Source organism: Salmo salar, chromosome 03, assembly GCF_965601325.2.
Source record: "Salmo salar chromosome 03, fSalSal1, whole genome shotgun sequence".
Taxonomy (NCBI): domain Eukaryota; kingdom Metazoa; phylum Chordata; class Actinopteri; order Salmoniformes; family Salmonidae; genus Salmo; species Salmo salar.
Window position 1 is genome coordinate 76733705 of NC_138293.1, and position 72089 is coordinate 76805793.

A 72089-nucleotide genomic window follows, 5' to 3' on the forward strand; every position below is an offset into this window, starting at 1 on the left:
TGACATTCTGGTCCCATTGGTCAACTCTGCCTGTCATTCTGACTGGATGGTCCCATCGGTTAAGTCTGCCTGTCATTCTGACTGTACTGTCTGTGTCTGAAATGGCACCCTATTCCCTACATAGTGGACAACTTTTGCCCTGGTGAAAAGTTGTGCACTATGGTTCCATTTTGAACACAGCATGCATCTTTGTCCCAAGTTCTGTCTTTGTTCGCATAGGGCTCTGGTCAATAGTAGTTCACTACATAGGGCTCTGGTCAATAGTAGTTCACTACATAGGGCTCTGGTCAATAGTAGTTCACTACATAGGGCTCTGGTCAATAGTAGTTCCCGGGCCGGCGGCACTACATAGGGCTCTGGTCAATAGTAGTTCACTACATAGGCCGGCGGCCTCTGGCCGCTCAATAGTAGTTCACTACATAGGGCTCTGGTCAATAGTAGTTCACTACATAGGGCTCTGGTCAATAGTAGTTCACTACATAGGGCTCTGGTCAATAGTAGTTCACTACATAGGGCTCTGGTCAATAGTAGTTCACTCCATAGGGCTCTGGTCAATAGTAGTTCACTACATAGGGCTCTGGTCAATAGTAGTTCACTACATAGGGCTCTGGTCAATAGTAGTTCACTACATAGGGCTCTGGTCAATAGTAGTTCACTCCATAGGGCTCTGGTCAATAGTAGTTCACTACATACGGCTCTGGTCAATAGTAGTTCACTACATAGGGCTCTGGTCAATAGTAGTTCACTACATAGGGCTCTGGTCAATAGTAGTTCACTCCATAGGGAGGCCCTGGTCAGTACTGCCCTACATATGAAATAGGGTGCCATTTCGGACAAACCCTGTTATTGTTCCTTGCTCAAGGTCCTGTGAGGCAGCCTGAAGTGTCCCAGTTTAACGTTGGTACATGAACCCTCAGGAACAGCCACACAGAAGCAGCTGGCTACCCGCGTCTCTGAGATGGAAGCTAATAGAATAAAAGGCTTTCTCCTAGATATAGAATTACTGTCCCCTTCCTCTGATGTGCATTCAATTCACCCAACAAAAATAGCTTTTTGAATGTACACACTTACAAAATTCCTACGAATATGGTACATATGCTTGAGCATATCACACACCCACATGTACACACTCTCCTGCACATGTACGCACGCACACAAACTCTCTCGCACACACACGCTCTCTCGCTCTCTCTCACACACACACACACACACACACACACACACACACACACACACACACACACACACACACACACACACACACACACACACACACACACACACACACACACACACACACACACACACACACACACAGGGAATTCATTGTCACATTAGGCTCTGGAATAATGCTGAAACTATCTGTTAGAAACAGCAAAATGAAAGACGTTTTGATAGAAAACAAATGTTATCTGACATGCTAAAACCCATCATATTAAAATTATATCATTTAGTTATATCTAGGATATAACCTTTCAAACAATACATTACTGACCAAAATCACATTATGGCTGCTGTCCTTGAACCACAATGCATTGGAACGCCCGTGATGAGGCACAGTATGACATGTTATTATGACATCTATCCCCCATCCCCCCGCCCACACTGAGCACTTCCTGTCTGGGAATGTCAAAGGTCAAACATTAACAACATGTAATGGATTATATTACATAAAATTGTGCCAGGACTTTTTTTTAAACGTTTTTATTTATATGCAAAATCTACCACCCATCATACTCTTTCTCTCTCTCCGTTTTTCTGTTCGAGAGATTTTCACTGAATGGCACAGCACTAGTTATGACTCAAGAGAACAACAGTGAGAGAGCAAGATAAAGAATGACGGGCAGAGAGATAGAGTGCATCATTCAGGTCACAAACTCCAAAACATTTTCTTTTTTTCTTTTGTTGTTTTGTTGCAGTACAAGAAGTCAGTTTTTAATATTTCTTACTTTTTTGTTGCTTTTCTTCATCTGGTTTCTCTATTTACACGGTAGGAGTAGAGTAAGTACTATAGTTTGTGTGGTTCATATGTACAGGGTTAGACTTGCGTAACGGCCGAAGTGGTTCCAACATTTAGAGTCCATTCTGTCACAACCACACATAGGTGACGTGTACACATCCATTGAAGAGGGCATCCATTCTTAAAGGGTGCACAATCTGTCCCTTAATAACCCTCCGGGTGATGCAACAGAAAGTCACCAAGATAACATATTCTTCTCCAAAGTTAGTAAAGCAGTCTTCTACTTTTCAAATGTCTGAAGAAAATAACAAAAAATAATAATAAAAAAAAAGTTATTGTCCGTTCCTCGAGTCCTAAAGATCTACCTCTTGACCCCTGACCCTTGACCCCTCAAACAGCATTCCTGTCCTGTGGTGTACTTCCTACTTCCTCAGTCTCTCCTCTAGTTCTGTACATAAGAGTCAGTTCATAGCAAGATAAAATAAAGGCAACTACTCTTAGGCAGCTCCAACTGCCTTGTCTGAATAATTGTTCTGGCTTCTTTTTACTCAGATGGAGGGTTGTGTCTGATGTTCAGAAACAAGCACTTCTGTGAGTGAGTGAGCGTGTGTGTGTGTGTGTGTGTGTGTGTGTGTCTGTGTGTGTGCGAATGCTCCAGTTTCTGTTCTGGCTGGGAAAATGTATTTTTGGCAACACTGAAGTAGCTTTCAGAGATTTTTTTCCTATGGTATAATAGGCTACTACAGTATATCCCCTGTCTCCACAGCTAACTACGCCGAGCAAATGATGAGCGAACAAAAAGAGAGATGGAACATGAAAAAGGGAAAGAGGAAAGGGAACTAGAAAATGAGAACCATTTCTCTAGAGGAATGTTTGTAGAAATTCAGTGAAATTAAATAAAATTGACTTTGAACAAAGTTAAGTTGAGAAATATCTGTAGCTCTGTATGTGTAAGGTATAAGGGGTTTGTTGGATTGGTACATTCAGAGTGCTGGACTTGGCATCTGTCTGCTGCGTGCCAAGGGAAAGGGGGATGTTGAAGAGAGAGAAGGAGAGAGCGGGTGAATGTTCCAGAGAAGAACAACTCAGCCATCATTCATCTCCACCAGACAGCGGAGGTTCTCTAGGATAAGACTGTTGCCGTGGAGACAGCTAAAACTCTCCTTAAATGTAAATTTGTTCGCTCATCTTTCAATACAAATAAAGAGGGGGAAAAAGGCAACCAATCAAGCAGGAAGTGGAGAGGAGCGAGAGAAAGAGAGAGAGAGGCGGGTTCTGAGGAGGCAACCAGCCAGCCTTCATCCTCATCCTCATCATCTTGGTCCCCGTCCGCATCCTCACGGTTCCAGTCACAGGCTGGTGACCAGCTGCATCTGTCCGTCTCCCTCGCTGTGGGTGGGCTCCTGGACGGGGTGCCCCTCCCCCTCCCTACTGGGCCTCCTGGGGGGCGGGGCCTGGTAGAAGGTCTGCATGGGTGCTCCTCGAGACCCCAGGGCGGGCCTCCCAGAGCTGTAATAGAGCTCCTCAGGGGGCTGGGCCGAGCGGGGAACCACCTCCAGGGGCTCAGGGCTACTGTCCGGGTAGGGCGAGTCTCGCAGGTTGGTGATGCTGGTGTACAGGGAGTCCCTGGCGGGAGAGTCAGGCCCCTGTCCCCCAGACCCCTGGCCTCCGGCGCTGTGCCCACTGTGGCCGCTGTGGCCCAGGCTCTCTGTGAGGTCGGCCGTGTAGCTCTCTGACTCCTCGGGGTCAGACTGGTAAAGGACAGACTGGGCTCTCTGCAGCAGCAGCGGCTCCTCCAGAGCTTTGTAGAGCAGCTCGACGTCCTGCGGCGTCCTCTGGCGCCCGCCTTCTCTGGACAGGAAGTCCTCGTCGTCGTCCAGGCTGATGCTCGGCTCTGGCACAGCTACTCCCGTGCCTCGGCCTACTCCGCCGTGAGGAGGGCCCCTCGCCAGACTACCACAGACCCTATCCCCACCCCCAGCGACTCCCCCACGCAGGTTGTTGTGCACCAGCTCAGAGATGATCATCTTCTCGAAGGCAGCTGCGTCAGACAGGTTGCGCCGTATTCCGTCCCCGCCCAGGGTCTCAGACCCGCGGGGGTTGAGGAGGGGAGGGGGGGTGTCTGCACACCCCATGCCCCCGCCCAGGAAGTCACAGCTGCCCCCGCCACCGCCCACCGGCCCCACGCTGCGGAGGGAGTAGCTGTTGTTGAAGTTACCATTGAGGGGCAGGGTGTCCATACCACATGGTTCACGGGCCTTACACAGAGTGTTCTCTGCACAAACACACAGCACACACAACACATAGGGGTTATTCAATAGAATTATGACTTAAACATTATTATTTGGATAAAATATAATATTTGTGTAAACACTATAATACACACTGATAGTAATATAAAGGTTTTTAGACGTGGACATACTTGGGTCACGGAAGGTTCCTGTAGATCCATGGAGAAGCCACAAAGAAAGGAATGAAAAATACTGGTGAGTGAGTCACTTTTACTCCTCTCTCTCTTTCATCACACTCTCTCTGTCGCTCTATTTTGCTCTCCCTCTCTCACCCCCTCTCTCTACAATCAATAGCTTTTATTGCTATGACAAAGACTAACAAGAGAACACATCAGCCAATAATACCCACAACAAAAGTCAAACCACTCAAACAAATATACAAGCCAATATATTAGCCAGTAAGAGGCTTTGAAACCAACGGTCAGCCATATTGGCACTCCTCAGAAGAAGCAGTCCTTCATCGGAATTAATGGAATTAATTCAATGTTTCAAGGACACAATGACATGTATTGTTAAGTATTTTGATGTTGTAGTGGGGACAGTAATGTTAGAACCAAAAATGATATATCTTTTTAATTTTATGTTTAGCTCTATAATATAATAAATGTGGCAAAAAGAAATGTAGACATTAATAAATGCTTTTCCATAGCTGCCCCCAAAAAGATTTACAACAGTGAGGGTGTGCCAAGATGGAGGAGTGGTGGCTTCAAAACAGCGCCTCCTGTTAGTCATCTAGTGTAAATCATCTATAAATCATTGATAAAACACAGGCACACAAACACACACGGCCTCATAAACAAACACACAACTTGTAGTTTTGACATGATAATCCACCATCATTTACACCACACACACACACACACACACACACACACACACACACACACACACACACACACACACACACACACACACACACACACACACACACACACACACACACAGAAACCACTGGGGTATATTCTGCTGTCTGCGAGCCTGTGATTCAGTGCATCCATAATGCATGCACCACCATCTCATAAAGTAGCAGTAATGCTTATTCTACGACGCGCCTTCAACACACCAAAATATGTTGTGATTTTCCTCCCAAATTGCCATCACAGAGTGATCGCATCGAAATGAGAGGCATGGCGAGGCATGGCTTCCCTAAGCAAATCCGCGTTAGACTGCGGTTCGGTGTGGATTTAATTTTTAATGCATGGTATGATTTTAATCAAGGCTCGTCGGCGGTTGCTATGGCGGTGGTAGAAGGGCTAATTAGACATTCTAATGAAGTACACTTGCTACTTCCTCTTCTCTCAGGGTTCTAAAAATGTCCCTGCCGCTGCTGAGCCGGACCCCGTGGCCGTCAGGCTGCCTGACGCATTGTGCAGAGAGTGCTTAAAATATTAGACAGAGATGTTGTCTACAATTTCAGGCCTCTACGACGACACAACGGGCTGCTACTATAGTAACTCTCTACTGGCTGGCACACTCCCTCTCAGTCAGGCAAGGAGCACACAGATAGAGAAGAGATAGAGAGGAGGGAGTACAGAGCGGGTACTCTGGATAGCGCCTCTACTTAAGACCTACAGTACTATGAGAGTACTCTGAATAGCTCTACTACTTAAGACCTACAGTACTATGAGAGTACTCTGGATAGCTCTACTGTAAGAATAGGGAATACAAAGTAGGACTACTACCCAAGGGCTACTGCCAGAGGATCTATCTAGTATACTACAATTGAAGTCGGAAGTTTACATACACCTTAGCCAAATACATTTAAACTCAGTTTTTCACAATTCTTGACATTTAATCGTAGTAAAAATTCCCTGTATTAGGTCAGTTAGGATCACCACTTTATTTTAAGGATGTGAAATGTCAGAATAATAGTAGAGAGAATTATTTGTTTTCAGGTTCTATTTCTTTCATCACATTCCCAGTGGGTCAGAAGTTTACATACACTCAATTAGTATTTGGTAGCATTGCCTTACAATTGTTTAACTTGGGTCAAACGTTTCGGGTAGCCTTCCGCAAGCTTCCCGTAAGTTGGGTGAATTTTGGCCCATTCCTCCTGACAGAGCTGGTGTAACTGAGTCAGGTTTATAGGCCTCCTTGCTCGCACACGCTTTTTCAGTTCTGCCCACAAATTTTCTACAGGATTGAGGTCAGGGCTTTGTGATGGCCACTCCAATACCTTGACTTTTTTGTCCTTAAACCATTTTGCCACAACTTTGGAAGTATGCTTGAGGTCATTGTCGATTTGGAAGACCCATTTGCGACCAAGCTTTAACTTCCTGACTGATGTCTTGAGATGTTGCTTCAATATATCCACATAATTTTCCTACCTCATGATGCCATCTATTTTATGAAGTGCACCAGTCCATCCTGCAGCAAAGCACCCCTACAACATGATGCTGACATCCCCGTGCTTCACGATTGGGATGGTGTTCTTAGGCTTGCAAGCCTCCCCCTTTTTCCTCCAAACACAAGAATGGTCATTATGGCCAAACAGTTCTATTTTTGTTTCATCAGACCAGAGGACATTTCTCCAAAAAGTACAATCTTTGTCCCCATGTGCAGTTGTAAACCATAGTCTGGCTTTTTTGTGGCGGTTTTGGAGCAGTGGCTTCTTCCTTGCTGAGCGGCCTTTCAGGTTATGTCGATATAGGACTTGTTTTACTATGGATATAGATACTTTTGTACCTGTTTCCTCCAGCATCTTCACAAGGTCCTTTGTTGTCTCTGGGATTGATTTGCACTTTTCACATCAAAGTACGTTCATCTCTAGGAGACAGAACGCGTCTCCTTCCTGAGCGGTATGACGGCTGCGTGGTCCCATGGTGTTTATACTTGTGTACTATTGTTTGTACAGATGAACGTGGTACCTTCAGGCATTTGGACATTTCTCCCAAGGATGAACCAGACTTGTGGTCTACAATTTTTTTCTGAGGTCTTGGCTGATTTCTTTAGATTTTCCCATGATGTCAAGTAAAGAGGCACTGAGTTTGAAGGTAGGCCTTCAAATACATCCACAGGTACACCTCCAATTGACTCAGAATCTTCTAAAGCCATGACATAATTTTCTGGAATTTCCCAAGCTGTTTAAAGGCACAGTCAACTTAGTGTATGTAAACTTCTGACCCACTGGAATTGTGATACAGTGAATTATAAGTGAAATAATCTGTCTGTAAACAATTGTTGGAAAAATTACTTGTGTCATGCACATTTCCAAAACTATAGTTTGTTAACAAGAAATTTGTGGAGTGGTTGAAAAATGAGTTTTAATGACTCTAACCTAAGTGTATGTAAACTTTCGACTTCAACAGTATATACACCGAGTGTACAAAACATTAAGGACACATTCCTAATATTGAGTTCCAAACCGATGCGCCTGGCACCTACTACCATACCCCGTTCAAAGGCACTTAAATCATTTGTCTTGTCCATTCACACTCTGAATGACACACATTCACAATCCATGTCTCAATTGTCTCAAGGCTTAAAAATCCTTCTTTAACCTGTCTCTCCCCTTCATCTACACTGATTGAAGTGGATTTAACAGGTGACATCAATAAGGGATCATAGCTTTCACCTGGATTCACCTGGTCAGTCTATGTCATGGAAAGATGTTTTGTTTTGTACACTCAGTGTATTTATAGTATCTAAATCCTACAATCAAAATGCTCCATAAACCCGAATAAATCAGATACATGAATCTGAATGGAGTCCACTGTCCCAATCACTCTAGCCACCACTGTCTGCTGCTGTTCTCAGTTCTCAGTGAATTATCACAGCATTACAACTGTATGTGGCACATTTACTCTGGGGAGAGTCTGAGAAGGGAATCTGTCCCCAAGATTTCTCCTTCAGTCACAGATGAAGCTTTACTTCTAATCAATTTCTGCTTCTTCATATCAACAAGGCAGGATTAGAGACCTGGCCAGATGGCTAGGCAGTTGGCACGGCTCTCTCTCTCTCTACTGCTGAATCCGTCTGACAGATACATACACTCACCGCCAGTGAAACACACACACACACTTTTTCCATCCTCCACACACAATGAGGCATAAAAAGACTAACAGACAGAAAAGTATTTCGACGCAAAAAATAAGAAAATATATTTGCATAATATGCAGAAGCACACGCACTACAGACGCACACACACACACACACACACACACACACACACACACACACACACACACACACACACACACACACACACACACACACACACACTAAGGTTTACTTACCGGTGGAGTTGAAGACCCCAGGAGAAGGGGGAGTGAAGCTCTCAGCCAGTAGGGTGTTGTAGGGAGAGGTGCCGGTATGGGTCTGTAACACTGGGTTGGTCAGGAGGTGGTTTCCCATGGTGGCTAAGAGAAAGAGACATAACATCATAAAACATATAAACATCTACTTTACCATAAACATCAACTTTACCATAAACATCTACTTTACCATAAACATCAACTTTACCATAAACATCGACTTTACCATAAACATCTACTTTACCATAAACATCAACTTTACCATAAACATCTACTTTACCATAAACATCAACTTTACCATAAACATCGACTTTACCATAAACATCTACTTTACCATAAACATCAACTTTACCATAAACATCAACTTTACCATAAACATCGACTTTACCATAAACATCTACTTTACCATAAACATCAACTTTACCATAAACATCTACTTTACCATAAACATCAACTTTACCATAAACATATACTTTACCATAAACATCGATTTTACCATAAACAACAACTTTGCCATAAACATCAAATTTACCATAACCATCTATTTACCATAAACATCGACTTTACCATAAATATCGACTTTACCATAAACATCAACTTTACCATAAACATCGACTTTACCATAAACATCGACTTTACCATAAACATCGACTTTACCATAAACATCTACTTTACCATAAACATATACTTTACCATAAACATCTACTTTACCATAAACATCAACTTTACCATAAACATCGACTTTACCATAAATATCGACTTTACCATAAACATATACTTTACCATAAACATCAACTTTACCATAAACATCGACTTTACCATAAACATCGACTTTGCCATAAACATCAAATTTACCATAACCATCTATTTACCATAAACATCGACTTTACCATAAATATCGACTTTACCATAAACATCAACTTTACCATAAACATCGACTTTACCATAAACATATACTTTACCATAAATATTGACTTTACCATAAACATCAACTTTACCATAAACATCGACTTTACCATAAACATATACTTTACCATAAACATCGACTTTACCATAAACATTGACTTTACATAAACATCTACTTTACCATAAATATTGACTTTACCATAAACATCGACTTTACCATAAATATCGACTTTACCATAAACATCAACTTTACCATAAACATCGACTTTACCATAAACATATATTTTACCATAAATATTGACTTTACCATAAACATCAACTTTACCATAAACATATACTTTACCATAAACATCGACTTTACCATAAACATTGACTTTACATAAACATCTACTTTACCATAAATATTGACTTTACCATAAACATCTACTTTACCATAAATATCGACTTTACCATAAATATCTACTTTACCATAAACATATATTTACCATAAACATCTATTTACCATAAACATATACTTTACCATAAACATATATTTTACCATAAACATCTACTTTACCATAAACATCTTTTTAGGTTTGTTTTGGTATGATAATACAAAAATATAACAGACAATATAATTAGAGGCTCTGTATAAATGTGATAACAATGCCTCAAAATATAATACATAATGAATATTCTACATAATACATAATTAACATTATACATAGTAATACAGGCCATTGACAGGTTATTCAAAAATATGTTAAATTCATATTCAAATCGATAGGGATATGTATGTCACAGTAATGTTCTACAGGGTAATGTATTTTACAGTACACCCCTGAATGTTTTTACCTTGCTATTGTAACCTTTGAGTAAAATACATTTCCAGCGGAAAGGTTCTGTTTGCAGGCAGTGTTGCCATTTGGAATATTGTTCTGTATCTTACAACGTAGTCGAAGGGGGAATACTAATGCATATCATTACGTAGTCAGAGAGTGCAGTCATTGAAACACAGTTCATTTCACAGTGAAATGCGAATGCCACCTTTAGACAAATATAATTCAAAGAAATGGAACATTGAGAATGTTCTGTAATGCCCATGTATGGCTTCCGCCCCAGGCGGTCGAATAGAAATGCCATGAAATTAAAAATAGGACAGCATGACGGCGAAGTGCAACCATCAGGTCTCAACCAAACCATTCATCACAGAGACAATGAGAAAGACAGAAATTCACCGAGAGAATTTCACACTAAAACACTCACATTCTTTCATTTCTTTGTTAGTTCGTTCACCCATCAACTCCCTCATTCACTCACTCTCCAATTCTTTCTCTTGCTCTCTACCTCACACACACAGTCACTCTTTTATCCCCTCTCTCATTCTCTCTCTCTCTCTCTCTCTCTCTCTCTCTCTCTCTCTCACTCTCTCATCCCTGTCTCTCTCCACACCAAATTACTCAGGATTAGCTGTCCAGAAACACCTGAACAATATCCTGTCGACAATTTAAAAACAACAACTTTTAAGTGTTGGAGAGAGAAAGTAGGGCAGGCACTGGGAAGCTGGGGAGCTTCATTCAGAGAGGAGGAAGCCTCATCACGCCTTGTCTCCTGGACAGATCACTATTGTCTGAAGAGAAACAAGTTGATAAAGAAGTTAAGTGGGGAAATCAAAGAGATAAGAGATGCCAGCGATAACAACGAAGACAGCGGCTCTCGCCGAGATTCGTCCCATTTAATTATTCTCCATGATAGCGTCTCTCCTTCTCTTTATTTCCCGCTCTCTCGTTCTTTCTCTCCGTCTCTCGAATGGAGCAGCCATCTTGCGCTTTCTGCCAACAATGACAAACTTTTCTCAAACGCTCGGGAAAAGAAAGGACTTCGCACTTGGCAGCGCCTTTGTTTAGCGTTTCTCCCTCTAGCTCTATCCCTCCTCTATCCGTCCTTCACCTATCCCTCCTCCTCTCTTTATCCCAGCTTCCTCTATCCCTCAATTCCTCCTTCCTCTTTCCCTATAAACTGAGTATACAAAACATTAAGAACACCTGCTCCTTCCATGACAGACTGACCAGGTGTATCCAGCTGAAAGCTTATTGATGTCACTTGTTAAATCTACTTCAATCAGTGTAGATGAAGGAGAGGAGACAGGTTAAAGAAGGATTTTTAAGCCTTAAGACATGGATTGTGTATGGGGTACGGTAGCATATGCCAGGCGCACCGGTTTGTGTCATGAACTGCAACGCTGCTGGGTTTTTCACACTCAACAGTTTGCTGTGTTTATCAAGAATGGTCCACCACCCAAAGGACATCCAGCCAACTTGACACAACGGTGGGAAGCATTGGAGTCAACATGGGCCAGCATCCCTGTGGAACTTTTTCAACATCTTGTAGAGTCCATCCCCGTGGAACACTTTCAACACCTTGTAGAGTCCATCCCCGTGGAACACTTTCAACACCTTGTAGAGTCCATCCCTGTGGAACACTCTCAACACCTTGTAGAGTGGATATTAGGAAGGTGTTTCTAATGTTTGGTATACTCAGTGTATACTTATTCCTCCGTGATGTCAGTTCCAGGAAAGCGAATCTCCTTCCCCAACCCTCCTCTCTTCTTACTCTCTCCTCCTCTCCTCGCACCCCCTCCCTCACTTGTTCCTGTCACTCTCTTCAATAAGACTAATTACCCCGAGCCAGCTCGTACGCTAATCAGTTCATTAAAAACAAAATGGATGAAATTAACATAAAGAGTGACGGTTGATTTAGCGACTACCTCTTTGTCATCATCAACTCTTCCCTCCCTCCCAGATAATTCTGATCCCCATGACGATGGCTGCCACGGCGACGGTATGCCACCGGCTGCTCAGGCTATTGCTTGTGTCAATGCACACTGGCTCCTCTTCCTCGCTCTCTGTCTCTGACAGTAGACTCAGCGGTGCTCCTACTTCGTTGTGCCTGTCTGTCTGTCAGTTCTGATGAGCCTGCCATAGAGGTGTGCATGATTGGAGAGGGGGACAGCAGGGGGGTTAAGGGGGTGGGGAGTCTCACCACGGTTGAGTGAAGGAGTACTGTTGATGTCTCCCGCCATGAAGGAAGATTCCGTCTGCTTCCGAACCGTGTCGTTCCACATCCTGCGGATCCGGCTCTGGAACACCGGAGAAGAGAAGCACACAGTGAAGCAAAACAAGACAGGCAGACAGGAATTAACAAGACAGACAGACAGATAGATAGACAGACATAAATAATCAATATGATATGATATTGTATCTATGTGAGGCTGGAACATTGCCAAGCTTGCATGGATCTGTCTAAAACTACTAAGCAAATACATACATGCTACCAGAGATACATGAAGTAAATAAGCACACGCAGCAGGCATAAACAAGTTAATGCACGCAGATAAACAACATCAGATTGAGACGTGGTAGATCCAAATAGAGATGAAGGTTTCTGATTAGATTTGTGAAGCGTGTGATAGCCGGTATGTCAACTGTAGACTGAGAGTGTATTGTGTGTGTGTTTGGAGTGTTGTCAAAGAGAATTAGGTATGGGACAGGCCTACACTTTTTAGATTGGTGAGTGTACCCGTAATCTGTGGGTTTGTGTATGGCATGATGTGGCCTGTGTGTGCACCCATGTAGTCCCTTAGAGTCTGTGCGTGTATGCATGCGTGCACGTGTGTGTGTGTGGTGTGTATGTGTTTGTGGTGTGTGTACGGTTGTGTCTGTGCGTGTGTGTATGTCCGTTCACTGACCTGTCTGTGTGCGGCAGCGTGGCGAGCCTGGTTGCCAGTGTAGTAGCGGTTGTTGGCACGCAGGGCAGAGTTCTTCAGGGAGCCGTGGGAGCTGGTGGTGGAGGTACGACTGCAGCAGTACGAGTGACGCAGACACTTACTGTACTCCTTATGGACCTGCATGGAGAGAGAGGACAAACATAGCTTAGACACACGCATGTAAGCAGTAGACTCGCATACATACACACTAGTGGTGCGCGAGTCAGCTGTTTATTCACCTGCACCTGCCCATAATTGCTAATAACCCATCCTCAACCGCCCAACTATATGTGATAAAGTGAAAATCTGCACCGGACCCTAACCCGCTAATATAGAAAATGTGCTGTAGGCGACAGTCAGAGATGGCGGAATGATTTTTTGACAGGGGGTGCAAGACTTTTTGTTGTTGCTGGATTTAGATCTGTTTCTGCTTATCATTTTCAACATTTTGGTAGGCTATTAGTTAGTCAACTTGTCTATAATTAGATACATGCAGCTTCTCCTCTGTCATTATATGTTGCCTTAGAAGACTAAATAAACCATTGCTCACCAGAATAAGATCATAAATTGATAGAATGAAAACTTCAATCTAGTTAATATCGGTAGGCTAAAGTTCTCTGTCATCTCTGCTTCTTTCGTGGAAGAAAGATGTTTAGGGACCGGGAGAAAATGTAATAACAAAAAAAAATAAAGTACATTTCCAAATTACATCAGTTTGACCGGTTGTAAGCTGTGAAAACGACCCAACATATTTCTGTTAAGATTTCAGTTGGGCTTGGATGCATATTTTATGTGGTTGAAATACTATCAGCTTTTATGATGTTGATAAAGAGAGCACCTTTACAGACAGTATCTAACTGCACATTCGCATTCTCTCAAGATGCTGAAAGAAATCATATTTCTCCACTCATGTTCCAGAATCAAAATGTAGCCTACATTTGTTGTATCATTTTACTACAAGAAATGCTTAATTCTGCAGGAGTTGATATTAAGACTACAGTGAGGGAAAAAATTATTTTATCCCATGCTGATTTTGTATGTTTGCCCACTAAAAAAGAAATGATCAGTCTATAATTTTAATGGTAGGTTTATTTGAACAGTGAGAGACAGAATAACAACAACAAAAATCCAGAAAAACACATGTCAAAAATGTTATAAAATGATTTGCATTTTAATGAGGGAAATAAGTATTTGACCCCTCTGCAAAACATGACTTACTACTTGGTGGCAAAACCCTTGTTGGCAATCACAGAGGTCAGACGTTTCTTGTAGTTGGCTACCAGGTTTGCACACATCTCAGGAGGGATTTTGTCCCACTCCTCTTTGCAGATCTTCTCCAAGTCATTAAGGTTTCGAGGCTGACGTTTGGCAACTCGAACCTTCAGCTCCTTCCACAGATTTTCTATGGGATTAAGGTCTGGAGACTGGCTAGGCCACTCCAGGACCTTAATGTACTTCTTCTTGAGCCACTCCTTTGTTGCCTTGGCCGTGTGTTTTGGGTCATTGTCATGCTGGAATACCCATCCACGACCCATTTTCAATGCCCTGGCTGAGGGAAGGAGGTTCTCACCCAAGATTTGACGGTACATGGCCCCGTCCATCGTCCCTTTGATGCGGTGAAGTTGTCCTGTCCCCTTAGCAGAAAAACACCTCCAAAGCATAATGTTTCCACCTCCATGTTTGACGGTGGGGATGGTGTTCTTGGGGTCATAGGCAGCATTCCTCCTCCTCCAAACACAGCGAGTTGAGTTGATGCCAAAGAGCTCCATTTTGGTCTCATCTGACCACAACACTTTCACCCAGTTGTTCTCTGAATCATTCAGATGTTCATTGGCAAACTTCAGACGGGCATGTATATGTGCTTTCTTGAGCAGGGGGACCTTGTGGGCGCTGCAGGATTTCAGTCATTCATGGCGTAGTGGGTTACCAATTGTTTTCTTGGTGACTATGGTCCCAGCTGCCTTGAGATCATTGACAAGATCCTCCCGTGTAGTTCTGGGCTGATTCCTCACCGTTCTCATGATCATTGCAACTCCACGAGGTGAGATCTTGCATGGAGCCACAGGCCGAGGGAGATTGACAGTTCTTCTGTGTTTCTTCCATTTGCGAATAATCGCACCAACTGTTGTCACCTTCTCACCAAGCTGCTTGGCAATGGTCTTGTAGCCCATTCCAGCCTTGTGTAGGTATACAATCTTGTCCCTGACATCCTTGGAGAGCTCTTTGGTCTTGGCCATGGTGGAGAGTTTGGAATCTGATTGATTGATTGCTTCTGTGGACAGGTGTCTTTTATACAGGTAACAAACTGAGATTAGGAGCACTCCCTTTAAGAGTGTGCTCCTAATCTCAGCTCGTTACCTGTATAAAAGACACCTGGGAGCCAGAAATCTTTCTGATTGAGGGGGGGTCAAATACTTATTTCCCTCATTAAAATGCAAATCAATTTATAACATTTTTGACATGCGTTTTTCTGGATTTTTTTGTTGTTATTCTGTCTCTCACTGTTCAAATAAACCTACCATTAAAATTATAGACTGATAATTTCTTTGTCAGTGGGCAAACATACAAAATCAGCAGGGGATCAAATACTTTTCCCCTCACTGTATGTGAGAGGTTGTAGATCTACAGTCAGTGTCCAGATTTCATTTAACCCAGCTAGTTCCCTTGATGTGCCATAGGCCTATTTGAAGTCCTCGTCTTGTGACTGTCGAATTTGTATAGTGCCTCACAATCATCACACATAACATAGCCAGCACTGCTATAATCCTCTTTTACCACTTAAAATCTTTCACAAACATAACTTTTCTGGCCCTCCCTTCTTTTTATTTTCAACTCTCCATTTTGCAGCTTTTCTCTTGAATTAAACTCTGACATTGTTATTTTTGCCTCCGTGGGTCAAAGTTCACTTTTTCAACCCGTTCCCAAAATAATTTGCCGATTGGCATGTAGGCTATTGGTGCATGTACAGTTAGGCCCTAAGGCTAATGCCAGATAGCCTAAAACAGCTAAAGAAAAACCTCAATGTAGCCTTGAAATATAAATTACACAAGAATTATACATTTATGGATTTTTCATTCTGAACTTACGGACTCAGACCTTTTAGGGCAAGATTTTCATCACACAAAGACACACATGCTTTGAGCAAATTAACATTTCAAATAGACAGAGCTCTGAATAGTGCACCTAGTGATGTACCGTGCATAATTACCCTGTTTAATTAAAATTTGGTTAAATAATCACCTCCTTCTCACAGGAATTATTAAGGGAAAGTAACAACATAAATCAGGCTGCAGATTGTAATTATATTCCATCATGTCTATTTAAAATGTTATGCTTAGTTTACTCAATAGAAAAGGTCACTTTTAGATATGTGAGTGTTTGAGTTACCTTTTTCTGCAGGGCGCAGTGGAAGATGAAGATGAACATGCCCTGGAAGGCATTGAAGGTGGTGAAGAGGTAGGCCATGATGACTGTGTTCTCGTTGATGAAGAGGAGGCCGAAGGACCAGGTCAGACCTAGCAGGAAGAGCAGGGCGATGGCCCCAATAGCCCATGACCTGGGGAGGAGATGGCATGCTAACGTTAGCTTAGCATCACAATGAAACCACTCACACAGACCGAAGCCAACCCGCTATCCAGCATGGCTATTTTGCCTTAAGATGCATGTATCTCAACTGTACCGGCTTTGAACCTACTATCTGGAATGCTTTGAAAATGATTCATTATTATGACAATACAACGTGGTCTCAGAGCATTTCGTATTATACTGTACGAAAATCTGAGATACTAAATTTAGTATAATATGTTACGTCTCGTATGGTATGTATTCATTTGTGGATCTCCATCATTTTGAAACGTGTATGTTATGAATTCCAATAAGTTGTTGCTAAAGTTGTCCGTGATGAGATTCAAACACTCAACCTTTGGGTTGCTAGACGTTTATGTTATTTGTCCACCCATCAACCCCGACCAACCACCCTACTTTTGTTTTTGCCTTAAATAACCTTCTGTCTTATGTAACCATACCAAACATACCATATTATACTAATTTAAGTGTCCTGGATTTGCATCTACTATGTAACCAGTCTGGACAATAAGACAAACATTATTCTGCTTTTCCTTCATTTTTTCTGATTTCCAACCCAAGTCGCACTGATACAGCCAATGCCCTGATCACATGACCTGGGAGGCTTCACTGACCCCTAACCTCTGCTGAGAGGGACTCACTTGATGTTGTCGAGGCGACTGGAGTCAGGTTTAAGGGCGGAGGAGTTGCGGGTCATCTTGTGCACGGTGATCATGAGGAACACCAGGTTCAGCTATTGGAAAGGTCAAAGGTTACACACCTCTACAACACATTCAGTGGAATCATAGAACACACTCTGGTCTTAAATTGTTGTAATATTTGTAAAGTTAGCATTCCTCCAGGAACTAAGAGGATTAAGTAAATAAGTAATAAGTAGCCTGAATGAACAAGAATGTAATACAGTGGGTCATAATAGCATCATAATGAATGACTGTACCATAATAACAAAAGAAACAGGGCCAATGAAGCTCCAGATGAAGTAGTTATCCACCCGCAACCAGCACCTAGACATGGGACATAGGAAAAGATTCAAATATCACAGTCACACTCGCACACATGCACCCATGCGCACACACACACACACACACACACCACACACACACACACACCACACACACACACACACACACACACACACACACACACACACACACACACACACACAAATCACACATCACACATCACACACCCACACTCGTCCCCTGTCTCGGAAGATATCTTACAGAAGCTAATCAGCAGGCTTCGGCTAACTCTGTTCAAAACCCTTGTCCATGGGGGGGAAGACAACGAAAGAGAACAATCCTCTTCACACTACACTCCATATTACATTCCCTGTTAGGGGAATAGTCTAGGCACTCTAAACTAGCATAATCCTGTCTCTCAATCTACAGGTGAAAAGGGACTGCTTCACACGTACGCTTTCTTGGTCCCATAGCTCCGGTAGTCTATGGCTGCCGAGATGCCCACCACCAGAGCTGGGAAGCAGTAGCCACACAGGTAGTAGTACTTCTTGCGGGAGTACTCGCTCTCAAACACCTCCACCAGCAACAGATAGAGCTGCACCCCCTCCAAACACATCCAGGAGAATGCAGCCAGGAAGAAGAAGTGAAGCAGCCCAGCAAAGATCGGACAGGCAATCTGAGAGACAGAGAGAGAAGGAGAAAGAGACAGGGGGAGACAGAGGGAGGTCAGGGAGTGAGAGAGAGAAAGAATGAGAAGGAGAGTAATATAAAATAAAAAGACAGATTTAAAAAACAGAGGGGTGAAAAGGAGTGAAAGAGAAAGGGAAAATAGCAAAGGAAGGTGAGTAAGATCCAGAAAAGGACAGCATAGGGTCATTCAAGCCCTATAATGAAGGACCTTTCCATTCTCATGGTCCATAATGAACAGCACTTCCCCTTTAGTCTGTCTGATGGCGTTCCAAGTGTGAGACAGACGTCTCTCTGTCCTGTATTAAGTGTTCCATGTACGAGGCACTTGTCCCCTAGCCTGGCCCCAGATCAGTTATTTCACATGCCACATGACAATGTCTTTATACAAGAGAGCACAAACAGATCTGGAACCAGGCTACATGTCCCTCTCTCCCTCTCCCCTCCCCTACTCACGTGGTACTGGGTCTTGTCGATGCCGATAAGGAAGAGGAGCTCTGCGATGAAGAGGTTGATGCAGAGGTTCTTGTGGATGGTGTTGCGGTCAGTCTGCAGGCCCCGCAGGAAGCAAAAGGTAGAGATGCAGATAGCCAGGCACACCAGGCTGATCACTATGCCCACCCAGGTGATCACAAACAGGATCAACTCGTGCATCCTCCCAGGGTACTGTGGAGAGAGGGATGGTGGGGATGGAGAGGGAGGTTTAGGGGTGGGGGAGAGAGATGGGGGAGAAGAGGAAGAGGAGAGGTGAGGGGAGACAGATATAGGGAGGAAAGGGATGGGAGGTAGGAATGATGGGAGACAAGGAGAAAGACAAGGAGGGACAGGGTGAGAGTGAGAGAGAGAGTATATATTTGTAAATGTATTCACATTCAGCTAAAATGTAGAGACAAGGAGACGAGACATCCTGAAAAAATACATGACATTCACATTCAAGTGAATGTCAGTCAGAGTTGCAGGACATGAATTTGTAAGTGTGAGTGCGTGGGAGGGAGAAATAAAAAGAGAGAGAGATTGAAGGAGAAAGAGAGAGTAGTTTGAGTAAGTGTGTGTGTTTACATGCATGTGTGTGTTTGTGTGTGCGTGCATGTGTGCATGTATGTGTGTGTGTGTGCCAAGGTTATTATAGTTTAGTGTTTTATATTCATTTTTATATCTATTAGTTTGAAGGATATTGTTTCAAATTCAGTTTAGTTTCAATTAGTTTCACATTCACTTTACTAGTTTTTATTTAGTTTAAAGGGGCAATCAGCAGTTGCTACATAGATGTTTTGCCTTGTAAATGAATGACATGCACCTATTGATTATTGAAGAATATAACTTATAAATGAGCTTAGTTCAACTGTCGTAGCACATCAGGACTTCAAAAACAAGCTTGTTTATTCTGTTTGGAAACAAAGTAAATGTAAACAAACAATGTATAGCATAAAAAACATGGTTAAAACTATCATTTGGATATCATGCATGGTCAGTCCTTGCATGCATAGCTATGTCTATGAATTTCTTGTTTTTACTTCCTGCTTTTACTTCCTGTTTTGAGAAATAGTAGAAATGGGTGGGGATATTGTAGGAATGGGTGGATTTTAGTCATAATTATGACTGCGGGTGTGTTATCTAGTGACGGCCATCAATATGTGCTGTGTCATTGAGATCCTGTTAAATTACTAGAGGGGCTATTTAATAAACTCTCAACGTTCCATCAGAAACTGATTTCAGCAAGTTTATGGATGTCGATTGACTGCATTGTTTGAATAGAATGTTGGCATATTTGCAGTTACTTTGATATCTTGTCACAGCACTGGTTGACCAACTCCCTGACCAAAATGGCTGATCTTTATCCCATCATAAGAAGGTTCATGTCCATTCTAGTATTCAAAATCCTAATTATATGTGCTGTGATTTGTTGATTCAGCTCTAATGAGATTCATAAACATATATTCCATTGTATTAGCCACAGCAGTTAACATAATTTGAATGAACATTCTACATTACCATGGAAATGATTGTGTCACAATACCAGGCAGACATTGAGAGTGTACCCATGAGTTTACCAGTCAAACTGCCAGGGTGAGTGGTTCCAAGCCCATTTTATTCATCGTTTGCTACAACACCTTGCTTGATTCAGCAAGGTGTAATAACATTTTATCATGTTGTCAAGAGTCCAAGAGTTATCGCAGAAACAGGGCACATTTGATCACTTTTGTCAAGTTGTTGACCATTTTTGGTCACAGCCTTCCAAAGTGTGTTGCATGGATAAATTCCCGGATAAAAACTTTCTGACTTGTGCCTATATGATAACTGCATGAACTTTACAAAAACCATGTGGTCAAAGATCAGGAAGTTTTAACTGCAGTCAACTTCAAGTTTCTGCATTTGCTCTTCATCAACTTCATCCTGTAGCCATTGCCTGCATTGTAGGAGGCTCTATTGTCAACCAATCATTATGGTGTTTTTGTTTGACCCACGGGAAGTGACCAAAGACATGACTGAAACAGGAACACACTTTGTCGTGATTCAGATACTGTATATGTAAATTCAGCAAAAAAAATAAACGTCCTCTCACTGTCAACTGCGTTTATTTTCAGCAAACTTAACATGTGTAAATATTTGTATGAACATAACAAGATTCAACAACTGAGACATAAACTGAACAAGTTCCACAGACATGTGACTAACAGAAATTGAATAATGTGTCCCTGAACAAAGGGGGGGGGGGGGTCAAAATCAAAAGTAACAGTCATCATCTGGTGTGGCCACCAGCTGCAATAAGTACTGCAGTGCATCTTCTCCTCATGGACTGCACCAGATTTGCCAGTTCTTGCTGTGAGATGTTACCCCACTCTTCCACCAAGGCACCTGCAAGTTCCCGGACATTTCTGGGGGGAATGTCCCTAGCCCTCACCCTCCGATCCAACATGTCCCAGACATCCAAACATGTCCCGCAGATGTGATGTTTGGATGTACCAATCCTTTGCAGGTGTTGTTACACGTGGTCTGCCACTGTGAGGATGACCAGCTGTCCGTCCTGTCCCCCTGTAGCGCTGTCTTAGGGGTCTCACAGTATGGACATTGCAATTTATTGCCCTGGCCACATCTGCAATCCTCATGCCTCCTTGCAGCATGCCTAAGGCATGTTCACGCAGTTGGGCATCTTTCTTTTGGTATTTTTCAGAGTCAGTAGAAAGGCCTCTTTAGTGTCCTACGTTTTCATAACTGGCTCTAATTGCCTACCGTCTGTAAGCTCTTAGTGTCTTAACGACCGTTCCACATGTGCATGTTCATTAGTTGTTTATGGTTCATTGAACAAGCATGGGAAACAGTGTTTAAACCCTTTACAATGAAGATATGTGAAGTTATTTGGATTTTTATGAATTATCTTTGAAAGACAGGGTCCTTGAAAAAGGGATGTTTCTTTTTTTGCTGAGTTTATATATAATGTGATATTTGAGGCTCTCTCACCAGTTGATAGTCCAATGTACACGCACATACAGTGGCTTGCGAAAGTATTCACCACCCTTGGCATTTTCCCTATTTTGTTGCCTTACAACCTGGGATTAAAATTGATTTTTGGGGGATTTGTGTCTTTTGATTTACAGAACATGCCTACCACTTTGAAGATGCAAAATATTTTTTATTGTGAAACTTGAGAGTGCATAACTATTCACCCCCCCAAAGTCAATACTTTGTAGAGACACCTTTTGCAGCAATTACAGCTGCAAGTGTCTTGGGGTATGTCTCTACAAGCTTGGCACATCTAGCCACTGGGATTTTTGCCCATTCTTCAAAGCAAAACTGGTCCAGCTCCTTCAAGCTGGATGGGTTCCACTGGTGTACAGCAATATTTAAGTCATAACACAGATTCTCAATTGGATTGAGGTCTGGGCTTTGACTAGGCCATTCCAAGACTTTGAAATGTTTCCCCTTAAACCACTCGAGTGTTGCTTTAGCAGTATGCTTAGAGTCATTGTCCTGCTGGAAGGTGAACCTCCGTCCCAGTCTCAAATCTCTGGATGACTGAAACAGGTTTCCCTCAAGAATTTCCCTATATTTAGCGCCAGCCATCATTCATTCAATTCTGACCAGTTTCCCAGTCCCTGCCGATGAAAAACATCGCCACAGCATGATGCTGCCACCACCATGCTTCACTGTGGGGATGGGATTCTCAGGGTGATGAGAGGTGTTGGGTTTGAGCCAGACATAGCGTTTTCCTGGATGGCCAAAAAGCTACATTTTAGTCTCATCTGACCAGAGTACCTTCTTCCATATGTTTGGGAAGTCTCCCACATGCCTTTTGGCTAACACAAAAAAGCAATGGCTTTTTTCTGGCCACTCTTCCGTAAAGCCCAGCTCTGTGGAGTGTAGGGCTTAAAGTGGTCCTATGGACAGATACTCCAATCTCCACTGTGGAGCTTTGCAGCTCCTTCGAGGTTATCTTTGGTCTCTTTGTTGCCTCTCTGATTAATGCCCTCCTTGCCTGGTCCGTGAGTTTTGGTGGGCGGTCCTCTGTTGGCCGGTTTGTTGTGGTGCCATATTCTTTCACATTTTTACTAACAGATTTAATGGTTCTCTGTGGGATGTTCAAAGTTTCTGATATTTTTTACAACCCAACCCTGATCTGTACTTCTCCACAACTTTGTCCCTGACCTGTTTGGAGAGCTCTTTGGTCTTCATGGTGCCGCTTGCTTGGTGGTGCCCCTTGCTTACTGGAGTTGCAGACACTGGCGCCTTTCAGAACAGGTGTATATATTCTTAGATCATGTGACACTTAGATTGCACACAGGTGGACTTTATTTAAGTAATTATGAGACTTCTGAAGGTAATTGGTTGCACCAGATCTTATTTAGGGGCTTCATAGCAAAGGGGGTGAATACATATACACGCACCACTTTTCGTTAACATTTTTTGGGAATTTTTTGAAACAAGTAATTTTTTTCATTTCACTTCACCAATTTGGACTATTTTATGTATGTCCATTAAATGAAATCCAAACAAAAATCCATTTAAATTACAGGTTGTAATGCAACAAAATACGAAAAACGCCAAGGGGGATGAATATTTTTGCAAGGCACTGTATATTAAGCCTTACCACTCAAACGCGCCCAATATATGTGGTGCTGCTCATGGCAACATCATCTCGCTGAGTCTACCTTTAAATTATAAAGTCAATCTCAACGTGACTCGCCAGATTCCGAAGCTTGAAAACCCTATAAAAATAGCTTGAAAACCCCATTCTATTTTCCCCCCTCCCGCCCAAGAAATTACTAAAACTGAACATAATTCTTGATGGTTTTTATTATTGTAGTTAGTTTTGGAGTCAAAGATAACAGTTTCAGTATAGCCGGATGTGGAGGTCCTGGGCTGGCGTGATAACACCTGGTCTGCGGTTGTGAGGCCCGTAGGACGTACTGCCAAATTCTCTAAAACAACATTGAGGCGGCTGATGATTTTTGGGTTTTCATTTACTATAATAATAACCTTGGTGTGTGTCTGTCTGTTGGTATGTCTGTGTGTGTGTGTGTGTGTGTGTGTGTGTGTGTGTGTGTGGTGTGTGTGTGTGTGTGTGTGTGTGTGTGTGTGTGTGTGTGTGTGTGTGTGTGTGTGTGTGTGTGTGTGTGTGTGTGTAATATCCACTGGACCTACATCAGGCTGGTGGTGGGCCATGAGCACAGCAAAGTTGGTGAGGTGGGAACAGGAGCAGGTGGTGTGTGTGCTGTTGGTGTCCAGCAGTCTACAGCCCTGAGACGACCACTGGCCTGTCATCGACCGCTCAGAGTAATTCCAGAACGAACAGTTGGGACTGTAGTGGTTCTCCAACTGGAGGGAGAGAGTGAGAGAGAGAGGGGGGGGGGGTAATTTCAAATGAAAATTAATTAACTTTATTGATACCCAAGGTAAATGGTTCTGTCGCAGGCTTTATAACAACACACAAACATAAATAACAAACATAAAGTGCTGCAATCCATTTAAACATGTTTATATACAGTACAAGCAGATGACAGGGAAATAAAATACAGCCTATTTAAACAGTTGGCAAATATGTGGGAGAGAGAGAGAAAGGGTGAGAGGTGAAATATATTGTAATGCATGTGTACAGTAACAGAACAGGGTGTACAGTGTGGGGGACGTAGTGTTTGATGCTCTGTATACAGTATGTGTATGGGCTTGTTTGTCTACTACAGTACAGTATGTGTATGGGCTTGTTTGTCTACTACAGTACAGTATGTGTATGGGCTTGTTAGTCTACTACAGTACAGTATGTGTATGGGCTTGTTTGTCTACTACAGTACAGTATGTGTATGGGCTTGTTTGTCTACTACAGTACAGTATGTGTATGGGCTTGTTTGTCTACTACAGTACAGTATGTGTATGGGCTTGTTTGTCTACTACAGTACAGTATGTGTATGGGCTTGTTTGTCTACTACAGTACAGTACGTGTATGGGCTTGTTAGTCTACTACAGTACAGTATGTGACGTAGTGTTTAACCTCCTGTATGTGTATATTATGTCAATGTACATTTATGTTTATTTATTTATTATTATTTTATTTATTTATTTTTACCTTAATTTAACTAGGCAAGTCAGTTAAGAACAAATTGTTATTTTCAATGACGGCCGAGAAACAGTGGGTTAACTGCCTTATTCAGGGGCAGAAAGACAGATTTTTAAATTGTCAGCTCGGGGATTCAATCTTGCAACCTTTCGGTTTATGCAAGTGTATGTGAGTGTCATTTTTATGTGAGTGTAGTGTGTATATTGGAGTGTATTGTGTGTATGTGAGTGAAGAGTGCATACTGGAGTGTATTGTGTATGGGAGTGTATTGTGTGTATGGGAGTGTATTGTGTATAGGTGTATATTGTGTGTATGGGAGTGTATTGTGTGCATGGGAGTGTATTGTGTATGGGAATGTATTGTGTATGGGTGTGTATTGTGTGTAGGGTTTGTATTGTGTATGGGTGTATATTGTGTGTATGGGAGTGTATTGTGTATGGGAATTAATTGTGTATGGGAATGATTTGTGTATGGGTGTGTATTGTGTGTATAGGTGTGTATTGTGTGTATGGGAGTGTATTGTGTGTATGGGAGTGTATTGTGTATGGGAATGAATTGTGTATGGGAATGTATTGTGTATGGGAATGTATTGTGTGTAGGGTTTGTATTGTGTGTAGGGTTTGTATTGTGTATGGGTGTATATTGTGTGTATGGGAGTGTATTGTGTATGGGAATTAATTGTGTATGGGAATGATTTGTGTATGGGTGTGTATTGTGTGTATAGGTGTGTATTGTGTGTATGGGAGTGTATTGTGTGTATGGGAGTGTATTGTGTGCATGGGAGTGTATTGTGTATGGGAATGTATTGTGTATGGGTGTGTATTGTGTGTAGGGTTTGTATTGTGTATGGGTGTATATTGTGTGTATGGGAGTGTATTGTGTATGGGAATTAATTGTGTATGGGAATGATTTGTGTATGGGTGTGTATTGTGTGTATAGGTGTGTATTGTGTGTATGGGAGTGTATTGTGTGTATGGGAGTGTATTGTGTATGGGAATGTATTGTGTATGGGAATGTATTGTGTATGGGAATGTATTGTGTGTAGGGTTTGTATTGTGTGTATGGGTGTGTATTGTGTGTATGGGAGTGTAGTGTGTGTGGGAGTGCATTGTGTGTATGGGAGTGTATTGTGTGTATGGGAGAGTGTGTGGACTGTATGTGTGTGAGTCACAGGAGGTTGGTGGCACCTTAATTGGGGAGGATGGGCTTGTGGTAATAGCTGGAGCGTAATGAGTGGAATGGTATCAAATACATCAAACACATGGTTTTCATGCGTTTGATGCCATTCCATTTGCTATGTTCCGGCCAATATTATGAGCCGTTCTGTAAGTATGTAAGCGTATAACATTACATGTAAGTGTATGTATACCTGTAAGTGTTTGAGTGTGAACACCACCGGCTCAGTGAGGAACACTCTGCTGGACTCTTTATTGATGGAGGCGGCGATGACGTGGGAGTTGACCGCCAAGCCCCGCTCCCCCGGTGCTGCCTCCAGCTCCATCTTCACCGTGGCGTTCTCCGTAGACAGGAAGGAGCCCAAGTTCTTATAAAGAACAAACACTACCTTGACTTGGCCTGGAGGGGGAGAGAGAGATGAGAGACGGGGCGAGACAGGGATAGACGGGGAGAGGCGGGTAGAGAGCGAAAGGGTCAGAGAGAGAGACGGGGAGAGGGAGATAGAAGAAGAAAGAGAGATAGAGAGGGGAAATGAGAGAGGGAAAGGAAAAAAGAGAAAATAGAAACAGAAATAGTGTGTGAAGGGAGCATAACAAGGAGAGAGAGTCAGACAGAGAGAGAGAAAATAAAGAGGTAAAGGAGAGGGAAGGGGGAAGGAGAGAGAGTCAGACAGAGAGAGAGAAAATAAAGAGGTAAAGGAGAGGGAAGGGGGAAGGAGAGAGAGTCAGACAGAGAGAGAGAAAATAAAGAGGTAAAGGAGAGGGAAGGGGGAAGGAGAGAGAGTCAGACAGAGAGAGAGAAAATAAAGAGGTAAAGGAGAGGGAAGGGGGAAGGAGAGAGAGTCAGACAGAGAGAGAGAAAAGAAAGAGGTAAAGGAGAGGGAAGGGGGGAAGGAGAGAGAGTCAGACAGAGAGAGAGAAAAGAAAGAGGTAAAGAAGAGGGAAGGGGGAAGGAGAGAGAGTCAGAGAGAGAGAGAGAGAGAGAGAAAATAAAGTAGTAAAGGAGAGGGAAGGGGGAAGGAGAGGGAGTCAGAGAGAGAGAGAAAATAAAGAGGTAAAGGAGAGGGAAGGGGGAAGGAGAGAGAGAGAAAAGAGAAAGAGGTAAAGGAGAGGAAAAGGAGGAATAGTAAAAAGAGAAGAAGACAGAAATAGCGAGAGAGAGGACAGGGGGAATAGTAAGGGGGAAAGGAGGAAAGGGAGAGAGGCAGAGTGACAGAGAGAGAGAGAAAGAGAGAGAGAGTTAGTGAAGGTTAGAATGATGGTAAGAACCGTTTCATTTTGACTGGTGGGAAAGAGGGGAGATTTAATGTGGAGGGCAATGGAACATTCATCCCTCAAGCATTCACAGATCTCCTATTATTCCATATGAATTTTTCATGTGCGTTTGTTTCAATCATTCTAATCTGGTTCCCACTGCAGAGCCGAGCGCTGACAGAAAACAGAGAAGGGGGAGAGGGAGGGATGGGTGGAGGACTGGAGGGAGGGAGAGGAGGAATGGAGGGAGGGAGAGGGGGAGGAAGAGGGGGGCTTGAAGCGGGAGAAGAGATGAGAGAGGGGTATAAGATGGTGGAGAGACGGAGCAAGGGAGAGAGAGAGCGAGAGCTGAGATTGCTCTGTCAGGCTGTGGGTGATAGTCATCTACACGCCTCTCTAGCTATTCTATTAGGAGTGCTGTTAGGAAACCATCAAGGACGAAATGGTCTCAGCGCTTTTATTAATCTGATTGGCCTGTTATTATGAAACAATAACTTGGTCAACTGCATGCAGATTACTTTAGACTCGCATGAAAATGCAAATGGAAACATTGAGTGAGAGATCCCCGAGCCCAAATCTCAGGTCATGAAGTGAACGGGAAATCCATAAGCCCATATCTCAGGTCATGAAGTGAACGGGAGATCCCTGAGCCCATATCTCAGGTCATGAAGTAACCGGGAGATCCCCGAGCCCATATCTCAGGTTCATGATGTAACCGGGAGATCCCCGAGCCCATATCTCAGGTCATGAAGTGAACGGGAAATCCCCAAGCCCATATCTCAGGTCATGAAGTGAACGGGAAATCCCCGAGCCCATATCTCAGGTCATGAAGTGAACGGGAGATCCATGAGCCCATATCTCAGGTCATGAAGTGAACGGGAGATCCCCGAGCCCATATCTCAGGTTATGAAGTGACCGGGAAATCCCCGAGCCCATATCTCAGGTCATGAAGTGAACGAGAGATCCCCGAGCCCATATCTCAGGTCATGAAGTGAACGAGAGATCCCTGAGCCCATATCTCAGGTTATGAAGTGACCGGGAAATCCCCGAGCCCATATCTCAGTTCATGAAGTGAACGAGAGATCCCCGAGCCCATATCTCAGGTCATGAAGTGACCGGGAGCGCTGTAGGGTTTGACTGTGATGTGATGACCGTGATAAGGTTACTGACCATTGCGGCTGTACTGTTTGATGGTAGAGGCGGAGAGCTGGATGGTGCTGTCGCTCACGTAGTTCTGAGGAAAGGACAGGTCCTGAAGGTCCATCTCTGTGTTCAACACGTTTACCTCCAGATCTAAGATACACACACAGGCACATGGGAACAAAGAGTTAGAGTTGTTCTGCTTTGCCAGGATATTGAGCATGCCCTGCTCTACACCAATCCACCTACTGGAATTACTTTTGCTACTAATTACAATTACTAATCACACACATGCATGCACCCCACTGCTTCCATTTCCCCCTATTTCTTACCGATATTGGGGGCCCGGTCGGTGAAGCGGTTGCCGTACATGTTGTTGGCCAATAGGAAGGCTCCTTTCTCCAGGACGTCCAATAACATGGTGGCAGTGTGGGCTTGCTCCGTAGTGTTCATGTCCTGCCATGACTCCAGAGCCTCTGTACGCAGCAGGTTGTCCACTGTCTGCACTACCGCCTGGCAACACAGAGGGGGCGCTAAGGTTCACACTGCTGTATTACACTGCATTACATTACACATGCTACATTTACATTACATTTACGTCATTTAGCAGACACACTTATCCAGAGCGACTTACAAATGCTACTGCTGTACATTACATTTTCTGCTGCTCTACTCTTATAAGTAGACGTTTGACCTGTTATCCAATTTATAACAGAGGCCTGTATGTTTGATTCACCATGTAATTCTCTTATACTATGCAGGCCTGTATGTTTGATTCATCATGTAATTCTCTTATACTTTGCAGGCCTGTATGTTTGATTCATCATGTAATTCTCTTATACTATGCAGGCCTGTATGTTTGATTCATCGTGTGATTCTCTTGTACTATACAGGCCTGTATTTTTTATTCATCTCTGTGATTCTCTTGTACTATACAGGCCTGTATGTTTGATTCATCGTGTGACTCTCTTGTACTATACAGGCCTGTATGTTTGATTCATCATGTGATTCTCTTGTACTATACAGGCCTGTATGACACACACAGGGTCAATAGATTATTCTTCATTGTACAGTGGAAGGGAGAGAATTACAGCTGCACTTCTATGCTCTTCACACAATCACCATACATTTCCCCTTACACTAAACCTATTAAAACCATTCTAATTATATATATTTACCATATACTGTATTACATCTCTGTTACTTCATAAGCTACAGTACAACCAATGCTAAACAAGGGTGCTCTAGTGACACACCACAACACAGCACACTTTGCATAGATCGTACACCACTGCAGATTTCTATGTATTTTGTTCCAATGCACAACAGACAGGTTAAGGAACACATTTGCTGCAGGATGACAGAAATCATTAATATGTAGAAATACATCATACATACTACGATATCACACACAGGATCATTTCATACTATCAAATGACCCCTTCCACATAGCCAGAGATATCATACTGTACTGAACTGTACACAGCCAAGGCTCATACAGCAACGTATATCACTATAGTAACATTACAGTGAAACCTAGCCGAGATATGTCACAGAAACATTACTACCGCTTCTATTACTCCGCCCCACATTTCAGAGAGATACTATGAACATGAGGGAAAACTACAAAGCAACTAGCAGCCTGAGGAAATATTACAGAAACATTTCACTGAGGCATCCACAGAGATATCAGCCATACAGCGCACACACACACGCACGCTCGCAGCATGCAGACACATGCACCTGTACACGCACACACGCAGCACGCTTACACACACACACGCATACGTACACACACACACACACACGCACACACACACCGCTGCACCGTGCTCCGCCTGCAACTAGAATGATTCTGAACACATTACATGATATATCTCAGCCTAAAGAAATCCTATACAGTACACACATACGTCTACTACAGGCTAGGGGTTATCTTTCCCACATTATTCTCAGTAGTCAGTACACTGGTAGGCTAGAAGATATTCTCCATTTAAAGTGTGGGGATTAAAGGGGAAAGTTACCTGGATGTAAGCCCGACAGGTCCGCTCTCTCTTCTGGAGCTGAGAGGAGGGAGGACAATAGAATTACAGTACACTTCTATAGGGTACTGTAATACCAAAACAATGGCAAACTGCAAGTCTAGAGGGATGTTATACACTATGGGTCTGTTAGCATGCATTTTTAAACACCCAGTTCAGTTTGTCTGTGAGTGTGTGTGTTTGTACAACTTTGTGTGTGTGTACATCTATCTGTGTGTGTGTGTGGTGTGTGGTGTGTGTTTGCACATGTGTGTCTTCTACCTTGTTGTAGTTGCGTGCGGCTGACTCCTTGTTGCCGGGCCGCAGGGCCTGAAGCTGGGCATCCAGTATGTCCAGCAGCTGTTCCATCAGACGCACTGACGAGCTGACATCACCAGCGTGGATCCGCCCCCGTGTGTGGTTCACCAACTCCCCAGCTATGTTGGCAGCATTCTCACCACTCTTTATCTACACACAGAGACACACATTTCCACCACTGGGTACTACACAGAGGAGTGTGTGTTGGGGGTTGCTGATGGTTGAGAGTGGTTGAGGGTGCGGAGTAGACTCACGGTTTTCATAAAAATACACTTTAAATATACTCAATAAAATAGTTGTAACTCAATTATCTTTAAATATACGTTAAATATACTCAAGGAAAATAGTTGTAATTCAATTATCTTTAAATATACTTTAAATATACTCAACAAAAATAGCTGTAACTCAATTATCTTTAAATATACTTTAAATATACTGAATGAAAATAGTTGTAATTCAATTATCTTTAAATATACTTTAAATATACTCAATAAAAATAGTTGTAATTCAATTATCTTTAAATATACTTTAAAGATACTCAATAAAAATAGTATTTCCATTATCTTGACCTTAATGGCCTTCCATAGGGTGAATGACTAACTATAGAAAGTGGAGAATGAAGAGTGGATGCATTTGAATATGGGTCTAGTTGAAATGAGTCATTCTAATGAGTGAAAACCTTAGTGTTATGGTGGTGATGGGTTTTAATCAGGAGAGCCTAGGAGACATGCTAATGGCAGTGTGCATATGGACACAGACACCTAGGGCCAGAGGCAGGGCCAGAGGCCCCCAACAGAGGGACTAGTAGAGGTGGAGGTCTTACCTTCTGGGCTACCTGGTTGACCCAGGGAGAGGTGCAGTTACTGAGGTCAGGGCCCCGAGGGTTCCACATGACCGGAGCCGCCAAGCACTGGAATGAGGCGATGCCTGGGAGGGCCAGGGAGGAAGGGAGAAAGGAATGGAGGGAGGAAGAGAGGGATGGAGAGATAATAAGCATTAGGTATTGGGCAATTATAGAGAGATGGATTTTAAAGAGAAAAGGAACAGGGCAAAGAGTACGACAGATAAAAAAAAGAGTAAATGAAATGAACTTTAAATATGCAATACTTTGAGTGGTTCGGCGGAGGAGAGAAAAGAGAGGGAGGAGGGAGGAGGAAGTGTGTGAGAGAAAATGGGACAGAAGTGGAAAGGTTAAATAATGGAGTGTAGGACAGAAAGAGAAAGAACGAGAAGGGAGGGGTAGGCTTTCAAATGAGTTGGCTATAAGAACATGGCTTTAAAGGAACACAAATTCACACAAACGTGCGCTACACACACACACAGCCCCCCCCCCCCCCCCCCACACACACACACACACACCAAAGACGGCGCCATCAGGCATCGTCTCTCATCTGCAAGAATAACACCTCAAGGGAGGGACCTCCCGCCACCCCTCGTTTTCAGCTAAGTTTTCCGTTTAGTTAGGAGAGTTCAGAGAGAGGACAACACACTGGGATCAACCAAGGAAGGGTCTTTCCACTGCCGCTACACAAACAGCTCCATACAGGGAACAACAGAAGAGAGGGGAGAAGAGAAGGAGAGAGGGAGAAGAGAGGGAGAGAGGGAGACAGAAGAAAGGAGAAGAGAGGGAGAGAGGGGAGAAGAGAGAGAGAGGGGAGAAGAGAGAGGGAGAGAGAGAGAAGAGAGGGAGCGAGCGAGGGAGAAGAGAGGGAGAAAGGGAGAGAGGGAGACAGAAGAAGGGAGAAGACAGAGAGACAACACAGCAGCAGAGGAATCAGAGCAGAAGTACCCTCCTTTTCCCCCCCCCCCCCCCTCCGCTCCCTACCCTCCTCCATCTAGTGCAGATTGGCTTTGAAATCTCTGCCAAGACATGGCAATTAAGCCAGCTGCTAATTTAGCGTTACTGTTGTTGTCAGAGATGAGAGAGAGAGTGAGAACACAGAAAAGCAAGAAGAGATGGAGGGGGAGTGGTGGTAAAAGATATTCTATTATTTTCTGGAACTCGAGAGGGATATTTGATGCTTGCATGTTTGGAGTTATAGAAGCTAGCATGAAGGGAGGTGTATCCTGTTTTGTTCAGTCTTTCATTTCATTATTCCACACTTTCACTTGGCTATCCCTGTTTTGCTGTGAAATGACTCTTTCATTTGGAGAGGAGAGGAGAGAAGGACGGGCTTTCATGTAGAGGGAGTCCTCTGGGATCCAGCCTGCTACTGAGACCAACAGTGGGACAGGAGAGGAGAGGGGGAGACAGCACAGCCAGCCAGGGGAAAAACAAGAGCTGCAGCACAAACACACTGAAACAGTGACACACTGGAAAACACACACACACACACACACACACACACACACACACACACACACACACACACACACACACACACACACACACACACACACACACTGAAACAGACACACTGGAAAACACACACAGACTGAAACAGAGACACACTGGGAAACACACACGTGCACGCACACACACAGAAATACACACAAACGAAGAAAAAAACACACGCACATGTATGTATATTCACACGTGTACTTGAGCGCATACAAAAAACTAACAAAAACCACAGACACACATGCACGCACAACCACACACCCCAACTCAAATAACCACACACTCATACATACAGGAAACACTGTAATAGTCAGTCCCCACCTAGTGATCCTTTAGGACAGGGGCGGTCCACAGTCTCTCCTCTCTGGGTGGAGGGCCACTGCACCCCTCTGGCGACTCTGGACTCACACACCTGGGGCTCCGGGCCCTGGACGGGCGGGCGGGGAGGCCGCCTGGTGACTGGTACGGTGGCTGTGATTGGCCGCAGGTCAGGGCCCTTGTTGATAGCGCCAATGGGGTGAGAGGTGGGGGCCAGGGGGCGGGTGGTAGCAGGGCTAGAACTGGAGGTGAAAGGTCGGGCTGGAGTGGTGCTGGTCACCTGAGTGGTCGTCAGAGGGCCTGAAGAGAGAGAGACGGGGGGGTGATTTAGTTTAGTTTTAAAACACATAATAAAGTACATGTATAAATAAAATAATTGAGGATGACAAAATAAAGTCAAAATAAAGTCAAAGATATAAATAGGGAAAGTGAAAGTGAGAGACAAAAAAAGGGAAATAAAACAAAAGAGATGGAATGAAAGTCGGGAGAGGGGAATAGAGAAAGACAAAGACAAAACCAGAGCATGAATAAAAGAGAGAAAGGCACGTAAATGTTACATCTCTCAGAAGTTCAAAAGTTCTCCGGATAATAATTACGGCACAAACTACTTTTGAGCATATCAAAGCTTTAATACATCTATATATTACTCTTTCAGTGTTCCTATCACTACCCCTGGAGAGGGGGAGGGAGCGTGCACGGCAAGAAAGGAAGAAGAAAGGAGGACGTCAATTATTGATCAAATGTATATGACAGAAGTCACTACCGACATTAACAACCAACTTTAATGCATCCATAAAAGTAACACATCCCAACTAAAAAGTCTCAACTGATCAAACACCCACTCTCCTCTAACAACACTGGGACAAGACTGTCTGTCTGCCTCTGTCTTTCTCTCCATCTTTCTCTCTCTCTCTCTTTCTCTCTCCCTCTCTCTCAGGGCCAAATACTAACTCCAGATAGGCCTGCATCGCTAAAATATTCACCCAAAACACAATGGATAATTAATCTGAAAAAGCAAGCTACGTACAAGAGGGCGAACAGGTGGTGATTTGCATTTGTGCAAATATCCCACTACAACTGACATCAATGGACAAATGATACCAGAAATAAAGGTTCACTGTACACACACATCTCAGGACTCTGCGTTGACTCACCAGTGGTGGGGTCCGGTGGTCCGAACTCCAGCGGGTATCTCAGAACATTATAGTTGTTCCAGATGTAGAGCTGGTTGTCTCTGGGGTTATAGTCCACAGAGGAGACGTACTGGTAGGGGTTAGGGAAGGGGATGTGGACGGGCTCCTCCCGGGCACGGTTCGTGTTGTAGGCGTAAAGGATCAGGTCCCCGCCGGCCTCGCTGTCGTCGTCCTGGTAGACGCTGCGCACGGCGTAGAGCACGCCGCACGCCATGAAGGCGTTGGACGCCAGCCTCTTGTCGAAGCTGGTCTCCCAGGTGCCCTCGAAGCGCAGGGTGTACGGGTTCACCTGGGAGGAGAGGGGGTGATGGTAACCATAAATATATCTCAAACTACAGAAGAAACTGTAGAATATCACCCATTCTCAAACGCTCAATCCTGGTGTTACGGTGATAAACACAAGAAAGTGTATTTATGAAATAATTGTAAAAAAACAATTAGGCCTACTTTAGTTGAGCTTAGAAATGTCCAGTCCAAGTCCATCCCCCTGTTACACTCCTCCCTCTTCTATTCCCTCCATCACCCTGTTACACTCCTCTTACACTCTTCTATTCCCTCCATCCTCCTCTCCTCCACCCACCTGGCTGACCACCAGTCGTCCGTTGTTGGACTCTGTGGCGTAGATGACCCACAGCCCGTTCTCGTCCACCGCAAGGTCGATGTCGCTCTTCCCACCCCAGCGGTAGGGCGATGTGTCGTGGTAGTTGGCGTTGGCGATAATGGCCTCGCCGCTCTTGATGCGTGTGCGCAGGTCATACTTGACCATGTTGCGTGTGCGCTCCTTATTGTAGAACACGGCGCCGTCGTATACCACGAAGCCTGTGCCATCAACACGGTTCGGCAACCTATAGGAGGGGAAGAAGTGGGTGGTCAGAATATGACAGGAGAATCAATAACCCATGAGCTTTTGGGCTATGACCGGCTCAACCCATAAGCACATGTCCAAAGATACCAACTGTATGATCACATACATTAGAACAGTGGTTCTCATACTTCACAATCCCATGGAGCACAAGAAAAAACATGTATTTCACTAAATTAATTGGACTTCACACTGACCCCTGAGGTGCCCCACCAGTGGTCCACAGATCACCACAGGACCCCATGGAACCCACACTGCCATTCACCATCCATCTACAGCAGTATTCAAATAAATCAATGCAGAGGCAGAGGGATTATTTGATGTGAACTGGCGGGGGGGCAGAGGCGGTGCTCACTTGTAGGTGGTGGTGGCGCGGTTCTGTCTGAAGTCGTCCCAGGAGGCGTACTCATACAGCATGTCGGTGCGGTAGGGAGTCCAAGGCATGACATAGAGCCGGTCACCTGACTGCAGGGGGTCCTTACACCACGCCCCCGATTGATGCTCCGCCTCCTGCAGCGAGCTGGCCGCCTGTACCCGCAGCAGTGTGCCCGGACACACGAAGACTGGAGGAGAGTGGAAAGAGAGAGAGATGGGGAGAGAGAGAGGGTGAGAGAGTGAGAGAGAGGGAGGGAGGGAGGGAGGGAGGGAGGGAGGGAGGGAGGGAGAGAGAGAGAGAGAGAGAGGGAGAGAGAGCGAGAGAGAGAGAGAAAGGGAGAGAGGGAGAAAGAAAGAAAGAGAGAGAGCGAGCGGTAGAGAGAGTAAGGGAGAGAGAGAGCGAGCAAGAGAGAAAGAGAGAGAGATGCAGTGTGAGAGATGGAGTGAAGGGATATAAAAGGAGCAATGTAAGATAAAGGAGTATATTAAGGAGATGATGAGGGGGAAACGGAAAGAGAGAGGAGATGAGGAAGAGGAGTGGGGACAAAGAAAGGGGTAGAAGATGGGATGAGAGTATTGTGGGGAAAGAGACGAGGAGAGATGTTCACGATAACAAGTTTGAGATTTGAGGAGAGGGAGACAGAAAACAAAAGAAGAATGGGAGAGAGAGAGAGAAAGACAGAGAGAGAGAGAGCGAGGGGAATGAGGTGAGATACATTATCAGATCAAAAATGAAGGAATACAAAAAGCTAATTTGCTAAATATCAGCATTGAGGCCTAAGAGCTGCCTGTAGTGTTCTGATAAATGGTAGATTCCTAGCTGCTGCTGCCCAGATAAGGTATTTCATCTGATTAATCTTGGCCTACTTAAGGTTTTATTGTGCATGTATATTGTAAGAAGCTCAGTATTCCTGCTCTGTGGTAGGAAATAACAGTATGAGTTTTAGAGTGTTGTATCAGTACAGGTGGTTGGATCTCAGTCAAGAGTAATGCCATGAAGTCTGGGGTAGAAAATAAGAGCCTGGCCAGGGTCCCCTTCTTCTGTTGTTGCAATCCATACTTCACACACACACACACACACACACACACTCACACCACGCACGCACGCACGCACGCACGCACGCACGCACACACACACACACACACGCATGCATGAACACACACACACTCCCCCCTCCCCTGACACACACACACTCACACACACACCACACACACACACACACACACACACACACACACACACACACACACACACACACACGCACACACACACTCCCCCCTCCCCCGACACACATGCACACACACACCCACACACACACACACATTCTGCCTCCTACCCTCCTTCCTGTGTCTCATAGCTCTCTCCTGGAGGTCACCCACTGGGGACTGCTGTAAATTGGCTGGCTGACGCACTTTCTCTCTCAGCCAGATAGTGTCTGACCTGGGACCAGAGGACTGTCAGGTGGGGCGGGAGGGGAACCGGGCGGAGGAGGGTGGGGAGGAGAGGTATCTATGGAAAAAAGCTGCTGGCATCAACAGCACGGTCACACGGTGACATCACAGGAGACTCTGTGAGGACGTGAGAGCGACGGAGACACTACAGGGACACTACAGATATACCACAGGGACACTACAGGGACAGTACAGGGACACTGCAGGGACAGTACAGGGACACTACAGGGACAGTACAGGTACAGTATAGGGAGAGTACAGGTACAGAATGAAAGAGCCGAACAGAGGGCTCCCCATCTTCTCTGGATACTCAGTTATGTATGTGTCCTGGCCCCAGCAGCCCAGCCAGTCAGTGTGTTGAGAACAGAGGACAGGAAACTCACACTGGTCACGTTATGACTGAACGGATCCGTGGTCTAACTGGTCCCTGCAGGGGCGTTTAGACACAGTCAACACACACACACATGCACATACACAAACATTGCTGCCAGATTTACTAGGATGGAACTAAGCCTAGGATGCTACATCCTTGGAAATGCTGCATACCGTAGGAGATGGCAGCATTTCTGAGAAAGGAACGTTTAGGGAAAATGTGTTTTATTCCTTTATGTGCCTCTCTTTTTATGGTTTGAGGAAATGTTTGCTGGTCACAATAGTAGTATGAATATGTTATGCCTCTCTCTCTCCCCACTGGGCACACACTGGTTGAATCAACGTTGTTTCCAGGTCATATCAATGAAATTACGTTGAACCAACGTAGAATAGATGCTGAATTGGCGTCTGTGCCCAGTGGGAAGTTTTAGTCTCTCAGAAGTGTGTGGCTGTGTGCTGTGCCTCAGTGATGATACTGTTGTTGTGTCTGAGGGGACTCAGCAGGGATGAATATCTTACGTCAAAACATGACTCAAATCAAGCCTGGGCGTAAACAAGCACACATTGAATAGAGGGGCTTCACAAAGGGACTGTCATGCTCCATTGTTAAAACAAGCAGCCGAGGAGCTGCAGTGGTTGATCTAAGAATGGTTTCCAGCAGCAGGGGTGTTCTAGCGTGCTGGGGAGCCCCATATTTATTAGAGTTATTAACGTAGGCAGTGGCACCCCCGTAGAGTTGAAAATATTTACATTGGTACAGCCCACTGGTTTTGGGGAACCCTCAAGGGTCAATGTGTAATTTGAATGTAGTTCTCATGTACAGTGACTTTGTCAGGTATTCTTCCTTCATCTCTATTTTACACTTCCAGCAATCATATAAAATATCCAAGAAAACTAGCTCAGGGAGAAATGGCTGAATTCTATTAGAAAAGCTGTGATGAGGATGAAAAAATCAAACAACAGCATCAAAGTAAAGAGGAGTAGAGAAATAAAGAGCATGCAGAACAAGCTGCTGCATGTAGCTGACCCATAAACAAAGACAGAACATCCTCCTGCCTCAAGGTAGGATAAAGGACAGACCAACACAGGCGTGTTACTGTCCTGTCTCTAGTCACGCACACAACAACACAGGACACACAGACGGACAAGCAGACAAATGGACGACCTGCATTTACAACCAAAACAACCAAAAAGTGTATGGTGGGAGTCTATATCTGAAAAGAGTCCATGACTACTGTACAGACCAGCCTTGGATAACAAACAAATGGCTGGTGCAGTGCATTGTCAAGGGCTACCTTTAATCCACAATGCTGACTTGTATTCATATTGGGAAAGGAAAGGGGGATACCTAGTCAGCTGTACAACTGAATGCATTCAACTGAATTGTGTCTTGCACATTTAACCTCTGAATCAGAGAGGTGCGGGGGGCTGCCTTATTCGACATCCACATCTTCAGCGCCCGGGGAACTGCCTTGCTCAGGGGCAGAACAATAGAGTTTACCTTGTCAGCTCGGGGATTCGATCCAGCAACCTTTTGGTTCCTGGCCCAATTGGGTTCTCTATGTACGGTGAATCACAAGAGGTTTAACAGGTATTTATGGGACAAATCATTGATCCCAGTAATATATTAACAGCACCACTACCCTGAATCGGCTTCACACTATTCAGTAGCATAGTCAGCATTACTGTATAACAGGGTATTGCAGTAAAGAGTAAGGGCTAATCATCCTATGTGTTTTGTCCTGTTATTCTCTCTGTCCCTTTACAGTCTGCAGATAGTAACTCTAACATGGCTCTCTGGCTCTGCTTATTGTAATTATCTGGGTGTTGGGTGGGCTGGCAGGGCTGGGTGTCAGTGGGGCTCATCACTGGACTGGCCTCCCAGGCGGTCACACTGAGCTGGCACTGACACACACAGACCAGAGAAAAGAAAGAGAGAGGTTCACTCGCACGCACGCACGCACGCACACACACACACACACACACACACAAAGACAAACAGAGGGAGCCGCTCCGCTCCACACCCTGCCTGGGAGGCTTCATTAACTCTGACCTGTTCTTTCAGCCAGCATGCCCTCTTCCTGTTTATTCTCTCTCTGTATGGACAGCTTGACCTCCCAGGCAGCCACACCCTGCTAACACACACTACCACACAGCCTAGTATTATTAGGAGCAGCACTATATGAATTAGGTATTAGAGATGGATATGAGGTATTAGGGATGGGATATTAAAGATCGGACTAGGTATTATCCTAGTCTGGCCTAGAACAGGTTAGCCTGAGTCATATTGAGCTTCTGGGATTAGTTGAGATTGTTAGATTAGATGAAATACATTTTTAGGAGCTGTGGAAATCTGGTCTGGCACGATCAGAGCAGTCACGGTCCAATGGGGCCACACCACTAGGCAGTATAACCAAACCTACTGTACTGTAATACAACTTACCTTATCAAGGATTAACAACCAACCTTCATGCTTTTATCTGCTGTGTACAGGTGTGCATCCCAAATGGCACACTATTCCCTAGTAGTGCACTATATAGGGAATAGGGTGTAAGTTGGAACGGGCACTATATCTTCTATTGTATACACTTTACAGAAAAATACTGCCATGAAAAAATGATTGGAAATGAATTTATCAGCTGTTCCTGGCACAATACAATAGGTCAACAGTGACTGTTTCTCATCAATATGAAGCTGTGGCATGAATATGATGAAAGGAACAGAATCTCCTTTGAAATGACAGATACTGTACCTTACTACCTTGTTGGGAATAATAATGACCGTTTTGACTGGTGATATAGAATTACATCTAAGCAATGACAGCTTGCTGAGATCATACTGTGTGCCGTAGTGGGCAAATCATTTTAATCCAGGGACTGCTGGGGAATATATTTCTAATGGTTATCTTCATATAAAATCTGTCATTACATACTGTATTATAATAAAGCAATCATATCATTCTACTGTGATCATAACGGGGTATAGAGTAATGAGATATAGAGATATCTCAATGGAGACTGTATGTGTTTCTAAAATGGCTGTGGTCTTGTTGTTGATGTAATGTGAGGCCATGGATTGATATGATTGTTATGTAAGACACAGCCTGGCATAGCCCAGACCTGACCACGTCTCTCCTACAGTAGTTTCTGGAGACATCCTCTAGAGTCTAGACCTTGGGTTATCTATGTACGTTAGAGTGTCTGGAGAAATGCATCCTAGAGTATCCCACAGACTGGTTATGGGGAGGTGATGTATAGCCTGCCTATCCCAGGATCATGGTCATTAGGACACACATAGTTTTAAAAAGTGTTGCAACGGAAACCAAAAATGAGTGTTTCTCATTGGACAAGTCCAGGTAGTCCCTCCCTGTTTCAGTCTGTTTTCTTGCGTTTGGTGCCTAATGAACAGGACCCAGTAGCCCCTTGACAGACCTGGCCTGGGCACGGAGAGCCTGCTGTTCTAATTGAATCCCACACCTGTTCCTGGCAGGTAACTGCAGCCAGCAACCAGCAGGGGGCACAATGGAGCGCCATGAAACCACTCCTTCAGCATGGACACTTAATCGTCTGGAAGTAAGAGTACATCTGTGTGTGTGTGTGTGTGTGTGTGTGTGTGTGTGTGTGTGTGTGTGTGTGTGTGTGTGTGTGTGTGTGTGTGTGTGTGTGTGTGTGTGTGTGTGTGTGTGTGTGTGTGTAGGGTGCAGGTGCATGTGTGTGTGTCGTTACCCATGAGCATGTTGGTGTGTGCGCGTGCGTGCGTGTAGGTGTGCTTGAGAGATAGCAAGCGACAGAGAGAGAGAGAGAAGGAGAAAGAAGGAGAGAGAAGGAGAAAGAGTAAAGGATAGAGTGAGAGTGTATTTTGTGGGTGTAAAAAAGAAGAGAGAGAGAGAAACGGAGAAACGGAGAAACGGAGAGAGTCAGAGGAGTCAATAGGTTATTTCCTGTGAAATGAGAATAAGAGAGGGAGTGAGTTAATTCTGTGGAGGAGTGAGAGAAAGAGAGAGAGAGAGAGAGAGAGCGAGGTGGGAGTCCCAGATTGTGTCCTGTTCCTTTTGGACAGCAAGGGGGTCAAGGCAAGGTAGTCAAAACAGAATACTAACTCACACATACACACACACACACCTACACTGACACACACAAACCTACACACACAGACACTCATACACATATCCACACACCACACGCACACTGTAGACAGAAGGAAGGGGCTGGCACTTTTATCAACCGTCATGTTCACTTCAAGACAAACCCCTTCACTGAGACCAATAGCGGGGCAGCAGGGCCTGGGTAGAGAGAGAAAGTGTCCATTGAAACGTCTTATCTCTATGAGAGGTGCACTGACACACTGAGTGGCAGCACAGGTGGTCCTACTGACAGAGCTTCACAGATACAGTACAGAGGACACCGCCTGCAGGTACGGGTACAGCACTGGAGGGACACTATGACAGGCCACAATTCCATTTCAATTCAGTCAGTTTAGGTAGTCAATGGAAAGTCCAATTTTCCTAATTGCTTTTCATTGTAAGGAAAAGTGGAATTGGATTTTCAGTTTACTTCCTGAATTGACTAAATTGAAACAGAATTGACCCCAACCCTGCTGAGCTACTGTAGCAGTAGCCAGCACCCAGCCAGTTTCTTACTCTCTTCATCCCTCTACTCTCTCTTTCTCCATCCCTTCCTTCCCCAGTGAGGGCTGTCCATACATCTACCTCTGGTGGTGTGTTCTATCTGTCCATAAAGGTCCTGACTTATTTCTATTCATGGCCACCTGCCTGTGCCAGAGCTCTTTAGCTTTAACAATGCAATTACTTCTCAATGTACAGTCAGTCAGTTCCCTATCTCTCTCCTCTCCCTCTCTCTCCCTCCCCATCTCACCCTCTCTCCTTCACTCTCCTCTCTCCTCGACTGCCTGCTGAATAGAATGTCTGAGTGCAGTTGGTCACGTGACCAGACGTGTGTGTGATGGGTCATTCCTAATGAGGAGCTACTGCCTGTCTCTATAGCGACTGCTCCTCTCTCCCTCTCTCTCTGTCTCTCTCTCTCTCCCTTCCTCCCTCCCTCCCTCTATCCTCATTCGCCCACAGAGACACTATTTCAATGGTAAATAAATGTGTCTCTACACTCTCAGAAATAATTATTTGGCTGTCCCCATAGGAGAACCCTTTTTGGTTCCAGGTAGAACCCTCTGAGGGAAGGGCTTAAGACGGAACCCAAAATGGATCTGCCTGGAACCAAAATAGTTCTACCTGGAACCATAAAGGGTTCTTCAAAGGGTTATCCTATGGGGACAGCCAAAGAACCCTTTTAGATTCTAGATAGAACCTGTTTTTAAGAGTGTAGGTGTGAGGGATACTCCCCCCTCCTTTAGTCCCATTAAAAACCAATATTAAGGCTGTGTACCAGGTCTTACATACTGTAGATTCATTTCCTCGTCTCCTTTCCTGATCACTGATTAAATACTGTAGATTCATTTCCTTGTCTCCTTTCCTTCATGATCACTGATTAAATACTGTAGATTCATTTCCTTGTCTCCTTTCCTTCATGATCACTGATTAAAAAGGACTTGATAGGTGACAGAAAGATGGCTGACACCTATTCAGTCAATTCACGTGTCAATAGTAATGAAGGAACGGTGACAAGGAAATGAATATGTAAGTCTATCAACACACAGACTACAGACAGTCTGTCTATCTGTCTCTCTAGCTAGCTACTGATGACGGACAGACTGTCCATCAGTCCGACTGACATTCACAGACCAGCTCCTGAACACAACAGCAGAGCAGCCATTACCATAATCTGTCAATCAACCAATCAGTGAATCAATCAATTAGAATTAATGCATTAACAAAGGGACAACAGGTAACACAATCTAAGAGTATTGTTAATTAATAAAAAATTAGATATAGAGGTAATCATAATTAGCAGTAGAGTTAAAGCGAGGATAGAGGGAGGAAGAGGAGGGGTCTTTAGGTCACATGGTCACTGGGAGGAACGATAGTAAATGTGGGTAAAAAAACAACAACAAGGTGGATCAAGGGGGGGAGGAGGAGGAGGAAGAGGAGGAGGGTTTGCTATAGCTACCAGGCAGGGAGTAACAAAATGGTGGTCGGTCGGTTGAGGGAAAAACAAGACATACAGGAACAATGAATGTCAGTGAAAAGCCACATCCAGGCAGATGGATATGGGGCCATAAAGGACTTAATGGCATTGCTACAGAGGTTAATCCCTTCAATCTATAATAACCTACTGTACATATCTATCTATCCATGGAAACAGACAGTAAAGGGTACTAGTCAAGACTGATGTGTAACGGTGTTGTGGGCGGGGGCATCTAAAAGGTCAAAGGTAAGATTAGGACAGTCTGAAATTCCCTATATAGTGCACTACTTTTGACCAGAGCCCTGTAGTGCACTACGTGGGGAATAGGGTGCCATTTCAGACACAACCTGGGAGATTAAATGACCCTTTTGAGGCGGCCCAAATGGTGCCTGTTCCCAGTGGCGGCAATACTCTTCCTTCCTCTAACCTTGGATTGAGCCCTGCATCCCCTGCAGCATTCTTTGTAAGCTCTGTGATTGGGAGACCAGTGACTGATTGGCTCTTTAGAGAGTACCATCCCCCTAGTGAACAGAGCAGCCACTACACATAGATGCTAACTGGGACTGTACCACCTACTGTGGCACCCCTCTGAATCCATACAGACATGCTGTACGAAGGGAGGACTAGCTGACTTCTATTGATAAGGAGGGGTGACTGGCGGCCAAATCAGGACACACAGGGGGGTTGCAGTGCAACGAAAGCAAGAGAAGGAAGAAAAAGCAGTGATAAGAGCAAATGGATTAAGAGGGAAAGAGAAAAGAAGAGGAGGAGGAGGAGGCGAAGAAGGAGATGAAACCTGAGGAGGCCTCAGAGAACCAGCGGCTACTTGTGATGAACAGATGAAAGATCTGAGGCAGAAACGGAGCCAAAAGAAAGAGAGAAGAGAGGAGGAGAGAAGGGCACTGCATTTAAAGCTGTTTGAGTGATAGAGAGAAAGAGAGTGGACACTGAAGCACCTGGAAATGGGAGAAAGTGCTTAACGAGGGACAGACTCATGTCACATGATCAAGGAGAAACTTGGGCCAGTGGGATTCTGAATACCATTGTCTTTTTGAGTTGAAAATGAAAACAAATAAATGTAAGATTCGCCCTGAAGTAAGGAAAAATGAAAGGGGGAAGGAAGAAACAAAGAAAGAGAAAGGGAGGCAGAGAGAAGAATATAAAACAATGTGGAGAAGAGAGGAGGACGAGGAGGAGTCACTTGGATCTGGAGGGAACCAATTAGAGATAGGGTCAAATGACTAATTGCAAACAATAGAGAAATGGTTAAATCATACTCAATGAGGTCGAGTGAGGACTGCAGGGCCAGATGGAGAACTATGTCAGCATGAGGAGTTGTCAGGTGGCTGTGGCCCAACATGTGGACACGTTGAGGGGAGGAGAGATAGGTTTACAGTGAATGGGAGAAGAGAAGAAAAGGTTTACCGGCCATGAAGTGGTAACAATGTACACAATGTTATCTGTCTTTAAGTTTGTGAATGGCCACTGGTATGTAGTTTGTATAGTGGTAAAACCATGACATAAGAATGCTCTCTCTTTTTCTCTCTCAGAAATAGTTCATGGACCTCCAGAGTGGTCAGCTGGTTTGTGTGTGTGTGGTGTGTGTGTGTGTGTGTGTGTGTGTGTGTGTGTGTGTGTGTGTGTGTGTGTGTGTGTGTGTGTGTGTGTGTGTGTGTGTGTGTGTGTGTGTGTGTGTGTGTGTGTGTGTGTGCGTGCGTGCGTGCGTGTAGGTCAGGCTGGTGTCATCAGAGGCAAGGAGGAAATCTGGAAGGATCTTAGAGTCTTGGTTATAATCCAGAAAGAGAGAGAGAGGGAGAGAAAGAGAGAAAGAAAGGGGAGGGATATCAACATCAAACATGACCACTACACAAGGTGCTGGGTTAGGAAGGCGTATGAGGGGAGGAGAGGAGGGAGGAGGAGGAGGAGGGAGGGGCGAGCTGTGGTTTTTATGTTCAATGTGGTCTTTACCTTTTTGATCCACTTCTATTCAAGCATCGGAAAAAAGAGAAAGAGAGAGGAAGACAGGGAGACAGAGAGAGAGAGAGACAGAGTAAGAGAGACAGAGAGAGAGAAAAAGAGAGAGAGCAAAGAGAATGAAAGAAAAACAGGTGCAGGAAAAAAGACAAAATTGAGATTAAATAAAATGCTATCCTTTCTCTCTTTTCTTTAAGCATGTTATTTGTTCTGTGTTACGGTTGGCTACTCAGAGAAAGGATGGCGACTCAAATGAAAAATGAGGAGGGAAAATGGCCTGACCTCGGATTTACTCCATTTCCATTCCATTAACCCAACAATCCCCAACCATCCACACATACATGTACTCAACCCGACCTCCAGTTTTTCCGTCTTAGGATCCCACCCCTCCCTCCCCCCTCTGTCTTTCTTTCTCTCCTTCCGAACTCCAGCTCCTGGGTCCTGTCAGGGAGAGAAAAACACATATATGTTCCTGAAGAATCTTCTTTGGAAGCAGCTGTGGGAGAAATAGAGCTAGATAGAGGGATGGAGAGATGAGAGGGTGATGAGGAAAGTGGCCCAGTGTGTGGGGTGTCACTGTGCCTCTCGTCTAGCCCCTCTCCAGGGTTACAGGGTCTACATTGAACCTGTCTCTTAATCCCAGGAAAGTGGCGCTGCGTCTGACTGCGCTCAGTACGCCAAATCACGGCGCTCAGCTACAGAACCCCGGCATTCGCTCAATCCATCGACCAGCCAATCAATGGGGAGCAGCTTGCTCGCCGGGCTCAGATGCACTCATCAAAAGAGAAGGAAGGAAGAAAGAGAGAGAACAAAGAAACAGAGGGATTGAGAGACGGAAGGAGGAGACACGAAAGTAAAGCGCGAGAGAGAGAGAGAGAGAGAGAGAGAGAGAGAGAGAGAGCACAGAGTCTGAGACACGGCCCTGTCTTTTGGTCTACACCAGGCTCATCAAACACTAATCACTAGTCTGTGCGTTGAGCCTCTATGAGGCTTTGGCTGACATAAGCTGTTATGGCAGTTTGTAAGGCAGCTTTCCATAGACATCACTCATTGTGGCGGACGAATGAGTGGTGTGTGTGTTTGTGTGTGTGAGAGAGGTGTGTCTGTGTGTGTGTGTGTTTCTTCCCTGCCACGTGGAAGGAGACGTGTCATGGACATGTGTCCGGCATGTTGCTGAACGTGTGAATGCTGTGCGAAGCCTTTTGGTCCCTGGAGAGCCATGTCATCACCTCTCTCATCAACAGTACAGCATGAGAGGTGTCTGTACTGGACACATTCCAGGAAAGAAGAGAAGAGGAGGAAGAAGAGGAGGAGGAAGAGAGAGAGGGAGAGAGAAAGGGGGGCCTTTCTGCATCACGGCATCAGAGCAACAGAGCACCTCCATCTCTATAGCTTTTATCATCAGACAGCTAGATCAGACGCTGGGAGAAACCCTGTGAAGAGAGTGGGAGTGGCAGCCATTTCATCCTTCAGGGGAGCATCTATGGGCTCATGTATGGGTCCCACGTGGCCAGGACAGGGGGGCACCAGGAGGGCAGGAGGAGGGAGCTAACTCCCACTGCTAGAGCAGCCATTAGAGCATCAGAGCAAGAGGAGAGGGCGGAAGGAGGATGGGCAGACTGAGGCGGGAGGAGGGGGAGAATGAGGCGGGAGGAGGGGAGAGGGTGGCAGAAGGAAGGGAGAGGGCGGAAGGAGGAGGGGGAGAATGAGGCAGAATGAGGCTCACAGTGTCAGAACAGCATGGTGGACGGAGAAAGCGAGAGAGAGAGAGAGAGGCGAGAGCAAGATGCTCATGGCTGTAAACAGACACACTGGGCTGATGGGTAAAGTGGAGCCTTGCATGGTGCATTGTGGAGGTTTGATGTGGTGTCTCTTCATGACAGTTATGTGTCAGACAGGGTCCAAGGGGGAGCAGGAGGTCCTTTATATCATGTTTCTGTGTGACCTGTTTTCTAAACACACACTACCTTCAGGGAGATAACAAAATTGTGTGTGTTGGTGTGGAGGGTGATGGAGTGGAGGAGAGGAGCTAGAATAAAGGAGAGGTAGAGAGAACGAGAGTGAAGCAGAGAAATGAGAATGAAGGAGAGAGGTAGAGAGAACGAGAGTGAAGCAGAGAAATGAGAATGAAGGAGAGAGGTAGAGAGAACGAGAGTGAAGCAGAGAAATGAGAATGAAGGAGAGAGGTAGAGAGAACGAGAGTGAAGCAGAGAAATGAGAATGAAGGAGAGAGGTAGAGAGAACGAGAGTGAAGCAGAGAAATGAGAATGAAGGAGAGAGGTAGCGAGAACAACAGAGTGAAGCAGAGAAATGAGAATGAAGGAGAGAGGTAGAGAGAACGAGAGAGTGAAGCAGAGAAATGAGAATGAATGAGAGAGGTAGAGAGAACGAGAGTGAAGCAGAGAAATGAGAATGAAGGAGAGAGAACGAGAGAACGAGAGTGAAGCAGAGAAATGAGAATGAAGGAGAGAGGTAGAGAGAACGAGAGTGAAGCAGAGAAATGAGAATGAAGGAGAGAGGTAGCGAGAACAACAGAGTGAAGCAGAGAAATGAGAATGAAGGAGAGAGGTAGAGAGAACGAGAGAGTGAAGCAGAGAAATGAGAATGAAGGAGAGGTAGAGAGAACGAGAGAGCCCTAATAAAAGAGGGATGAACTGCTTTGGTGAGGAAGAGGAGAGAAGGAGAAGAAAAGAGGAAGATTTGATTTGTTGACGTCCTCTGGTCCTTGTCTGCTGCTCTGTAAAGTAGCACACACACACACACACACACACACACACACACACACACACACACACACACACACACACACACACGCGCACACACACACACACACACACACACACTGTGCATTGCGGGGTGTTAGCGTACAGTAGAGCCACCTGGGTCTCTGAGTGTCTGATTCATTCAGGCTCCATCGTAGGTCCCCTGGTGAGAATGAAAACCCAGGCACCTCCTCTGCTCAGCACTGCTCTCCAGAACCCTATCAATTACCCCCAATACTAACGAGGCACAGCACGCTAACACAGAGCTACATATACACGGATACCTGAGGAGCACTGCAGGACAACCTTTCTTCTCCTCTCTCCTTCACCACACTGCTGAGAAATAGCATGCCCTCTCTCCTCTCCTGCTGTCTCTTCATCCTTCATTCATTTCTTCCAGGCTCAACCCAATCCTCCCATTTGTCTCCCACCAAACATGAGTCCCTAACGGTGTCCCTACACATATTTATAGAATCTCCCTTTCTGACATCATTGCATTGCATTTCTCTCTCTTTCTCTCTAAACGTGTCAAACTACAACACAATTACCCCTTCTCCTGACAAACCCATCCAGACAAGTAAACTATAAGTTACAGAAGCTTTGTGTCCGGAAAGGCACTTATATGAATACACACCCCAGAATACATTTCTGTGATTCAAATGTCCCGATCCGCAGTACACAGACCCAGTGGTGACTTCTAGAAACGTATAGAAGGACATTAAGTTAAAGCTACTAAACAGTATAGAGTAGCACAGTACATGATGGTGATTTAACAATTCACTTATTCAGTTAGCTGCACTGTTATTATTAACAAGATAAGTTGGCCAACTGATGCAATAGCAGAAGGCCTGACTCTCCACTGAGTGTAACAGTCCTGGTCGTGTAGCATGGATCTCCACACTGGAAAGAGAAGTAGGGATCAATAATGATGTAGTGCTACATTTACTGGGAGCAGGGACAGGTAGAGTTCCACTCTCCTCTCTACACTCTGCTCTCTACATTTACTGGGAGCAGGGACAGGTAGAGTTCCACTCTCCTCTCTACATTCTGCTCTCTACATTTACTGGGAGCAGGAACAGGTAGAGTTCCACTCTCCTCTCTACACTCTGCTCTCTACATTTACTGGGAGCAGGGACAGGTAGAGTTCCACTCTCCTCTCTACACTCTGCTCTCTACATTTACTGGGAGCAGGGACAGGTAGAGTTCCACTCTCCTCTCTACACTCTGCTCTCTACATTTACTGGGAGCAGGGACAGGTAGAGTTCCACTCTCCTCTCTACACTCTGCTCTCTACACTTACATGGCTTCCTACAGGCTTCGTCAGCAACAGTTGTAGACAAACGTGCCTTCCCAACAACGCAGAGAGAAAGAACATAGAGAAATAATAGGAAAGGAATAACACCAAGTAATACAAGTACCAATAAACACACAATGAGTAACAATAACTTGGCTATATACACAAGGTACCAGTACCTATTCGATGTGAAGGGATACGAGGTAATTGAGGTAGATATGTACATATAACTAGAATAAAGTGACTAGGCAACATGATATGAATCTACTGTGGTGTAGGATTTTTACTCCAGGAAATATATATAGTGTGTGTGGTGAACTAGGAAATAAATATAGTGTGAAGTATAGTATGATATAATAAGGTATAGTTTATACAGTACACTCAGTATGTGTGTCACGAGTGCTGTCTTCGAATTCCCTGTCATATATTAGCCAAGGCGCAGCGTGCCGGTAGTTCCACATAATTTATTTGTGAACTTGAATGAAACAACGAACACGTGAAACTGAAACAAACGTGACGTTCTGGGGCTGCTCACACACAGCCGCACAAAATCAAGATCCCACAAAAAACACAGGGAAAAACAGGCTGCCTGTATGGCTTCCAATCAGAGACAACGATAGACAGCTGCCTCTGATTGGAAACCATACCCGGCCAAAACATAGAAAACAAAACATAGAATGCCTACCCACCTATCACACCCTGACCTAACTAAACAGAGAAAACACAGCTCTCCTAGGTCAGAGTGTGACAATGTGTTGGTAGAAGCCAGTTCTAAAGCAAGCCTTGACAGAGTGAATCTGTGGCTCTGTCACAACAGTTTCTCTTGCTCTGTTCTGCCCAGTGAAGACAAAGTGATGTCTCTGTAAGGGCTTGCAGGGTTTTTGGCACTGTGAGATATGACTTGACTTGTTGGCTGTTGTTATGTTCTGCTGGCATGCTCACACATCCTAACACACACATTAACACACACACTAACACACTAACACACACACAAACACAAACACACACACTGGCCGCCTCTTCTGAGCTCATCTGACAGTGCTGTGTCGACTCAGCTGCTTCGCCTGTCACCTCCACGTTTCAGGTGGCTGGTAACACAAAGCACTGTGTGACACGCACACAGAGGACCCTGTCACACACACGCTTGCACGCAAACACCCACACCCACACACACACACATATACACACGTGTCATGCCTGCACGCATCATGCCAGCTGCCAACAGCGGCCCTTTAAACACCATCCCTCTATCCCTAACCCCTATCCCTCACCCGTTAAGTAGAACCAAACAAACAAACATATGTCACCCATAAAGACACCAAAACACCCTGCATTCCCAGTGAGCCATGAAAGATGGGGCATTACCAGAGCGATTAGCAGCAGCAAATTCAATTAATCTCTGCAGAGGGAGAGGGGTAGAGAGCGGGAGGGATGGTACCCCCCTCTCCTGGTAATTAATAGAAGCCCAGTTAGTTGCCACTAAGTTTGGGATGAGATGACCCTCTCCTGGTAATTAATAGAAGCCCAGTTAGTTGCCACTAGGTTTGGGATGAGACGACCCTCTCCTGGTAATTAATAGAAGCCCAGTTAGTTGCCACTAGGTTTGGGATGAGACGACCCTCTCCTGGTAATTAATAGAAGCCCAGTTAGTTGCCACTAGGTTTGGGATGAGACGACCCTCTCCTGGTAATTAATAGAAGCCCAGTTAGTTGCCACTAGGTTTGGGATGAGATGACCCTCTCCTGGTAATTAATAGAAGCCCAGTTAGTTGCCGCTAGGTTTGGGATGAGATGACCCTCTCCCGGTAATTAATAGAAGCCCAGTTAGTTGCCACTAGGTTTGGGATGAGGAGGACTGAGTCTAATTCACTCAGGATCTATTTATATTCTGGTGGCAGAGCCCGACAACTCGTAACGTGGTGCGTCGGAATGCGGCGCGGGTGGGGAGAACTAACGTGTATGTGTGTGTGTTTGCAAGTCTGGTCTGGCCCACAGCCCATCCCTGAGGGAGAGGAGAAGACTGACGGAGGACTGTTCTAATTGGCTCGTCTTTCTCACTTCAGACAGCCAAGACTTTTCATCACGACGCAATCAGGTTCCAATTTTCTCATAACCCCCTCCACCCTCCTTCCTTCAGATCCAATAAACAAGCTTCTTTAATAGGAGACGGGAATAGGAAAAATGCAAGTCAGCAGCTATTTAATCGTCACTTTCAATTGGCTCATGTGTGCAGTCAGAGGGAAATGTCTGGTCTGGAATAAGAGAGAATAAGAGAGGACGGAAGAGGAACCTATTTATTTATAACCCAGGACCAGATCACCACCTAACAACAAAACAACACCAGAGGAGAGCCACATGAAGTAGAAGATAGCAACCAGGGGCCAGCCAACCTGACCACCACAACAAGTCAACTCACATCTCAGGGCTACGTTCAGAGAGAGAGATGATAGAGGCGACTGAAAGAGGACATGATCTCACCCAAAGGCTGCAGGGCAAAAGAGAGAGAGAAGAAGAAAGATAACAGAGACTAGAAAATCTTCCCCAACAGCAAAGGTCACAGTTATAACTTTTACTGTTGCGATGGTAACAGGACTCAACCCTGAACTACAGTATATATCTAGAGGCAGGTTAGCTGAGGGCCTGTGAGCGCTGAGCAGAGGAGGGTCAGAGTTCATCGTAATCTTAAGGGGGCACAGCCAGCCAGGTAGGACAGCTCCCCTAGAGGCCTGGAGGCCATGCTGCACTTTGTGTTGCACTTGGACAGTTGAAAGTGGAATGTTGGGACAACTCCTACAGGTGACAGTGGAGTGTTGGGACAACTCCTACAACCTGCAAAGAAAAAAGAAAGCAACAGCGGAAGATAAAGAGAGGGATGGAAAGAGATGAGATCAATGGAGAGAGTTAAAGAAATGTGGCAATGGATAAAGAGTAGAATATAAAGAGTTGTAGAAGAACGGCATGAAACAAAGAGAGAGAAGGTTGACAGAGAAGGAGAGATGAAAAAAGGCGATATTGACATCGAGATATGTTGAGAGGAAGAGAGGAGTGTGAGAATTCAGAGAAGAGGTCAGGGAGTTGTTGATGTCGGTTTTGCTTTCTTCAGTTCCTGTACTCACGGCTCCCTGAAGGAAAAAACATAGACATTCACCCACAGAGTATCTCTTACCCACCTCTTCCCTTCATCCCTCCCATAGTCATCAATCAAGCACCCCCCCACACACACACCACACTTCTGTCTCTTCCCAGTGGAGGGGGGATGAGGCGGCAGCCCCCCTGGAATACTCCTGCACAGTGAGAGGATCAATGCTGAGAGTAATAGTACATGAGGAGGAGGAGGGGACACTGTCTGAGCAGAGATTTTCACATGACTGAGGCTCCACACAACACCAGAATCCTCACCCTGTCTGCCTGTGTTCTTGTATGTGTGCGTGCTTTAGGGTTTGAGTGAGAGTGTGTGAGAGACAGTGTGTGATGTGGGTGTGTGTTTCTGCGTGTGTTTGTGTATGTGTGTGTCTTTGTACTTGTGTTTGTGCGTGTGTATGAGCAACAGAGCGCGTGCGTAATGTGTTTGTACGTGTGTGTGTGTGTGTGTGTGTGTGTATGTCACACCTGCCACGGAGATGTGAGCAGCAGCCGAGGAAGCCGGCAGCCAGTTACCATGGGGATATTGAAATGTGCACATCTTCAGGGTCATGTGGTCTAAAATAAGCCCTTTGCTGTTTGTGTTAACATTCCCATTGTGGCATGATGACACAGACACACTCTCCTGCCTCCCAGTCTCACTGCGGCCAATTTTTATTGTTATTGGAAATCAGAGGGACTACTAAGGTGTTGGCACCAGATAAAGCAAACTAGCAGGCCCAGGGGTCAACGTGTGTGTGAGTGTGATGGTGTGTGTTACCGCTATGATCGGCAATAAAGGCTGACCCCTCGCTGTACTCGCTGTATGAAGTGCTTATCTGCCATGGTGTTTGTGGAGCACCTTCCCCGTGTGAAAATCTCTCTCAGCCTCTGGAGCGTTGCACTGTCGATGGAGAAAAAGGGTTTAGTGCTGTGTGTGTGTGTAGGTGTGTTTGTGTGCAGGTGTGTGTGTGTAGGTGTGTGTGTGTGTGTGTGTGTGTAAGAGAGAGAGAGAGCAAGAGCGAGAGAGCAATGTGTGTCTGTCTGGTCTGGTCTTGGTCTGTCTGTTTGTGTGTGTGGCTGAGTGTGTGAGAGAGAGAGTCTGTGTGTGTGTTGGTGTGAATGCCAGTCAGTTGTTGAGAGGGCTGAGAGGGGTTAGGTGGGGAGAAGGGGGATGGGGATGGGGGGTGGGGAAGGGGGTGAGGGGTGTGGGAGATGGGGGGTCTGGGTACTCACTGTAGGGGACACACTCGTACTGTATCTCCAGGTACTTGTAGGTCCCTGGGCAGGGGTCTGGGAACACATCGGACCCTGCCACCACCACACACTGGGTACGGTTATTACACCTGTCCCACAGAGAGAGAGAGAGAGAGAGGGGGAGAGAGAGAGAGAGAGAGAGAGAGAGAGAGAGGAGGAGAGAGAGAGAGAGAGAGAGAGAGAGAGAGAGAGAGAGAGAACATCAAAATGAACACAAAATTCAACATACCAATTAGGATCTGGCGAAAAATACTTGAATCAATTATAGAACCCATTGCCCTTTATGGTTGTGAGGTCTGGGGTCCGCTCACAAACCAAGAATTCACAAAATGGGACGAACACCAAATTGAGACTCTGCATGCAGAATTCTGCAAAAATATCCTCTGTGTACAACGTAAAACACCAAATAACTAATTATCAAAATCACACTAATTATCAAAATCCAGAAAAGAGACCACCTAAAAGGAAACAATTCCCAAACCTTCCATATCAAAGCCATCACCTACAGAGAGATGAACCTGGAGAAGACTCTGTTCACAAACACAAACAGACCCCACAGAGCCCCAGGACAGCAACACAATTAGAACCAACCAAATCATGAGAAAACAAAAATATAATTACTTGACACATTGGAAAGAATTTACAAAAAAAAAAAATTGAACGCTATTGGACCCTAAACAGAGAGTACACAGTGGCAGAACACCTGACCACTGTGACTGACCCAAAATTAAGGAAAACTTTGACTATGTACAGACTCAGTGAGCATAGCCTTGCTATTGAGAAAGGCTGCCCACCAAAGGTAGACCTGGCTCTCCAGAGAAGACAGACTATATGCACACTGCCCACATAAACATATGTTTCCCATGCCAATAAAACCCCTTAAGGATCCACCCTTTAAAAATAAAAAAAATCACCTAAAATAACATACCCAAATCTAACTGCCTGTAGCTCAGGACCTGAAGCAAGGATATGCATATTCTTGATACCATTTGAAAATAAACACTTTGAAGTTTGTGGAAATGTGAAATGAATGTAGGAAAATATAACACATTAGATCTGGTAAAAGATAATACAAAGAAAAAAAACGTGTTTGTTTTGTATTTTTTTGTACCATCATCTTTGAAATGCAAGAGGAAGGCCATAATGTATTGTTCCTGCCCAGGTACAATTTAGATTGTAGCCACTAGATGGCAGCAGTGTATGTGCAAAGTTTTAGACTGATCCAATGAACCACTGTATTTCTGTTCAAAATTTTGTGTCAACACTGCCCAAATGTGCCTAATTGGTTTATTAATAACTTTTCAAGTTCATAACTGTGCACTCTCCTCAAACAATAGTATGGTATTATTTCACTGTAATAGCTACTGTAAATTGGACAGTGCAGTTAGATTAACAAGAATTTAAGCATTCTGCCAATATCAGATATGTCTATGTGCTGGGAAATGTTATTGTTACTTACAACCTCTTGCTAATTGCATTAACCTATGTTAGCTCAACCGTCCCACGGGATCGATCCTGTAGAGTTTTAAATTGAAGTTCAATTGAAATTGAAATTCAATTGAAATTGAAAGTGTGAGTGAGAGAGAGAGAGAGAAACATGGGAACAGAGAAATAAAGCTAGACAGAGGAGAGAGAGGAGAGTGATGAGAAAAAAATGAATGAGGACATTGAGAGAATGACAGAAGAGACAAAAGAGAAGAGGCAGAAACATGTCCTTGGGGCTAAAGACGGAGGGAACGGGTCGGAAGGGGGTCATTTCACACTAGACTAGATCATGTGACAGCTGGACCTGAGGGGATGAGGCGACGGAGGGATGAGGGAGGAAGAGGGGGAAGAGTGTCGTAAGAGTCTCCCTCCCCCGATGGCTTGTGAGTGTGAGCAATTAAAGGTGAGAGAATGGGGGGGACAAGTGCTGCTAAGACAGACACACACACACGCACGCACACACACATACACACACACACACACACACAGAAACGCACACAAGGCAGGGAAACATTCATATGCAAATAACACCAACATAATCTAAACAGCTCAATGTATGCTCCCTCACACACTCACACTCACACTCCCAGCACACACACACACACACACACACACACACACACACACACACACACACACACACACACACACACACACACACACACACACACACACACACACACACACACTTCCCTTTTCAGCACATTTTCCCCTTCTCTGTCCTCCTCTATCCTCCTCTGTCCTCCTTTGTCTTCTATCCTCCTCTATCCACCTCTGTCCTCCTCTATCCACCTCTATCCACCTCTATCCTCCTCTATCCACCTCTATCTTCCCCTATCCACCTCTTTCCTCCTCTGTCCTCCTCTATCCACCTCTATCCCCCTCTATCCACTATCCTCATCTATGCTCCTCTATCCACCTCTATCCTCCTCTATCCACCTCAATCCTCCTCTGTCCACCTCTATCCTCCTCTATCCACCTCTATCCTCCTCTATCCACCTCTGTCCTCCTCTATCCACCTCTATCCACCTCTATCCTCCTCTATCCACCTCTATCCCCCTCTATCCTCCTCTGTCCTCCTCTATCCACCTCTATCCTCCTCTATCCACCTCTATCCACCTCTATCCTCCTCTATCCACCTCTATCCTCCTCTATCCTCCTCTATCCTCCTCTATCCACCTCTATCCACCTCTGTCCTCCTCTGTCCTCCTCTATCCACCTCTATCCTCCTCTATCCACTATCCTCCTCTATCCACCTCTATCTTCCTCTATCCACCTCTATCCTACTCTATCCACCTCTCTCTATCCACCTCTCTCTATCCACCTCTATCCTCCTCTATCCTCCTCTATCCACTTCTGTCCTCCTCTATCCTCCTCTATCCTCCTCTATCCACCTCTATCTACCTCTATCCACCTCTATCCACCTCTATCCTCCTCTATGCACCTCTATCTACCTCTATCCTCCTCTATCTACCTCTATCCACCTCTATCCTCCTCTATCCACCTCTATCCACCTCTATCCACCTCTATCCTCCTCTATCCTCCTCTATCCACCTCTATCCTCCTCTATCCACCTCTATCCATCTCTATCCTCCTCTATCCACCTCTATCCACCTCTATCTACCTCTATCCTCCTCTATCCTCCTCTATCCACCTCTGTCCTCCTCTATCCACCTCTATCCACCTCTATCCACCCCTGTCCTACTCTATCCTTCTCTATCCTCCTCTATCTACCTCTATCTACCTCTATCCTCCTCTATCCTCCTCTATCCACCTCTATCCACCTCTATCCACCTCTATCTACCTCTATCTACCTCTATCCTCCTCTATCTACCTCTATCCTCCTCTATCTACCGCTATCCTCCTCTATCCACCTCTATCCTCCTCGATCCACCTCTATCCACCTCTATCCACCTCTATCCTCCTCTATCCACCTCTATCCTCCTCTATCCATCCACCTCTATCCTCCTCTATCCACCTCTATCCTCCTCTATCCACCTCTATCTACCTCTATCCTCCTCTATCCTCCTCTATCCACCTCTGTCCTCCTCTATCCACCTCTATCCACCTCTATCCACCCCTGTCCTACTCTATCCTCCTCTGTCCTCCTCTATCCACCTCTGTCCTACTCCATCCTCCTCTATTCTCTATCCTCCTCTGTCCTCCTCTATCCACCTCTGTCCTCCTCTATCCTCCTCTATCCTCCTCTGTCCTCCTCTGCCCTCCTCTATCCTCCTCTGTCCTCCTCTATCCTCCTCTGTCCTCCTCTATCCTCCTCTGTCCTCCTCTATCCTCCTCTGTCCTCCTCTGCCCTCCTCTGTCCTCTTCTATCCTCCTCTGTCCTCCTCTGTCCTCCTCTATCCACCTCTATCCTCCTCTATCCACCTCTGTCCTCCTCTATCCTCCTCTGTCCTCCTCTTTCCTCCTCTGTCCTCCTCTGCCCTCCTCTGTCCTCCTCTATCCTCCTCTGTCCTCCTGTGTCCTCCTCTATCCAGCTTTAGCATGATTTCTCTCTTTCTGCTCTCTCTCTCGTTCATTCTCCATTTCTCTCCACGTCACTGCTGCACTCTCTTTATCTCCCCATCAGTGGTTCACTCTAGCCCGCTCCCTCCCTCCATTCCTCCATCCCTACATCAATCCCCTTCAGATCTCTCCATCTCTCCATCCCTCCATCCCCACACCAATCCCCCTGTCCTCCTCCAGATCTGTCCATCTCTCTCTCCCTCTGTGCCTCCCTCCATCTCACCAGTAGCACCCTCTCCCTCCGTTACATGTGTGATGGATAGCAGGGAGAGGGCTGCCATTGATCAGCTCTATGAGGAGGCAGATGCTAAGCACAGCCAGAGTGCAGCTGCAGGCAGCCACACCACAAACACATATCTCACTTCACACATATTGCATGCACTCGACTTTACACACTAATAGCACATATTATTTAAAAAAAACAAGCAAGACAGAAAGACACACCCACCCTGGGTGTCCTGTGTCTTCTTATTTTTCTTCCCCACACACACACACACACACACACACACACACACACACACACACACACACACACACACACACACACACACACACACACACACACACACACACACACACACACACACACACACACACACACCTACCCACCCAACCCTCCCACCTCCCCACATGTACCTCTGTGACATGATCTTGAAGGCGTCAGGCAGGTAACACTGCACGTTCTCCATTTGGAAGGGGTCAGCGTCACAGATCTTGTCGTCCGTGCGGCCGTAGTTGGCCGTCTCAATCATGATGACATCACTGCCAGGGCAGCGCAACTCGATGGGGTATCCCTCACACGCCAGCTCTCTACGCATCAGTCCGAAGGGCATCGCTGACCGACTCAGAGCTACAGCAGAGAGAGAGAAAGAGAGTTAGAGAGAGAGAGGAGAGAGAGCGAAAGAGGGAAAGGGAGAATGAGAGAGAAGGGAGAGAAAGAGAGAAAGAGAGAGATAACGTGTGCTATTGACAATGTAAGTACATGGTATGAAATAGGAAGGAAATCATTTAAACAAATGGCAGACATACCACTCTTTGTAGAATAACAGAAACAGCATAAAGCAAATGGCTAGGTAGAGAAAATGCTAGTCATCATGTACAGTAGCAGAAAGACAGGGCCTAAGAGCAGAATTTGTATTTTTACATAGCAGTTAGAATGTAACATAAACACAATGAGACCATCATCTCAATTCACAGAGGACACAACTAAAAACAGTGTAGCCAGCCTCATAGACAGAGAGTGCAAGTGGACGTTGGATCCTAAAAGAGCACTTCCAGACCAGGCTTGCCTCCCAAATGGCACCCTATTCCCTATAGTACACACATTCTTTTTAATAGGGAATAGGGTGCCATTTGAGACCCACCCCAGCTCTCCCAATCATGATATTTACCCACTTTGAGAGGCAAACTGTTAAACTTTCTGGCTTGTTCCATTAACAGACTCCCACACACACAGCCAGCAGCCCAACCCCCACCACTCGGACACGCACACGTCTGACGCACGCGTCTGAAATAGAATGTCCTCACTTCACGTCTGCCGCACAGCCGACGTCAACATTACACCTGAGTAGGGCTCACCTCCATACGGAGAGGGGGAATGAGGGAGGGAGAGGAGGGAGAGGAGGAGACAAGAAAATAAATTGAACAGAGAAGAGAAGAGGGCCTAAAAGAGGGAGAGAGAATCTCACCCTAGCCTCAGGCAGGGCATCTCTGTAAGGGGGCTAGCAGGCCCCTAGGCTCCCTCCCCCCACCTGTGTCGTCTGTCCGTTTGCCATTTGTACGCCCACTCCATGCAATCAGAAGACTGAGAGGACAGCTAGGAGAGAGAGAGCTGGCGCGGCGGACAGAGAGAGGGGGCAGCCAGTGTAGCGGGGGTTAATCGCTGTGCCAGGGCTGAGAGGGCCACAGACATGCACAGAGACACTCTCCATCTACTCCATCTCTCTCTCCCTCTCCTCCATCCCCCTCTCCATCTCTCTTCATCTGCACAAGTAGGCTTTCTAACGGCCTCTGCATTCAGACCTTCAACAAATTCAGTCCTACTCAGCTCACCACAAAATGGCTGCAGCCTTGGCATGTACTCCACAAAGTCCAATAGATAAGCTCCAAAAAAAAGACCATATTGTTACATTTTGCATAGAAGAATGAAAATTGAGGTGCTTGTATAATTGTTTCGCATTGAACAAAACCTGATATAGTGCCATTCATCAAAGCCTTGGGCCTGCATGTAGCGCCCCCTATAGGTCAATGGAGAAAATGCACTTGTCTGCATTTCATTTTGGGTCATTGCTTCCCCTGAGTTGGATCTATGTGGCCCTGAAATTGCTGTTTTCTCACCCGGCTGGTATGTTTTGACAGTGTGTTTCAAAGTGCAAATGAAAAAATCTTCACTTGAACTTGATTGGTCAACTCTCCCAGCCTTCCTCCATCAATTTACATAATGTGTATATTTGGGTTGCTGCAGTTCAGACTTGTGGCTCTCTAACCTTGCCCACTCTGAGAGCTGTAAGAACTTAAAATCAGTCACCAAAGATAGGGGATAAAATGTAAAAAGGCTAAAAAGCAAGAATGTTGTTCAAATGTGCTCAACCAGGCGGTTGATATGTCAGTAAAAGGTACTATAGAGTAAGAATATGGTAAATAATTGTTTTATTAAAAATAATTATTTGGTGAAAAATATTATTGAATTGATGTCAAAACACTATTTTATGCAACATACATTGTTTAAACAATATTTCATGCCCCTTGTGGTAAATTAATCAATATTCAGACTAAAGAACGCCTATAAAATAATGCCTTTAATTGTAATAAAAAACTGCACTCAAATTGTCACATATCTGAAATTATAGTCTGAACATGTGGAAAACATGATAGAGGAATATGGATCATTTGAAATGTAAGAAAAGCATTTTGGGGGACATTGTACTATATAACACCCAGAAACGCATTCATTTAAATGTAATTCAATATTTATGTTTGGACACACAAAATGATCATAATTTGTTCAAATTTGCCATCAGTCCTAATATAAAGTGATACTGTGTGATTCAGATGAACTCATGGATATGATTTCAATTGTTTGTCTCTGTGTGACATATAAAGGAAGTTCGAGGTAGTTGTACGGGCCAATACGAACTAGTGTTAGCTCGACGACTGGAAGTCTACAGCTACATATGGAACAAGAGATTAGCTTTTTTTGTGCTGTGGAACCCCGTATTAAATACTAAGCATGGCCTCCCCTCAATGAAAGCTGGGTTTGTATCCTGCCCAATGCATTCACCAAGTAGCCAAGCCTATCCATAAAGGGTTTTGATCGTGAGACTGCCTTGAAATAAATCTTGATCACACATTTGGGAGCAGCAAAACAGTGAGCGGACATTCTCATGTGTCCATACGCCCATCATGGAATGAGAAATGTGATGATGCCGGTGACCCTCGTATTTAGAAACATAGTTTACCTGTAACAATTTCTTGTTAGGGGTTCAAGCAGTGAAGCTGCAAGAAACCATATTGTACTTGTTGGTTCCCCAGCAGTGAGCTCCCTTTTCCTACTCAAAGAGTTTTAGAGAGTTGTAGGGCTTCCCAGACACAGCCCATCTGTAAATAGACCATCCAACTACCTACCTCATCCCCATATTGTTTTTATTAACTTTTTTTGCTCTTTTGCACACCAGTATTTCTACTTGCACATCATCATCTGCACATCTATCACTCCAGTGTTAATTTGCTAAATTGTAATTACTTCGCTACTATGGCCTATTTATTGCCTTACTCCATTTGCTCACACTGTATATAGATTTTTCTATTGTGTTATTGACTGTACTTTAGTTTATTCCATGTATAACTCTGTGTTGTTGTTTTTTGTCGCACTGCTTTGCTTTATCTTGGCCAGGTTGCAGTTGTAAATGAGAACTTGTTCTCAACTGGCCTACCTGGTTAAATAAAGGTGAAAATAAATGTCTCACTATATCGTCTAAACATGTCTCCCTCAATAAGTCTGTCTCATTCTACCTGTTGATGTTTCAATGGTGCCAAGGATAATTCCAGTTTTTATATGCTCTGAAGTTTGCTCTCCTGTGCCTCTATGGCACACCAAGTCTGATTCCAGCAACGTGCTGTTTGCACTGTTTGGGTCCTTCCACTTCATCTAAACAAGGCAAAGGTCTGGAATTAGTCCTAGGAGTGATACGGCACTATAGCAGACTTTTAAAGAGCATTTATGCTTGAGCCGTCATGCGTAGTGTTTCCTGTGAATTTGATCTCTGCAAACATCTGGGAAAATGCCTTTAAAAGGCTCATAGAGAGCAATAGTAAAGGTGTCTTTTTGTAGGCACTACGCAGGCTAACACTGTCGTGGCTCGCTGGCCAAAGCTTATGGGGAAATTAATGTTTTTTTGGGAGGGATTCAGGATAAACGCTGAAAATAAGGTCTGTGGTAAACACAGTCTTAGATCTGATACGTGTTATTCTATGAGATAATCTTCATCAGCTAACATAACTTTTTGTGAATTTTGAAGCATTTATGTAATCAAAACAAGCCAAAAGCTAACGATGTGCTAACATGTAAAAAGATAAAACTACACCTCAGGTCGCGTGCCTTTGACATTGAGCTAACCGGCTTAGCTTACCTTATCAGACTTAGCTTACCTTATCAGGCTTAGCTTACCTTATCAGACTTAGCTTACCTTATCAGACGGACCCAAAGTCTCCTCTAGACAACATCATTGAGGAACTGATAAAATGAGCACCTTCCCGCTGAGGAGATATGGTTGCAGCCTGGAGCAAAACAATATACCATCGTTGCATTTTTGTTTGAGCTGGTAAGCAGAAAGCTAACTAAGCTAACTAGCTTTTCGGCGGACTAGTATAGCGTAGACTAGTTTGCATGGTCGGCGGAGTGACGTGAAAATGCTTGCTACTAACGCTGAAGTTCAAGTTCTCTGACAGTTAGCGACTCATTAGCAAGTGACTTATTTTGAGAACGCAAAGGCTTTATAATTCCTAAAGGTCATGTTAACTGACTGTTATCATCTCATAGAACAAAACATATAAGCTCTCCTAAGCCTGTGTTAACCTCAGACCTTATTTTCAGCGTTTATCCCAAATAGGAATAGCAAACGAACCAGAGGTAGAAAATTATCATTCATTTTCTAAAATGATCATTCATCAGACAGTCGCTATTGTCGACTGTCTAGCGCGCTGCGCTATAACTCCACATGGGTTGAATCCCGGCCAAAGTCCCATTGCTCATTCACCCATTCCTCTTTTCATATATTTCATTAATGCAAGACAAAACATGCAAGCTTTGTATTTAACACACCACTTTGAAAGTGAGAGTATCAACATTTTACTGTGATTTCTGATGGATTGTCATCATTGTTGAGATTGTTGCATTTTTGTGACTATATCAGGTTTTGTTAAGCGTGAATTTCAATGCTTCTATACCAAAGTGAATCATTTTGGAGCTTACCTAGTGGACTAACAGTCAGAGCTCAGAGGCAGAGGGACTAGAGTTGGCAGGGGAGCTCTCCCTGGTGATGAAGGACAGCCAGTACATATGAGTGTGGAGCTTTCCACTGCCAGCTAGACAGATAACTGCTGTCCATGGTGCTGAAGGAGTATGACGAGAATACGTCTATAGAAATGCATTTGGAGAGCAATAACCATTGGAGTCTGGCTATGGTTTGTTCTACATCAGACAGACTAGAATAACCAATGGAGCTAGCAATGCATTGCGCTACATCAGAGTGACTGCAAAGTCTATGGGAGGGAACAGTCCATGGTACTGAAAACAGAATGATAGGTAGTGATAGGCTCTTTACAACCTTGAATCAACAGAGGGAACATTTTACACGTTAAGTCTGTCCCTTTGATCGGTCCAATTTTCTCAATTTACCTCAGAGTCAAAGCTAGCTATCTCCAACCAACCAGATTGGACAAGAGAGCTTTAAAAAGCAGCTGCTCTCCTCACCTACTTAGCCTACTCTTATACTCCCCTGACCAGACCGTATTAGCAGTTGAGAAAGGCAGGATGCCGAAAAGCTGGGTTCTATGCTGGCTTATTGATATAATTAATTAAAATGAATGAAAAATGACTGAATAAAGCATATAAACAGGCTGTATTAGAGACTAGACTAGGAGACACTGTCTCTTCTCTCTTCTCTCAGTGCTGGAACACACAGAACAGAACAGAACAGGCCTGTTTTCCTTGGCAGCTGATGATGAGGCTCTGGGTGAATTAGATTTCAGTCTATCCATTCAGGAAATGTGCCCGTAAGGGTCAACGTCAATGTCAGTCATTTCCAGAGATGCTGTGTAGCTCCAGCTACATGACTCACTGCATTGAGACTAGCTCATATTTCTAAACGTCACCCATTCATGCAGCTGCATCACTTGGGTAATGTTGTATCAGTGTGTAACTAAGGACATTAAGGCTGAATAGCCAGATCAAATTTATTTAAAATCCTTTATGCCTCACCAGCATATTTCTTCGTAACGGCCTTATAAAAACACAACCAGACAAAGACGGCAAAAACACATTCATATTAGGAACACAGATGGTTCACACTCTCTCACTCTCTCTCTCGCTCGCTCTCTCACAAACATTCTAATAAATGCATGCATAGTCGCCCATGCACGCGCACACACATGCAGAGAGACAGACACATGCACACACACACACAGCACGGGGTATCTGTACTTTACTTTACTTTATTATTTATATTTTGGACAAATTTTACTTTTACTTCACTACATTCCTAAAGAAAATACATTTTTACTCCATACATTTTCCCTGACACCCAAAAGTACTCGTTACATTTTGAATGCTTAGCAGGACAGGAAAATGGTCTAATTCACACACTTATCAAGAGAACATCCCTGGTCATGCCTACTGCCTCTGACTTGGCAGACTCACTAAACACAAATGTTTCATATGTAAATGATGTCTGGGTGTTGAAGTGTGCCCCTGAACATCCGTAAATAAAAAAACAAGAAAATCGTTCGGTCTGGTTTGCCTAATATTCGAAATTAGAAATGATTTATACTTTTACTTTTGATACTTATGTATATTTTAGCAATTACATTTACTTTTGATACTTAAGTGCATTTAAAACCAAATACGTTTAGACTTTTTTTCACCCAGTAATATTTTACTGGGTGACTTTCACTTTTACTTGAGTCATTTACTATTAACATAACTCTACTTTTACTCAAGTATGACAATGAAAATTGGGTACTTTTTCCACCACTACACACACAGACACACACACACACACACACACACACACACACACACACACACACACACACACACACACACACACACACACACACACACACACACACACACACACACACACACACACACACACACACACACACCTCTGACACAGTAGGACTAGTGTATAGTTCAGTATAGGATCCCTGTGGTGTAAGTACACATCTCCATACAGCTGGCCAGTGATTAGATCATTACACAGTGGTGATCAGGAGAGTAGAACTGAGCCAGACCGCAGGAGTCCAGACCCCATTCCCCTCATCACACTGTAGACATTATACAGAACAGAATGGATACGGGACATTAAACCACACTGGGTGGCCACATCAAATATATATATATATATATATATATATATATATATATATATATATATATATATACACACGTTCATATTCTAACAAAAAACACACTACAACTTCCTGTTCATAGACTTCCATATCCTCTCTTATTCTGTCTGTTTCTGTCATTCTGATTGAGAGTTTGACTAGCTAAAATCAGGGTGAATTCCATTTGAACTCAATAAAGAAGACGGGTTTAAATTACATTCGTAGACTGAACATTTTATTTTATTTGGGGCTATTTCAGTTCATGAATTGAAATAGAATGGACCACCCCACAACCCTGATACATACAGTAAAGTAGTTTATTAGTTATTCAATAGACCTATGATTATGGGGAAATGTGATTAAAAAGACGACGGAGAGCAGATTTTATCACCAAGTGTGTGCGCATGCATGCGTGCACATGTGTGTGTGTGTGCAAGTGCATGTGTGTGTGTGTGTGTGTCTGCGAATGTGTAAATATGTGGGTCTTCTGGGGGTTTGATGTGATAAGCCAGCCTGCTACAGGCTACATGTGTCCTTCACTCTGCAGGAATCCATCAATGGTTCTGGGCCTCTCCAGCCAAACACACAGTCACTTATCTCTTTCTGTAGGCACAGTTATACTATTTCAATTGGAACGTCTCTCACAGCAACCACGTAACAAAGGCTGGATTAAAAACATTGCTACACTACAGACTGTAATGTGCACTCACACACAATGAGTGTACAGTTAACTGGCTGGTGGAGGAGAGTAGTGTATAGTATTTACGTTAAAGTCCATTATCCACATATATAAGAAAAGACATACAGTATAGCTGACAAAACAACATGTTAGCACAGAACAATGTACATTGAAAACACACTTAAATACACACAAAAATACACTTGACCTTCCAAATATGCACGCACGCACACACACCAGGCGGGTGAGGGAGGTGTCATGTCACTCCAGGGCGGCTGGTGTTAGTAAGGATCAGACTGGTGCTCCATAATGGGACCAACATACTAATGAAGAGTGGAGGAGAGAGAGAGAGACAAGTCTGATTGGATTTGACTCATTATCCGAACAGTGTAATTAAAGCCTGGGGGTGCAGAGGGGAGCAGGACACTATAGGTCTCTCAGATAATAACACAGACATAGTGACTCAGACGCTGACACTGCAAAAACACGGACACACAAGGCCTTTGACAGATGGAAGGGCAGGCAGACAGACAGAGACAGTCAAGGAGAGATTTAATCAAACTTAGAGATCTAAACAAACTGGAAAATATAAAACTTTCAAACTTTTTTTATCTACATTTACATTTCAGTAATTTAGCAGATGCTCTTATCCAGAGCGACTTACAGTAGTGAGTGCATACATGTTGGTACTTTTTTTAATGTTTCGCATTTTGGTACTACACATTTTGGTACTAATCATTTTGGTATTACACATTTTGGTGCTACACATTGTGGTACTACACATGAGACTCTTTCAAAGTCAAACATAGAAACATTTGGGAATCCAATTGAAAGCAGCTTTATTTTGACCTTGGGTGTGATGCCACTGACAGACATTCTGTCTATGTTCATTTTTTTGGGACTGATTCAGGGTGAACCTCTGGCCTTCCAGGCAGACGCCGGACAGACGCTGTGATGGTGTGTGTGTGTGTGTGTGTCTCAGTGTCTGCCATTGAGCCTCTTTAGGAGATTATAGAACCCCAGGCCCCAGGGCTGACTGTCTGGCTGGCTGGGCCTACATGTGATCAGCCTCCCTCAGCACGTCTAGCTGTTCCAGCGGTCATCATCTCCTAATCACCCTGCTGCTCATTAGTATTAGCACTGTAGCCTAGCGTATTAGCTAGTATAATATGGTAGAGTAGCTAGCGCCTAGTTAGCATCAGCACTGTAGTTTAGATCTAATCTAGTTAGCATAGTATTGCAGCCTAGACTAGAGTCTTAGTTAGCATTATCCCTGTAGCCTAGAGCTAATCTAGTTAGCATAATACTGCAGCCTAGACTAAAGCCTTAGTTAGCATTGACACTGTAGTCTAGCCTTTCAGTTTTTCTAGATTAGCCTCGGGCTAAAGTCTCTCATGACTTCTTGGTCAGATACTCCTGGTGAGGCTGTGTGTTGCAGTCATTGATTAGAGGAGACAACTCTTAACATGGAGAGTGGGTGATCTTCCTTTCTTTAAATACATAATCTTTGTTAGCACAATAGCATAGTGCCTGAGCAGAACCAGTTAGTGCAACGGGCCTGACAAGCGTGTCCCGTCACCACAGAAGAGCTCAGGCACAACGGCCACAGCTGTCACATCCAGCCAGCGCTCAACCAGAGGAGTCGGAAGCTGGGAGGACCGCAGGGCGACATGTAAACCTCGCTCCAGAGCCAGGCCGTTACGAGACAGGACAAGACACGACGAGATGAGACAGGACAAGACAAGACAGGATGAGATGAGACCAGACTGAATGGGGAGTCACCAGTCATGCCATGGGGTCAAAACACAAAGCAGAGCAAAATGACACACATCCACTCTGAGCAAGCCTAGTCAACCAGAGAGAGAGAGAGAGAGATAGAAACCATCCCGAAGAATGTAACAACAATGGACCTTTACAGGCTGTAAAGACACAAGGTCAGAGAAACAAAGTAGAGGAGAAGAAAGAAAGACAAACATACTCTCCCTCAACTGGGAACAGTCATATTCCTGAGCCTCTCCCCTCATCACAGCCTTTCTTTCGATGACTGCAGTGCCCCAACACTCCAACTGAACCCAATTACAGCACACACCAGAACATTACATCACCCAAAGAGATGAAAACATACACACACAGACACGCACACGGACACACCTGCATGACACACACATGCACACATGCACACACACGTATAGACATGCACGCCTACACTAACACACACATGCTCACACACACATATACACACACACAACTGCGCTGAACACACTCTTCCTAACCCTCAACCACACATCCTCCACCCCTAGCAGCCCCCTCATGGCGTACACACACACTCCAGCTAGGGACCTGACTCCAGCTCAAATCCAGCTCCACTCTCCAGCTTGGGACCTGACTCCAGCTCACATCCAGCTCCACTCTCTAGCTAGGGCCCTGACTCCAGCTCACATCCAGCCACTCTCCAGCTAGGGACCTGACTCTGTGACAGGTTAAAGGAAATACTCATAGCCTGTTATACATTAAAAAGTATTAGTAAGTTCATAGTATGTGAGGATCTTAAAACATCTAAGGTTAAAAAGATCATGCATTCAGTACTAGTTAATAGAGATTGATAAAATTCATATAATTGTGTTAAAAAGTTCAAATCCGTCAAGCGTACAAAGGGTAAGAATTGTAAGAGGAACGTGTAAACGTTATATTGATTACTTTATTATGTGGTGCCTAATTGAAGGGTAAAAGTGTTAATCTGTGATCTACTAAATGCTCTTAATCTATGAGCCCGAGATCGATTGCTCTGGTCTCCACCCAAGTTCCCGGGGAAATTGCGGTCTTTTCCTCATTGCACTAAAGTTCTCATTGAGGAAACAATACCGTATCACTCTCGTGATTATTTCTCCCCTTTTTCAGGGGCGTAACAACTCCAGCTCACATCCAGCTCCACTCTCCAGCTAGGGACCTGACTCCAGCTCACATCCAGCTCCACTCTCCAGCTAGGGCAATGACTCCAGCTCACATCCAGCTCCACTCTCCAGCTAGGGCCCTGACTCCAGCTCACATCCAGCTCCACTCTCCAGCTAGGGCCCTGACTCCAGCTCACATCCAGCTCCACTCTCTAGCTAGGGCCCTGACTCCAGCTCACATCCAGCTCCACTCTCCAGCTAGGGCCCTGACTCCAGCTCACATCCAGCTCCACTCTCCAGCTAGGGCCCTGACTCCAGCTCACATCCAGCTCCACTCTCTAGCTAGGGACCTGACTCCAGCTCACATCCAGCTCCACTCTCCAGCTAGGGACCTGACTCCAGCTCACATTCAGCCACTCTCTAGCTAGGGCCCTGACTACAGCTCACATCCAGCCACTCTCTAGCTAGGGACCTGACTCCAGCTCACATCCAGCTCCACTCTCCAGCTAGGGACCTGACTCCAGCTCACATTCAGCCACTCTCTAGCTAGGGCCCTGACTACAGCTCACATCCAGCCACTCTCCAGCTAGGGACCTGACTCCAGCTCACATTCAGCCACTCTCCAGCTAGGGACCTGACTCCAGCTCACATTCAGCTCCACTCTCTAGCTAGGGACCTGACTCCAGCTCACATTCAGCCACTCTCTAGCTAGGGACCTGACTCCAGCTCACATCCAGCTACACACACACACACACACACACACACACACACACACACACACACACACACACACACACACACACACACACACACACACACACACACACACACACACACACACACACACACACACACACACACACACACACACACACACACTGGGACTCTCTTAAAGAGAGACGTAGAGGCAAGACAGGACGTGCTCAAACTGTCAATTCCACGTCACACCCAGCCCTGGCACCACAGCCTAATTATGCAGTAAAACAGCCACAGCAGGCGAAACAGCACCGGTCGGACCCAAAATAAAACGCAGACAGCCTAACAGAAACAGAACAGAGCAGGAAAATAGCCTTATCTTCCACAGGGATGGGAGCTGTGCTACAGGCATAACACAACACTATACAGTAGACACTGACTCAGACTGAGACCCAGATTCAGATAAATATAGCAGAGCTGGAGAATCCAAGGTAGAGTAGGGAAGGAAGGACTGAGACACTGAGGAGAGACATTTTATATTTACATTTTAGCAATTTACCAGAAGCTTTTATACAGAGCGACTTGCTGTAGTGAGTGCATACATTTTAATAGCTTTTTCGTACTGGTCGCCCGTGGAAGAGAGAGAAACGGGGAGAAAAAGAGAGACTGTCTAAAGGGCTATAGACGGAGAAAGAGGGGGTGGGGAGAGACAGACAGAGAGAGTGGAAGAGAGAAAAAGAGAGAGAGAGATGGCGGGGAGAGAGTGGTGGAAAAGAGACAGAGAGAGACAGAAGGAGAGGGAGAGAGAGAGACAGAGAGAGAGACAGAGAGAGAAAGCGACATTCAGAGAGAAAGACAGAGAGAGACTAGAGTGAGAGAGACTAGAGTGAGAGAGAGAGAGAGAGAGAGAGAGAGAGAGAGAGAGAGAGCGAGAGAGAGAGAGAGAGATGGAAGGGGAGAGAGTGGTGGAAAAGAGACAGAGAGAGACAAAGAGAGAGAGAGGGAGAGAGCATTATTGGAGACCAACTGTCAGTAAGATGAGTGTGTGTTTGGAAGAGTAGCGAGTGTCATCCGGAGGCCTGTTAGGAGGGATGAGTGTCAAGCCCTGCCACTGCATTAGACACTTCATTAACCTTGTTGTGCGCTGATCCACAGCCCTGACTGTGTGTGTGTATGTGTGTGTGTGTGTGTTGGTCCATTTGCGTGCTTACAGTATGGGAAGCGATGAAAACCGAGATGAATCATTCTCCTCTTTGTGTCTTAATATATGTTGTTTAGTATATTATATACTGCTCAAAAAATAAAGGGAACACTAAAATAACACATCCTAGATCTGAATGAATGAAATAATCTTATTAAATACTTTTTTCTTTATATAGTTGAATGTGCTGACAACAAAATCACACAAAAATAATCAATGGAAATCCAATTTATCAACCCATGGAGGTCTGGATTTGGAGTCACACTCAAAATTAAAGTGGAAAACCACACTACAGGCTGATCCAACTTTGATGTAATGTCCTTAAAACGAGTCAAAATGAGGCTCAGTAGTGTGTGTGGCCTCCACGTGCCTGTATGACCTCCCTACAACGCCTGGGCATGCTCCTGATGAGGTGGCGGATGGTCTCCTGAGGGATCTCCTCCCAGACCTGGACTAAAGCATCCGCCAACTCCTGGACAGTCTGTGGTGCAACGTGGCGTTGGTGGATGGAGCGAGACATGATGTCCCAGATGTGCTCAATTGGATTCAGGTCTGGGGAACGGGCGGGCCAGTCCATAGCATCAATGCCTTCCTCTTGCAGGAACTGCTGACACACTCCAAGCACATGAGGTCTAGCATTGTTTGCATTAGGAGGAACCCAGGGCCAACCGCACCAGCATATGGTCTCACAAGGGGTCTGAGGATCTCATCTCGGTACCTAATGGCAGTCAGGCTACCTCTG

The 72089-nt window shown here is 44.8% G+C and overlaps 1 protein-coding gene across 1 annotated transcript; it reads right to left on the reverse strand.

Moving 5' to 3' along the window:
- Positions 1 to 407: 407 nt before the first annotated feature.
- Positions 408 to 59134, reverse strand: adgrl1a (adhesion G protein-coupled receptor L1a). The gene is made up of 23 exons (XM_045715417.2): positions 58909 to 59134; positions 54244 to 54353; positions 35917 to 36124; positions 35280 to 35544; positions 34661 to 34988; positions 33510 to 33806; positions 31671 to 31774; positions 30812 to 30997; positions 30533 to 30571; positions 28841 to 29021; positions 28539 to 28661; positions 26309 to 26514; positions 24030 to 24203; positions 18846 to 19055; positions 18158 to 18378; positions 17678 to 17744; positions 17382 to 17473; positions 16543 to 16711; positions 13138 to 13293; positions 12432 to 12528; positions 8487 to 8609; positions 4383 to 4400; positions 408 to 4235 (listed from the first exon to the last, which is right to left on the reverse strand). The coding sequence occupies exons 1-23, from the start codon at positions 59103 to 59105 to the stop codon at positions 3310 to 3312; spliced, it is 4497 nt and encodes a 1498-aa protein (XP_045571373.2). The 5' UTR covers positions 59106 to 59134; the 3' UTR covers positions 408 to 3309.
- Positions 59135 to 72089: the final 12955 nt, after the last annotated feature.

What these genes read in the sequence shown, in the direction of transcription:
- adgrl1a (XM_045715417.2), bottom strand. Translation starts at nt 59,105, where the DNA reads ATGCCCTTCGGACTGATGCGTAGAGAGCTGGCGTGTGAGGGATACCCC. An exon ending in CAAACAGTACAGCCGCAATG is followed by an intron (nt 26,515 to 28,538) that starts GTCAGTAACCTT and finishes CTCCCCCTCCAG; the next exon opens with GCCAAGTCAAGGTAGTGTTT. An exon ending in TCGACAAGACCCAGTACCAC is followed by an intron (nt 18,379 to 18,845) that starts GTGAGTAGGGGA and finishes TCTGTCTCTCAG; the next exon opens with ATTGCCTGTCCGATCTTTGC.